General features: G+C 38.0%; 3 protein-coding genes and 1 pseudogene across 4 annotated transcripts; 1 reads left to right on the forward strand and 3 right to left on the reverse strand.

The window, feature by feature from the left end:
* The first annotated feature begins 2,673 nt into the window (after window positions 1-2,673).
* Window positions 2,674-18,359, forward strand: LOC141336607 (uncharacterized). 2 transcript variants are annotated; one of them, XM_073842306.1, is made up of 3 exons: window positions 2,674-2,822; window positions 3,891-4,551; window positions 16,668-18,359. In XM_073842306.1, the coding sequence occupies exons 1-3, from the start codon at window positions 2,738-2,740 to the stop codon at window positions 17,470-17,472; spliced, it is 1,551 nt and encodes a 516-aa protein (XP_073698407.1). In that variant the 5' UTR covers window positions 2,674-2,737; the 3' UTR covers window positions 17,473-18,359. The 2 variants fall into 2 exon arrangements, with proteins under 2 accessions (XP_073698407.1, XP_073698406.1); XM_073842305.1 differs by lacking the exons at window positions 2,674-2,822; window positions 3,891-4,551 and adding an exon at window positions 9,578-9,974 and having other exon boundaries at window positions 16,508-18,359.
* A 3,040-nt stretch (window positions 18,360-21,399) lies between these two features.
* LOC141336926 (uncharacterized) lies at window positions 21,400-29,818 on the reverse strand. The gene is made up of 2 exons (XM_073842648.1): window positions 29,803-29,818; window positions 21,400-22,535 (listed from the first exon to the last, which is right to left on the reverse strand). The coding sequence occupies exons 1-2, from the start codon at window positions 29,816-29,818 to the stop codon at window positions 21,400-21,402; spliced, it is 1,152 nt and encodes a 383-aa protein (XP_073698749.1).
* A 540-nt stretch (window positions 29,819-30,358) lies between these two features.
* LOC141336608 (uncharacterized) lies at window positions 30,359-45,209 on the reverse strand. Its single transcript, XM_073842307.1, has 2 exons — window positions 44,975-45,209; window positions 30,359-33,843 (listed from the first exon to the last, which is right to left on the reverse strand). The coding sequence occupies exons 1-2, from the start codon at window positions 45,144-45,146 to the stop codon at window positions 32,738-32,740; spliced, it is 1,278 nt and encodes a 425-aa protein (XP_073698408.1). The 5' UTR covers window positions 45,147-45,209; the 3' UTR covers window positions 30,359-32,737.
* Window positions 45,210-65,545: 20,336 nt separating this feature from the next.
* The window catches only part of LOC141336927 (uncharacterized), a 19,753-nt pseudogene continuing 13,209 nt past the window's right edge, over window positions 65,546-72,089 (reverse strand).

Below are 72,089 nucleotides of genomic sequence, written 5' to 3' on the forward strand. Positions count from 1 at the left end.
TTAAACCTGTCGCTCATATATGTTAAGTTGTTGCACTTGTTATAACGTCTTTGTTTACATGATAATGTCAACATGGCGGAAGACGTGCAGATCACATTCATACTCAACGAGATTTGGCTGTAGAGTACGTACTCTTTTAGCGCTCGTTAAGTAAGAACTTATTGAAATTAAGTACCTACTCATTGAGTATGCGGTTTCGAACGCACCCAGAGTGATGAAGCCAATCAGAAAATGGGGATGATTTGGAGCCCATGATGGTCAGAGGCCAATGGGCAAATTTGGCCAGGATGCCGAGGTCACACCTCTACTCTTTTCGAAAGACATCCTGGGATTTTTGATGACCAATATATATATATATATATATATATATATATATGGCTAATTGGCAACTCATGTCAATGAATGTGCTCAGAACTCTGTGTTCTGTTTGTGATTTACAGGACCAACAAAACAACATTAAGTGTGATGTGTTTATCAACTTCCTACCATTAACACAAATGTTTAGTGCTGCTATGATCTTAATGCTCCCAAATATGTTACACATAGATAGTATCATTAATCAATTCCAATTTAAACATTGAATTACTAGTCATTAACAGAGTAATATTTTCTCTTTCCTCCCTATCTCTCTTACCCTTTTTATAAACATAAATATTTAATTGTAATATCTTATTTAAACAAATACATTATAATTGTGTATAAGTGTGTTAATACAGTAATTCATTAGATAACAATAGAATACATTAACAGTTATTGTAAATTTACAAAATACCTATATAGAGAATGTGTTTACATAATACACACACACACACACACACACACACACACACACACACACACACACACACACACACACACACACACACAAACACACACACACACACACACACACACACACACACACACACACACACACACACACACACACACACACACACACACACACACACACACACGTTGGGTTTACATGTTTTATGGGGACATTCCATAGGCGTAATGGTTTTTATACTGTACAAACCGTACTTTCTATCACCCTACACCTACCCTACACCTAAACCTAGCCCTCACAGGAGATTGTGCACACTTTTACTTCCTCAAAAAAACTCATTGTGCATGATTTATAAGCCTGTTTCCTCATGGGGACCTGAGAAATGTCCCCACAAGGTCAAAATCTACTGGTATTCCTATCCTTGTGGGGACATTTGGTCCCCATAACGTGATGAATACCAGGTGCACACACACACACACACACACACACACACACACACACACACACACACACACACACACACACACACACACACACACACACGTTTTTTATTTTGTACTTGTCAACTTAAAATTATTTCGATATAAAGGAAGGCAATGGTGACACATGCTGGTCAAAACCAGGAATATACCATTTAACTAGTGTGTGATAATGACGGGCAATTTCCTGGGAAAATTTTCCAGCTTTAAATGCATTTTACATTTACAAACCCTAAAACTTTACAAAAAATATACAAATTAATAAATTAAAAACTATTAAATGATTAAATTAACTACAGAGTAGCTGGCTTTAATATTACAAAAAGAAAAAAAAGATCATTGTTGTCGATTACTGGTCAAAGTATTGTAATAATGAAAAAAAAAGCATTAATCATGTTAAGTTCATTGTATGCATGCGCAGTTATAAACACACATGAATTAGTCACATTTCCAAGGGTCTCAGAAGTAAAAGTCATCATAGTTATGTAAAGTAAACTGCAGCAAATATATTTTTGTGTTCTCAATCAACACAATAGCAAAAGAAAGAATTCCATGATAGTGTTTCAGTGACTTTACAAATAATGGGATAAAGTAAATAAATAACAAGAGGTTGATTAGTCAAAGGAGTTTATGTCAGATTTACAGTCACTCCCTCAGCCTTTGTACAGAAACACTTGCAGTAGTATTAGTTTTATGTATGAATGGCAAGATAAGAAAACACAAAGTATAGGTTTGTAAATGTACATTAATTTAAAATATAATTGTTTCTAGATTTACCACATCAGTGTGTAAATGGGACTTTTATTTTGGTTCTGGTGATTTGACGTCATAAAGCGGCGCCCCTAGCCCTGCAGTTGTTGTGAATCGACTGAAGAAAGGTTTGTGGTTTTTACGTTGTTTTAATCAGTGCAACTGTTGTCAATTTAAACGTTTTTACAAGCTTCACAAAATAAACGAGTCAATCTTAAATATAACATTGTAATGCTTTGTTATTTTTGCAAGTAAAGTGCACCCTCATATTAATAACAGAAAATGCGCGACTCATTTTGCTCCTTGTTTGTGAATCAGTACATCGTTCAAGTAGAAAGAGAGAGAAAATGCGAATCATCTGATTCAGTGATTCGAATCGTTTGAATCGACTCATTTAGTTACAACAAACTACCAAACACAAACATGTATAATGATAACTTTCACAAACTGCAAATGTTTTCATGAAAGTGTAATCTATTAAATGTTATGTACAAATAATTGACTAACAAAACTAAATAATAAATGCCTAATATTAACTTTATGTGTGTTATATCTATTTTAGTCAGGACAACTCCCATTAACTATTAGTGGTGAACACATAGAGATTTAGTTTGCATTTATTTTTTAGAATAATTTACTTTCTGTTAATTATTCTCATCTTAAACAGGACAAAAGTGTCCAAACACACAGAAAACCCCTCCTGAATCAACTGAGATCCACGTGACACACTATTATAAAGATGCCGTTTATTAAAGAGGAGAGTGAAGACATGAAGATTGAAGAAACCTTCAGAGTCAAACATGAAGATACTGAGGAACAAACAGGTTGGTTTTCATTCTCAAAGCTAAACTGAATGAATGATATTTGTGAAGAATGTTTATCAGTGTCGTAATTAAAGCAGTTTGTGGACAGACATGTTGAGATCACATGACCAGACAAATAATAAAATCCTGCTTTCACATTGGACATTTGTTATTGTGGCATCATGTTTTTTAGGTTGTAACAATAATACAGATTGAGCCTGAACATTTCTGTTCTGTAACATTAAACCCAATATCTGCTTCTAAAATTAAAACCATTCATTTTTATCACTTAATTATTTAGCAGTATGTGTTGTGCCAATTTCCTATCCAATAAGTCAAGAGGCAGAAAGCTTTTAGTTATTTACTTCTTGCAAGAAATTTGGGCAATTAATTGAAATACAATTTCAGCTCATACTGCATACCTAAATGCTCATATACACGCAAAACTGTGGCAAAATGCTGCACTTGATTATTGATAATGATTATTCACATAAACCATGGTCAGTTATGTCTGAAGTTAACACAAACAGCTGAGCATGAAAATATGTGTGTAACAGTATATTGGATCCATGCAGCTCTTAAAACAACAACGGCTCACACTATTCCCTCTGCCATCTGTAATGATAACCAAACTACCCAAGACAAAAGCTTTTTTAGCTGTAATAATAAACAAATCAAGTTCAATTCTTACAGTGAAGACTATTCTGTTTTATTTTACATTTAATTCTATTTAATTTCTCTTTAGCTGTTAGCTCATAATTAGATAAAATAATAAGATAATACGAAATTTTAAGTAGGGAGGGTTAGTTAACACACAAGTAACCTATAACTGAACATTGTATGATATGTTATGTAATTCTTAATATGATTTAAATCTAATAAAAAAAATTATTAGAAAGTAAAAACAAAAATCCATTTCTTTAATATGAAATGCTTCCACTGTAGGGGGAGATGAGAGTATATTTTGAGATTACATGTAACGCCTCCTTTAATAGTTCAGTGTGTTTAAGATCTAAATGTTGCTGGGTTTGATGTTTGCTTTGACAAATTAAAAATGGTGTTAATTTGGATTTGTCTTTTTTGCATTAGACCTGATGACACTGAAAGAGGAGAGTCAAGAACTCAATGAAAAGGAAGATGATCTCCAGCATGAGAAACAGAATTTCATGGCTGGAGAAAAATCATATAGTTGCTTACATACTGAAACAAAAGCACAAAAGACGACAATAAAAAGAAGTGTTTTTACCTGCCAACAGTGTGGAAAAACTTACAACAGAAAGGAATACCTTAAAGTCCACATGAGAATTCACACTGGAGAAAGACCTTACAGCTGTCAACAGTGTGGAAAGAGTTTCATTCGAAAAGGAAACCTTACTTTTCATATGAGAGTTCACACTGGAAAGAGACCCTTTGTCTGCCAACAGTGTGGAAAGAGATTTACTGAAAGAGGAAGCCTTAATGTTCACTTGAGAATCCACTCTGGAGAAAAACCTTTCACATGCCATCAGTGTGGAAGGAGTTTCACTCAAAAAGTCAAACTTCAAAACCACATGAGAATTCACACTGGAGAGAGGCCTTATGCATGCTCTCAATGTGAAAGGAGTTTTGCACAAAAACACAGCCTTGATGCCCACATCAGAGTTCACACTGGAGAAAAGCCTTACACCTGCAACCTATGTGGAAATAGCTTCAGTCGAAAATCAAGCCTTGATAAACACACAAACATTCACACTGGAGAAAAACCTTTCATGTGTTCTCAATGTCCAAGGAGTTTTATACAGAAATATTCCCTTGTTGTCCACATGAAAACTCATACTAGAGAGAAAGCTTTCACCTGTCATGAATGTGGAAAGAGATTCACTCAAAAAAAACGCCTTCAAACACACATGAAGATTCACACTGGAGAAAAGCCTGATCAGAGTTTTGACGGACATTGAGTAGCTCGCTTACATGTACAGTACAATCACACCAGAGTGATTAGACTACAATTCGTCATGTGAGTAACTGTAAATATATTTATTGTTTTACAATTTTTTTCTGCTCACATGTGACTCAGATCTGCTTTTGTCATGTCAGTGTGAACAGAACAAATCACATGGAATTTCTTCCATTTGTGGTACTAAATCTGATAAAGGTCAGATGTTTTGCAATGTGACCGCAGTGTGAGTCACCTAAAAGATTTAACATACTACTCAATGTTATCAGTTGTGAAAGAACTCGAAAGCATTACAGTTACAACTCATTTTTTTTCACGTTTTGATGCAGCATTATGTTAAACTGCTTTAAATTAGTTTTTCCCCACATGATTGATTTTCCACTGTTTCCTCGTGTTGTTTTCCAAATTTGTGGGTTGACCAAACCTCTCTAACAGGGTATTTTCCTCCTGAACACAGTTGGGCTAATTTTAGGGTATTTTGACAGGCAATTGGGCAGATTTTGTTGTAAAAACCTGGAAACCCTGTTTGTATCATTTGTTTGCACATGATGATCAGTTCAGAACCATGATCTGTAGTACAGATCATGGTTCTGAACTGACCATCATGTGCAAACAAATGTGCAAACAGATTCTGTACACACTAGAAATCTGATATTAGTAACATTTAAAGCAAAAATGTAAACATTTACACTACAAACTCTGTTTAGTCTGTTTTTGAGAAGGTTTCAACATATTGTTCAGAAATGCAAACAATTAAAGACTGAAATTCTAAATTTGGTTTGTTTTGAGCCACAGGAACACAGAGAACCCTTTGTCATGGATACATTTTGATCATTCGAATTGATAGGAAACATCCTGAAAATTAATTTAGGTACTTTCATTGTACTTCTGCTTTTTTTTTTGCAGTAAAAAATGGCTCATCTTACCCCACTCTTCCCCTACTGTTTCGTATTTTCTACTTGCATGTTCATCACCTTCTCAGGGTCTTGTTGGATATATTACTTTACAAATTTATTGGGTTTTGTTCTCTATTATCACGCTGTTTAGGAAATGTTGAAATTTGTTACCGTAATTTGTGACTAAATGTCAGTATTTGACGTCAAATGGATGTTGGATTTTGGTTATTTTACAACACAACCTTAAAACATCAAAACTGACATTAGATGCATAACTGACAATGGATTTTGTTTGCACAACCTTGTAACCAAAATTGAACCAAATGTCTAATGGCACTGTGTGCCTGCTGGAACATGGAAATTAGATTCATGTATGAATACTCGTTTTTTTTTTGTTTAGTAAGCTTTAAAATTAAATATCGAATATGCCTTTAGGTCAGGGATGCGCGAACTTAGAGGGGGGTCCTAGAGGGAAGGTGTCCAGCAGAGTTCCAACCCCAACTGAACACAGTTACTAGACCTTACCAGGTTTTAGACATAGTCTCACATATTATATGTGCTACAGACTTTCAGCACTCAATTAGACAGCAACTCTGAATACCTCTGACATATTTTTTTTTTTTTGGTTGATTTATTTATTTTTTATTATGCAACAAAAGAACAACAAATACAAATGCAAAGACAGAATAAGAACAAAAGAAAATGAAAGGTACATACATTATTCCAAAGCATACTATATTAGCTTATTAGACTCCATTAAAAGAGTTTACATACACATCAAAATCTTTCCTAAAAATAAAAAAGGTAGTTTTCTTTAAACATTTACATTTATGAATGTACAAGAAATAGCAATAAATTAATAATACATTTAGAGGGAGAAGGGTCTGAATTCAAAGAGTAACCAAAAAATACATTTTACAGAAGTTTGCATTTTTTTTTTTTAATTGGAAAAGTCAACCCAGAACACAGTCTCACTTTTTAGATTGTAGAAGCGGCAGTCTGTGAACAAGACTTTTATTTTGATCCGGTGATGTGACGTCAAAAGTCTGTGCCGCGCTCCTGCACCTGTGTTTCAGCTGAAGAAATGTTTGTTTTTAATTGTTTAAATCACATTTGCAATGCGTTCTGTATACTCTACAGTATGGAAACATATCTTTTCCAAACTCTGATTCAATGATTCATTGGTTTGAATCGTGTTTGTGCATTTCTTGTTCTTTTATAATTTTTTTTCTTTTTTGTTATTATTATAATTATTATTATTTATGGTTAATAAATGTGTACCATGTGTTTTTAGTGATTCAAGGCCTCTAAGATCACTCTGACTGACTCCCTTAGTGCACTGAGATGCACCCAGAGATTTAGTTTCTTTCTGTTAATTATTCTCATCTTAAACAGGACAGAGTGTCCAAACACACAGAAGAACTCCTGGTGATCCACGTATCACAGTTATAAAGAGATCATTTATTAAAGAGGAGAATGAAGTTATGAAGATTGATGAAACTTTCTAAACATGAAGATGCTGAGGAACAAACAGGTTGGTTTTCATTCTCAAAGCTAAATTATTTTGTCCTGTACATTTTCTCAATGTTTTTTTTTTCCTTCGTTTCTTTTTCTGCTTTTAAAATGCCATTTTCTACTCTCATTCTGCTGCTCTGATACTACATTTAAAGAGTCATGTCTCATTTCATCAATCAATGTAAATGGCCACTGTTAAAACTGAGTAAAATTTTTGCATATAAAATAAATAATGTGGAAGTCTTTTGAAAATGGTACTTTTTTACAGCTGCCACAACTAATTGTGAAAAGTTCAGATAAATGTGGTCCATCTTGCTTTGATGTAATGCTGACTTATACAAAATAAACTCGATAACAGTCACTTTCACCCGAATAGGTCTGCCCCATTAACAATCAACTGAATGTTAGTCACAAAGCAGTTTTATTAGTCGGTTAATTGCAGAATAAAATGGTCCATGTCCATGATGGACTGATCGGTCTCTGGGAATACTTACAGTTTATCAGGTAGAAAATCTAAATGTTCACAACTTCAATCTGGTTTATCTGTATCAAAGGTGCATTTCTCTCTGAGGACACGTCACTGTACTGTGGAGATGGTGAGTCAGCACTGGCTGACACTAAATTTTAAAAATACAGTTTATTAATACAGATTAATATGGCTCCTTTCTCTTTTTCTGACACATTCATAGTCATTATTTTTGCTGGGTTTTTTTTTAAAGCAACTTCATCCCCATGTCTAAAGAGCTAATTATTCAGAACACTAAGAGGCAATGCGGCCATTAATACCTGTAAAACTTGAACATAATGCTCTACATATTACACATACTTTTTCAAGTATTGCAATTTGAATATGTATGACACTCAAAACTAATATATATATATTTTTAAAACATATGTCCTTGTTTGCTGTTGGAATTAAACAGTACATTGAGGTTGTTGATGTACAGTATTTACAGGAATTTGCCCAGATTTTCAGCGACTCTAATCCAAATAGCAGAACTATAGACTCATTATCACAGAGATCAGGGAAAGTCTGACCTTCATCCACTGCATTCATATTTAACTCAGATATTGATCAGCAGAAACAAAGACACCAATTAAAGAAATGAGGCAGAAGATAAAAGGTGACACAATGATTTCACATTTGTATTCATACGCACATTTAGCAAAATATATTCAGCTTAAATGTTTTGTCTATCTGCTTTTTTCTTAGGCTATGATTAAATTTAGACCAAAATTATATTTGATATTTAACCAATAATTATATTCTGCAGTAATTATTACTTGGAAGTGTTTATTTTTAATAACTACTTGCTTATTTCTGTGTATTTTTTAATCTTCAAGCAAGGTACTAGAAAAAGTTGTGTTGGGCAAATTACAGTCTTTTCTAAATCACCATATTTCTGAACATTTTCAGTCAGGTTTCTGTTCATAGCATTGAGTCTGCTTTGCTGAGGGTGCTAAATAATATTTTAGTTGCAAGCGATGAGCTGTACACTTATTAATTTCCAAAGAAGACATCGAGGCAGACTTCAGTGAGAGAGCAGCGTATGAATCAGACTTTTATTTTGGGCTAATGGTATGACGTCATTAAGATGCGCCGTTCTCCTCATCTGTTGTGATTCGCATGAAGAAAGGTTCGTGGTTTTAAAGTTTTTAAATCAATGAATTACAGCGTTTTTACAAGCTATGTAAAATAAATGCATCATTCTTAAATATAACATTGTAATGCTTTATTTAGTGTTAGTTAAATAAATCGTTAGCCTTTGATAACAGAGAAGTGCGTCTCAGTTCACTTTCTATATCATGAATCAATCGTGTGATGATAAGAAGTGATGAGAGAAACTGAGAATCCGAATCATTTGAATCAAATAATTTGTGAAATGAATAAGCGGACTACAAACGACAACAACAAACACAAACGAATGAATGACAACCGCAGATGTTTTCATGAAAGTGTAATATAGGCTATTAGTGTAATATATATCATGCCCCTTATTCTTTTTGCATTTGCACTACTCTATCCGGTTTGCACTGTGCCATGTGCCCTTACTTGTGTATTGTTTTTGTTTTTAATATATATTAAATGTATATTTGTATTTATTTGTATTTTTAAATTCCTACCTTTTGTATTTAATGTTACATGTATGCACCTAGGGTCTGAGAGTAACGCAATTTCAACTCTCTGTATGTCCGGTACATATAGCAGAATTGACAATAAAGTTGACTTTGACTTTGATATGATGTACAAAAAGTTGAATACCAAATGTAAGTTAAAACTAGCCTACCTAACTATGAACGATCTGTGTAATTTGTGTATAGTTATTATCAAATCTATTAGCTCTCACTCTGACTACTGAACTATGAGACGCACACAGAGATTTACTTTGCATTTATTTTATCTTTATTCTCATCTTAAACAGGACAAAGGGTTCAAACACACAGAAAAACTCCTGGAGAATCATCTGAGATCCACGTGACACACTATTATAAAGATGGCGTTTATTAAAGAGGAGAGTGAAGACATGAAGATTGAAGAAACATTCAGAGTCAAACATGAAGATACTGAGGAACAAACAAAGATGGTGTTTATTAAAGAGGAGAGTGAAGACATGAAGATTGAAGAAATATTGAAACATGAAGATACTGAGGAAGACACAGAGATGGTGTTTATTAAAGAGGAGAGTGAAGACATGAAGATTGAAGAAATATTGAAACATGAAGATACTGAGGAACACACAAAGATGGAGTTTATTAAAGTGGAGAGTGGAGATATGAAGACGGAAAAAACATTCATCAAACATGAAGATGCTGAGGAACAAACAGGTTGGTTTTTATTCTCAAAGCTGAACTCATTACAGAAATGAATTATATTTATGCAGAATATGTCACACGAGTGTAGAAATATTAAGACATTGGACAGAAGTGTTGAGATCACATGACAAATACTAAGCCTGTCTTCAATATCCTGCTTTCACACTGAGCATTTGTTACTATGAAATCATGCATTTATGTTGTAACAATAATATGGAAATAAGCCTAAACAAATATTTTTCAGTAATAGTAAACCCAATATCTGCTTCTAATATTAAAACCATTGTTTTCTAGCACTTCGGCTAATTATGCAAAATTATCTAAAAAGTTATTTATGTTAAAATTATTTGCACAATCCTTGAAATGTAAGTAATCACATTTGTCTACTGCATGCTGACTACATTTGTTCATTTTTAAGTATTTGGTAAGCGAATAAAACAGCCAGTGGACACTAGAGCTACATCTACATTAATCCAGATACAAAGGAAAAGGCGTTTTTGTTTTAAAATTTTCTCCATCCACCCTAGCGTTTTCCACCTTCTCGTTTTCAAATGAAAATGCATTAGTCACAACAAGATGTCACAACGCGGTATCCCGCCTGCAGAAATTCAATTCGTTAGCGGGTTGGGGATTCGCCTAACTTTAGCATGTATTATGGACAGCCGCTTCTGAGATGCTTCAGCGAGCCGCAGGTCGTCTCAGCTTTAACTAAAGAGTCCGCGAACTGCTCCAGAATCCATGCTGGAGACGCGTCATTGACGTGCGGTATAGAGGTTTCAAACACATGCAAAGTCGCGGCTGATGTAAACACAAATATTGACTAATGATCATCCGCGCACGCGTTGAAGCCGCGCCGTAGACGTGCAGTGCGTGGTAAGACATTTATTCATCATTCAGCGTAGATAGCTTCACTAGCCTTATGGTTTCGGGCATGTAAATAATAAATACATTAGCACAATAATGATAATATCATGTATCTGTGATCTCGCAGGCTGACGATAGGACCAACAATACTGTAGCGTTTTATTAACTCACCTTTAGAACTAAACGGTATAGACGAGTGTTTATCTCCATCAGTCCAAAACAAGTCGATCCATAATAAAAAAGTGCCTCACTTGGCTCCGGGGCGGTCGGTAAAAGCATCCTTTAGCGATCCAATGTGTTTTTGTAAGAAAAATATCCAGATTTAAAACATAAGAATCACTTTAATCTAGTTTGCTGCTTTGGGAAGGGCCGCAGCAGGGCGGAACATGGTCTATGCTGTTCGCCAATCACAACGCAGTGGGACTTCTGACCAATCCCAACACATTTGGTTTTTTGGAAGGTGGAACCCTGAACTAATCGAGCCCTTTGTGCCAGCCTGGGGAGAAAGCTATTGTAATAATTTAAATTCTGTAAAAAATAATAGGGCTGGGCGATTAATCGAAAAATAATCGAAATCGACATTCAGAACCTATAATCGTTAACATTTTTCCAGGAAGATTATTTCAATTACTTTCCCTTTAAAAAACACAAGCGCTCCGTTCCGTTATTCCGCCGACATGTCGATGGAGAGCTTAAACAGTATTTATACAGTAAAAAGTATTTACAGGATATACAAGGGTAATTTTATTTAGAGGAGATACTGCTTATTTTCTACTTTTAATATGAAAAACATTGAAAATTATTTATTTTGTTTCCAATAGTGCAAGTTATTTATTTTCACTAATTTAAGAAAAATGTGACTTTTCGTTTTAAGCAATGCTTGCTTTAATTTCAGTTGTTCAACACTCATAGATCAATTTCAATTATTTCAATTATTTTAAAATCAAGTAATGCACCCTTCATCCAAAAATCTCTCGCTTGTAATATGTGAACATATTTACTGTACAAAACTTGTCAGTGAACTAAGAGGGCAAAAAAATAATTATTATATAAATATAATTAAATATAATTTTATTAATAAATAAAATAATCGTTCATTAATCGTAATCGGGTTAAAATGTTCAATTAATCGAGATTTTGATTCTAAGCCAAATTGCCCAGCCCTAAAAAATAATGCATTTTTCGAACAACTAAGCATGACAGCATGTTCAAGTACACCTCCAAAACAAAATAAAGACTTTGTAAATGAGCATGATAGGACACCTTTAAACATGCAATAGTGGAACCATTGATTAAAAAAGGCAAATTTAGACTTATATAAACCAGCCATTTCTTCCCAAAGTGTTAGAGAAGGTTGTATTAATACAACTGCTGTCTTTTCTATATTTACATGGGTTTCAGGAAGTGTTCCAGTCATGTTTTAAATCCCATCATAGCATAGGACTTGTAAAAGTTTTTAATGACCTGTTATTAGCTACTGACTTTGGTAATTATGCTTTCCTCTTGCTTTTAGATCTTACAGCGGCATTTTACACTGTAGACCATAATATCTTGGTTTCTCAATTAGAAAATTGCATTGGTATTAAGGGTACTGCGTAGAAATGGTGTCCTCTTCAGCGTCCTTCTCGTGTGGAGTTCCTCAAGGTTTCATTCTTGGGCCTATTTTGTTCTCTATATATTTGCTTCACCTAGGGTCCATCTGTAGGAAGTATGGCATTTTGTTTCATTTTTATGCAGATGATTCTCAGCTTTATCTGCCTTTGAAAAGGAAATATGCAAAGTCCATAGCACCATTGTTGGACTGTCTTGAAGACATTAAACCTGGTTGGCTCTATTTTTTTTTTAAGTTTAATGAAGAAAAGAAAAGTTGTGGTATTTGGATCCAGGGGTGCTCATGACTCTTCTCAGTTGGATCTTGGTGTTTTAAGATTATATGTGAAGCCCAATGTAAAAATGTGGGTGTTAATATGGAGTGAAAACTGGATAAACAGGTTAATTCAGAAATTAAAGCTAGTTGTTTTCAGTTTAGGAAATTATCCAAAGTGAAGACTTTTCTATCTTTTAGTGACTTTGAAAGAGTATGTTTAGGTATTAACCAGGCTTCTCTCACACGTTTGCAGTTGGTACAGAATAGGCTTGGGCGGTATTACGGTAATATGGTATACCGCGGGATCTAAAAATAGCAACGGTTTCAGTTTCAATACCGTTATACCGTCATAAAAGAATGCACTTATATATGAGACAAGGATTAAATATTAAATATAATTTATTTAATGCCTAAAAATGCGTAGTGATGCGCGGATGGTGGTTATATCCGCGGGTCGGGTAATAAAAAAATGCATTCTGATTATTTGCGAGTGGATGAGATAAATCAATAATGATGGTAATATTAACTACATTTTCTAAAACATGAACGTGTTTTATGTACTTTTTTCATCAGGCAGACGATTTAATTTGTGTAGATTTTGTAGAAACGGTGACATTCCCTATAAAGTTTGAAGGGAGTTATGCCTGTGCTAATGCTATTGAGCACGGCAATGCAGTGCTCGGCTTCGCGTTTACCCACTTCTCTGATGCGCATCATTCCAAAATCATGACAGTCCACCGCATGAATAGCTAATTCAATCGCATTAATAAATTGAAATATTCTCTAAAAACACCCAGTAAAGACAGCGATGTGGTCAGGACCGTGGCGCCGCGGCAGCTTCTTTTGAAATATATTTGACGATGTGCCTAATGCGCCCGCTGTGTCCACAGATGCTGCCTGTTCATTCATACGCGAGAGCATGTCAGGCTAGGCACGCAGTGGTATAATAATAATTATTATTGATTATTTGAATCAGTAGATTATAACGAAAACAATACCTTAAAAATGAAAAGCAGCAGATTTTTACCATCAGACATTTCTTAAACTGGTGAACCCCTGTAAACTTCAGTCCAAGCATGCGTTTGAATAGTAGCTAAGTTCAGAACGGCTCTAATACAGAGAAAACCCGACCGATTTTGTCAGAGATTGCGGAGAGTCGCATCCAGATGTCAGTTATTCTTTTCTGCTTGGATTTGTCTTAAAATCATGAGTGATAAATATAAATGTGCAGCGATGTGCAGATCAGCTGAATCAATCTGCTGTTAAAAATGAACCATCCGTTTCATCAGGATTACAATAGGCTAAGTGTAATATGACGATCAGGTGCAGTTATCTAAATCAGAGAAAAATATAGGAGCGGGTGGATAATTTATTTGAAGTCATCAAGTGACAGCGTGGAGGACAAAGAGAGAGATGGCGAGTCACGCACCAAGTGACCTGGCGCGCGTTTCCCAAAAGCATCGTTAGCCAACTATGGTGGCAAGTTCCGTCGTTACCAACATAGTTCAAATATTCGGTGTTTCACGACACCAGTTCAAACCAACATTCGCAAACAGCGTCACAATCTATTTCTTCCATTTAAACTAAATATAAATGCTATTGTGCGTCCTCTATAAGCACCGTTTAGGAGTAGTGCGTGTGCATTTTGCCTGAGGGAACCCCGGTGTATGACGTAAGAGGGAACCCGTGATGAATCAAACATCAAATAAAGCGTAATGACAGGGGGGAAAGAAATGAGTCATTAGGTGCCATATTCAATATAGCTGCATTTTTGAGATCCCTAATCAGTTAAATAGTTTGGTATTCAGTTTCTTAACGGTATAGGCACAAGCCAACAGTTTGGTGACGCTGTCTGAGCCTTACGTCATTTTTTTATTTTTTATTCACGGTAATACCGTATACCGGGGTAAAATAGGGAGGAGGTTTGACGGTATCAAAATTTGGATACCGCCCAAGCCTAGTACAGAATGCTGCTGCTCGTATGTTGACAGGAACACAAAACACAAGAACATACTACACCAATTCTGGCACCTCTCCATTGGCTTCCTGTTCATTTTAGAATCAGTTTTAATATATTTTTGTTATAGTGTTTAAATCACTAATTGGACTAGAATATTCTGACTTAATACAGCTATACACTCCAACAAGAGCACTTAGATCCACTGAGCATTTACTTTTGGTTGTTCCTCATATAAGGTTAAAAACCAGGGGAACCTAGTCTTAAAACTCATCTTTACTCGTTGGCTTTTAACACAGTATGAGAGTTAAGTTTTTATGATTGTGTTGGACTCTTGTTTTACAGTGGTGTGAAAAAGTATTGGCCCCCTTCCTGATTTTTTACATTTTTTAAAGTTTGTCACACTTTAATGTTTCAGAGCATCAAACAAATGTAAATATTAAAGATAACACAAGATGCAGTTTTTAAATGGTTTCTTTAAATGAAGGGAAAACAAAATCCAATCCCACATGTCCCTGTGTAAAAAAGTGTTAAAACATAACTGTGTTTTATCACACCTGAGTTCAGTTTCTCTAGCCACACCCAGGCCTGATTACTGCCACACCTGTTCGCAATCAAGAAATCATAACGACCTGCCCGAATGAAGTAGACCAAAAGGTCCTCAAAAGCTACAAATTTTGAGATCCAAAGAAATCCAGGAACAAATTAAAAGGAAAGTAATTTAGACCTATTAGTCTGGAAAAGATTATAAAGCCATTTCTATAGCTTTGGGACTCCAGCGAGACATTATCTACAAATGGTGAAAACATGGAACAGTGGTGAACCTTCCCAGGAGTGGCCGGCCGACCAAAATTACCCCAAGAGTGCAGCGACGACTCTTCCAAGAGGTCACAAAAGACCCCACAACTACATCTAAAGAGCCTCCACAACTGCATGAAAGGAGTCTAAAGAGGTCCAAGACAAAAACCGCTGCTGAGCAAAAATAACATAAAGGCTTGTCTCAGTTTTGCCAGAACATGTCTTGATGATCCCTAAAACTTCTGGGAAAATACTCTGACGAGGGACTGATTGATTGCAGTTGTTGCTGCTAAGGGTGGCCCAAACAGTTCTTAAGTTTAGGGGGCAAACACTTTTTCACACAGGGCCATGTGGGTTTGGATTTCCCTTCATAATAAAAAACTTCATCCAAAACTGTATGTTGTGTTTACTTGGGTTATCTTTGATTAATATTTAAATTTGTTTGATGATCTGAAACATTAAAGTGTGACACATGCAAAAAATAAATAAATTAATTAAATAAAATCTGGAAGGGGGCCAACACTTTTCCACACCACTGTATGTGTTTATTGTTTAAAATTTAGTATGCTTGTACAGCACTTTAGTAAACACTTGTTGTTTTAAAGGTGATTTAAATTAGATAAATAAACTTTGACCTAACAGGTCAGTGTAACAGCCCGTTTTTTTGATTAGCTAACATAATTGCCCCCTTAAAACCTCAGAAAGAATTGTGTGATAAATTTTTCATCTTTTTTTCCTCATCGCTCTGTAAATTTGTTGCTTTTTATTCGGAGACAAAGATGGTACAGAAACATTGAGATCAGTCGGTATATAGATTATAGATATATATATATATATAGATCCTAAACTCTGTCATTAGATCTTCTAGATTTTTTTTATTTTTTATTAATTGTATAACAGCCAGCCTAAACTCTGTAGGGTACTGGGTGAGCAATATCAGGTTTGAACACCCTGGTATAGGATCTAGCATACATGCATTACATATCTACATGTTTTGATGTTAATTGTTTTGTGCCACTAAACTGGGGTTAACTTTTATACCTTTTTTTTTCACCTTAGACCGAACAGCGTTGAAAGAGGAGAGAGAAGAACTGAATGAATCTGAAGAAAAAGATCAGTTTGAGAATCTTAATTTCATATCTGGAGAAAAATCTTTTTGTTCCTTAGAGTCTGAAAAGACTTCTAAACAAAAAAGAGCTCAAACTACAGGAACTAGGAGTTATTTTTCTTGCGTTCAGTGTGGAAACAATTTCACTCAAAAAGGAAGCCTTAAAACACATATGAGAATTCACAGTGGAGAGAAGCCTTACACCTGCCAACAGTGTGGAAAGAGTTTCACTCTAAAAAAAAGCCTTAACACACATATGAGAATTCACACTGGAGAAAAGCCATACACCTGCCAACACTGTGGAAAGAGTTTCACTCTAAAAGGAGACCTTAACAGACATATGAGGGTTCACACTGGAGAGAAGCCTTATACATGCAAACAGTGTGGAAAGAGTTTCGCTCGAAGTGGAAACCTTAAAACCCACCAGAAGTTTCACACTATGGAGAACCCTTTTACCTGCCAACAGTGTGGAAAGATTTTCACTCAAAATGTACACCTTAATAGACATATGAGAGTTCACACTGGAGAGAAGCCTTACACATGCAAACAATGTGGAAAGAGTTTCGCTCAAAGTGGAAACCTTAAAATCCACCAGAAAATTCACACCATGGAGAGACCTTTTACCTGCCAATGGTGTGGAAAGGGTTTTAATCAAAAAGGAAGCCTTAACATTCACATGAGAGTCCACACTGGAGAGAAGCCTTACTCATGCAATCTGTGTGGAAAGAGTTTCAATGAAAAAGGAACCCTTAACAAGCACATGAGAGTTCATACTGGAGAGAAGCCTCACATATGCAAACAGTGTGGAAACTGTTTCAGTCAAAAAGGAAGCCTTGAAAAGCACATGAAGATTCATAATAGAGAAAAGCCCAACAGATCCCCTTACTGTAGAAAGAGTTTCAAACAAAATGTCTAGAACTGAACATTCAAATTCACATTTTAAAGCATTATGTTTTGTCCATAGTACACTATAAGCTCAGTCCAACACAATATAGCTAGTTGACCCAGTAATGCATAAAAGCACAAGGAATAATATGGATAATGGACAATGCGTTTGCTCCGTCTACAATGTAAGAACTTCACATTTGTCTATCATGAATTGAAAAGAGATCTCACAGGAAGTGCAGTTTTTTGGTTGAAACATAACATTTTTAACATCACCGTTTCGGGTTACAACTACAGCCCTTGTTTCCTGAAGAGTGAAGGAGACACAAGGACATACAGAGACAGGCTCCTCCCTCCGTTGTCTCCACCTTGGACTCTGTTCGTCATTTTCCTCTCGGATGTCCATTCTCCTCCTCCTGTTGTTCCATCAATGCAAGGGTGCATCTTCCAGAAGGGGGACGATATGCTAGGAATATGGACCTGTTTTTGTTTCTGTGTGCCCTTTTTTGGTCGAGTTCCTTTCCTTTAGTTCAGTTAGTCATTCTGTGCACCCCTGTTCCCCAGTTACCCCATATATTAAAATCAAAGTGCATTCTGTCTCTGTTGGGTCTCTATTTTCTGGTTTCTCTGTCTCCAGTTACCCACATGTATGTTAATAGTGTGGATTATGTATTATTATCTGTATCTGTGTCTCACTCTAAATTATTTTGTCGCTGTTAATTTTGATCAGTCTCAGATTTTATATGATTAGATGGCTTTGGGATAACCAACCATTTTTTATCTTGATCTTTATGTAGTTTATATGCTTGGCTTAACACTAATTCCTGTTTACTCTTAACTTATGATCTGTCTCTGCCTTCTATGTACCATTCTTACTGTCTATTGTAACAATGTGCAAAAAACAACAACAAAAAAATAGCTGATTGTTAGTGTCTTTAGTATTGACTTTTGACTTTGCTGCACAAAAACTCAGAGAAAATAGTACATGTCTCTGTTAAACAGGATCTCAGCCTAACTGAAAATCACCAGACTCCCTATCCCTATCAAAGAGGCTTAATTCTTGATTTTAGAAGCTGCTGATCTTCAGCATCACAGAGAGCAGCCAATCCAGAGCTCAGAGCAGCAGTGGATGTGACAACTACCAAAGCAACAACAGACATCCATGCATTCCAGTTAAACTTAGCTACTAATAGTTTTTAATTAATGTATTCAATTATATAAAAAGCATCAGAAATTTCTGTGTTAAATAACAAGGTTTCTAGGCAGTTCTGACATTTCTTCAGTGTTGAGAATATATATATATATATGACATTTCTGAAAAAGTAAATACATTAATAAACATTGTCCAGTTGTCAGGTGTAGAAGTGAAACGTTGTTTTATGGGGGAGATCAATACACACATAACTCATAATTATTTACAGGTAGAACACAGCAACAAGGCAGAGGTCAGACTAGTGAAGCATGTCAACATGGTCCTGCTGCTGACCAGACAGCTGAAGGTCCTGAACCTCTTCATGAGTAGCATGAAATAAACTGGCAGCAAACGTTTTCTGCACTTCAATGATAATACAACAAGGCCAGCCAAAGTCACTGACAGGCTGTACAGAAGTCTGCCCTGTCTTAAATCACCTCTTGTCCAAATTCTGTGAACCATATCAGCCTAACATTGTTGCAAAACTTGATGAGAGGATGCTTCTGTGGCCTGGCCACCTCACTTCCAGGGTGTTCAATGCTCAAAAACCCAGTTTTTTTTTTTTTTAAATGCTACCAGGCAAAGAGTTAAAATACTTTTGGAATGTCTTTTGTTTCATCAATCTTATCAGTACCTTAGAAATGTTTGCACTAATGTTGTGCACCAATGTAGGTTTAGCAACTGAACAAAGTACATCAAGGTGAGTTTAAGTAAACTTCAAAAACTATTGGTTAGTAATAGATACAATGAAAAAGTAGTCTTCTTCAATTTTTTTAAAAGAGTCAAGATAAAATTGAAAACCATTAAAATCATGTTGAAATGATCCTACAGGATATTTATGTTTTCTCCTATAAGACAATTTCTAATGGAACCCAAGGAACGCTTCCAAAGATGATAGAAATTCTTATTAGAATCCTTTGTTTTATGCTTTATGTAAGGGAATATTTTGCAGATTCTGAAAAGGAGATGTAAACTGTGGACTTTAACTGTAGTTCCTCACAAATTGTTGGGAATTAGCTCAAAAGGGAAATGTATATAAATAATTAATTTATGACTAATTATGATTACAATTATCAGCTGGCAGAATTAACTGTAGCAGAATTGAATATCGCCATCGACTAATCTGTTAGTCCAGCGGACATTCAGGTTAATTTCACAGCAACTCTAAGCAATGATATTTTCTTGGCTGCAAAAAAATTACATTCTTACAGTATTAATGCATTAGAGCACGTAGCTTGATCAGAATCGTAAAGGGACAATAATTTACAAGACAGAATCAGAAACCCATGTAATTTGTGCACAAGAGTTTATTAAGTAAGGACTAACACATAACTAATCTAAACGAACAAACATACAATCACTCATACATGGAGGAAGGGCAAGTCAGATTGGATGAATGGAGCCATTAGAGAAACAAGAAAAATGAGGCTATATGAAAAGAGTCAGTTAACCACCTGAATGAAGCCATTTGTGCCATTTTACAACGGGGTTTACAAATAAACTTTCTAAACAAATTAAACAAATATGTTTGCTTAGTTAAATGTATGATACTTGTATTTCCTTTGTCATTGACGAGTGTCTGGATGCAGTTTTGGGGGTAAGTCATGATGGTTTCAAGGTTTTAGAATTGGGATCTTCCAGGTTTGAAGAGCGATGAGTTCCAAAGGTGTCCTGACTCTGTGGTGATTGGGAGTTTTAGGTGGAAAGTGAAGAAGAATGATGAGCTGATAGAGAGAGAGAACCAGCTGAAATCCTGTGAACTTTGGGGAATAAAAAGACAAGGCTGGCACAGGCTTAGGGTTCTGGAGAGTTCTAGCTCATTTTCCTCAACTTCCTAGGAGTGCAAGGCCTGCCAGGCGCAGAAGCATCAGCTCTGGGACTTATCAACCAGAAGATAGCAAGGTGATGAGCCACGGGACTAAAAGAACTGAGAAAAGCCTGGAGAACTGAGGCGAGTCACTGTGTGAAGCCTTTATCTCTTATGGGGTTACAGTCAGGAGAAGATAATTGGCAGGCCAGGTTAATTGATAATTGGAAGGCTAGAGAGCCAATGGTGACTTTTGCTTTTGGAGGGAAAGTTTACTACTCTTTGTATGTAAGCATGGTATTTGCATAAGTAATGGGATTGGTTGTTCATGAAAAAACTACTAAAGATTCTTAAAACACTTATATTTTGCATAGGTATCAAAAGATAAGACAACATCTTTTAGATCATCAACAAATTCAACGAGACCAAACATGTTATATGTGATGTTATACTACATAGTGATCATAACACAAGCATAAAAACATTTTACAATACAAAAGACAAAATAAATGAACAGTAATATTATACACAATGATCTGAGGATATGTGTGTTCATTCACAGAAAGGTTTTTATAAGAATTAATGAAAGAAGTCAGTTCCTATGGTAGTATGTGTCCTTTTTTAGAGTATTAGTTGGGGAAAATTCTCTCTACATACTTTTGAGTCGTAAAGATTATCTGGTATGGCAAAGGAGTCCTGGATGACATAGTAAGACCATTTGTAGACATCATGGCAGCCAGTGTTGTGGATTGGGTGAAGGAGGTCTGTGATCATTTGTTAATCTAATGAAAAAATGATTATTTGGTGAATCTTCTGAGCTGTGTGTCCGATTGGTCCAGACCCTACATTGTTTTTTCTGAGCAACACATAGGCAACAAAGAATGTCGGTTTGTAGAGTAATTTACAACAGCTTCAGATGTGGCTCAACCAATCAGAATCAAGGCCCGGAACAGTCCGTTTTATACATTTTGGTTGAAACTCTTTCCACACTGAGGGGATCTGTCAGCCTTCTCTCTATTGTGGATCTTCATGTGCTTGTAAAGGTGTCCTATTTGACTGAAACTCTTTCCACACTGTTTGCATGTGTAAGGCTTCTCTCCAGTGTGAATTCTCATGTGCCTGTTTAGATTTCCTTTATGAGTAAAACTCTTTCCACACTGTTGGCAGGTCAAAAGGCTATCTTTAATGTAAATTTTCTGGTGGACATCAAGGTTTCCACTATGATCAAAACTCTTTCCAGACTGAGTGGTTCTGTAAGGCTTTTCTCTATTGTGGATCTTCATGTGCCTGCCAAGGTCTCCTTGTTGACTGAAACTCTTTCCACACTGTTTGCAGGTGTAAGGCTTTTCTCCAGTGTGAACTCTCATGTGAATGTTAAGCCATCTTTTACTAGTGAAACTTTTCCCACACAGATGGCAGGTGAAGGGTTTCTTTCCAGTGTGAACTTTCATGTGGTTTGTAAGTTTTAATTTTATGCGGAAACTCTTTCCACACTGATTGCAGGCGTAAGGCCTCTCTCCAGGGTGAACTCTCAGGTGGACTCTAAAGTTTCCAGGATTACTAAAACTTCTTCCACACCTTTTGCAGATGAAACACTTCTCTTCTGTGTGAATTCTCATGTGCCTTTTAAGGTTTTTATTTTCACTGAAACTCCTTCCACACTGTTGGCAGATGAAAGGCTTCTCTCCAGTGTGAATTCTCATGTGTCCTTTAAGGGTTCCTTTTAGAGTGAAACTCTTTCCACACTGACGGCACGTGAAAGACTTATCTCCAGTGTGAATTCTCATGTGACTTTCAAGGTTTCCTTTGTGCCTGAAACTCTTTCCACACTGTTGGCAGGTGAAACTCCTCTCTCCAGTGTGCATTTTCTTGTGGACTTTATATTCTCCTTGTTCATTGAAACTCTTTCCACACTGTAAGCAAGTGAAAAAACTCCTAGTTCTTGTCGTTTGAGCTCTTTTTTGTGTAGAAGTATTTTCTGACTGTAAGGAACAAAATGATTTTTCTCCAGTTATGAAATCATGAAGATTCTCAAACTGATCTTTCTCTTCAGTTTCATTCAGTACTTCTCTCTCCTCTTTCAGTGCTGTTGGGCCTAAGGTGGGAAAACAAAGAAATAAACGTTAACCCCAGTTTAATGCCACAAAGCAGGTGACATCAAAACATGTAGATACTGTATATAAGGCATGTATGCTAGATCTCATATCATGGTGTCCAAACCTGATCATAGTCGGCTGGTGTTCTATAGAGTTTAAGCTGGCTGCTATACAATTTATTCAATCTAATAATAGTTTAGGAAACCTAGATATAGACTGATCTCAATTATGATATACCAATTTTTATGTCTCCTAGGGGATCAAATGCAACTATTTTAATAGAGGCAAGGAAAAAAAGGAAAAGGGACAAACTCCCCACTCAAAGCCTATTTTGAGATATAGTTTAAAGAAAATCTGGTCTCTAACCTGACTTTAATCCCAGATTTTCTTAGAGTCTTTTGGAAACAGCCCCCAGAGCTTGACATAACATGACATAAACTGAGTTGAGGTTAGGAGACAATGCCAACTAAACCATAAGGGCAGTCACATGATTGGAGCTCCAGGGAGAAGCTTGCATACAGAAGCATAATACACCTGGTATGGTTGCCTCACGAAGCTCCATAGATTCTCAGAGAGGGGGACCCATATATATATATATATATATATATATATATATATATATATATTTTTTTTTTTTGGAAGCGCCGTGCTCATTGGAGATCCTCTAGAGCAGGGGTGACGAACGGCAGTCCAGAAGAGGTCCACAGACCTGCAGAGTTTTGCTTCAACCCTTAATCAAACACACCTGAACAACATAATCAAGATCTGAAGGGTTACTAGAAAGCTACAGGCAGGTGAGTTTTAATTAGGGTTGGAGCTGAAATCTGCAGGATGGTGGCTCTCCAGGATCGGAGTTTGTCCTCCCTGCTCTAGAGTGAACGGAGCACTGCCAAGCTCAAAGACAGAAGCAGCCTAACAGGAAGGGGGAAAAAGCCTAAGAACCTGATATGACTGCGCACAGAAATCACAGAGAAGACCTTAGCTCTCAAATCAAGAGAGCAATGCTCCATCCGAGACTGGTAGCTTTATCAGACATTACATGCAGACTAAATTAAAATAACATTGAAAAATTTAAAGCTGCAGATTCATTCACTGATGAAACACAGCTGTTTCTTGGAGACTCACACCAGTTCTGTTGTGGATTTTGTTGGATATTATTTTGTAGTAGGCTACATTTAAAATGTAAACTGTTCACTTAATGTTACCTTTTTGTTTAACTTAAAAATGTGGATGTTCAGAGAAAATAGGATTCTTGCTCATATTTTAAACATGAAAAACAATAACGCTCACAGCATGTTTCTGTATTAAAGAGTTTCTGAAATCAATCTCTATGTACAGTCTGTCAACATTTGATCTTCATGCTATTAAGTGCTACAAATCTACTTCAAAGACACAATGAACAGCAGCATGATTTGCTAAAGCAGCACTCTGTGGGCATTCAATCATACGTACGCTGCTGGTGTGAATGCAGTCAGGTTTCACTGTAAAATTGAGGTAACTTAATGTAATTTGACCATTTACTCACATTTAACTGTTTTTATACTAAAAGTGGCATTTTGCTCGTCAGAAATACTTACTTTAATGTTACTTTAAGTTGGGGTAGAAATGAATAAATGCCAAAGCTCAGCATTTTGTTCATGTACCCCTCCATCAGTTTGAGAACTACTGGTTTATATTGTAAAATACAGTACTTTCTTTATAAGTATGATCTACTGCTCCACTCTGATGCTCCTGAACAGCGGTCATTTATTTATTTATTTTCTTAATTATACTGCTATTATTTGAATTATTTTCTTAATTTCTTCTCTTTATCTATTTGTTTATTTTATACATTTTGTTCCTTCTTCTTTCCATTTTTCCTATTTCCCCCCTTATTCCCTCCTTTTTTATATTTTATATAGAAGTGATAGATATAGAAGTGAACAACTAATCTAAACTAATTGAACCAGTCAAGTGCTACTCCTCTAACGCCATAATGATGTAATTTCTCCAGAAGGATATTAAAATCAATAGTATCAAATGCCTTGGATAGATCAAGGAAAACACCAACACAGTCACCCTGGTCTAAAGAATCGTTAATTTTTTCTATAAGGTCTAGAACAGCCATAAAAGTAGAGTTCTGTTTCCTGAAACCATACTGTGAACTTGTGAGAATATGAAGCTTATCCAAATATTGACTTAACCTAATGTGTACCACTCTCTCTAATACCTTAGACGGAGATGGTAGAACAGAAATTGGACGATGATTGCCCATATTGTTTTTATCGCCTGATTTATAAATTGGAGCAATTCTGGCTATGTTTGTCGTACTTGGCACCACACCATGCAGAAGTGATAAGTTAATGCAATATGTTAGTGGCTGTGCTATCATGTCTGCAACAGCTATCAGTATTTTTACTGCATATTCCATCATCCCCTGCTGTTGTTCTTCAAATGTATAACAAGGGTTACAGTTGTAACCCAAAATGTTTTGCATGTTTGCAGGCCAATATTTGAATGAAATGGGTAAAAATTACAGCTATTTTCATTATTTACATTTTTTTTACACACCTTCTGTTCACTCAAAATTGAATATTCAAACAGACCATTGTTTAAATGTAATAATAATAAACAAAAACAAAATAGTTTTAGGCTCAGCCTTAAGGTTAAGCTTAAGCATCCAGCTATCCCAAAAATGCACTCCTCCATCCAAGGCTGTGAATAGAGCAAGCTCAGGTCGCAGCACCCCTAACCCATGGTCATCAGGATGCATCACAAGAGCATCGGCAGCAAGTGGTGGACGAAGTACACAAATCAAGTACTTGAGTAACAGTACAGATACATATAATACAATATTACTCCAGTAATTTTTCAATTTTACTTGAGTGAAAGTACAAATGTACTACATTTTTTGAGTACTTAAAGTACTGAACTATTTTGCAATTTATTTAAATAGGCTACTTAATTTTATTTATATTAGCATATTTTTTTTTCTAATCCTACTGTTCAAAAAGATTTGAATTTTCCCAAAATAACCACTAACCTATATGGAGTCAAGATATATTTTTGTTGTTGATATGGACTACTTTGACGAGAGTGATGTAGTAATGTTCACTGTGAAGCTTACATTGCGATGTACCTGAGAGAAAACTGATTTGACCATCTCATTTTCACCAGTAAGAAAAAGTGTTTTAAAGCTTGTTTTGCAGAACGTCAGTTATAAATGAAATGAGAATAAGGCTTGAAGTTAGGAAGAACATTTTAAGGAAAATGTAATCATTTTTTTAATCATATTTTTATTTTTTCTCAAACATTGTCTGTGGTGTAAAAACACCCTCATAGGGCATCACTTCCCACTTTGATAATTACTGTAGTTACCAATCTGAACATCACATCTTTTCTTTTTCCCTCAGATGCAATCTGTCTCAGTGGTTGATTATAAATATTTGGACTTCATATCTGAAAATTACCTCAACTTAGCACCAGCAAGCTTGTTAGCTAGACAGTTCGCATCAGCTAACAATATTTACTTATTTTCAGTATGGTTATAAATAAACATTCATATCTATCTACTAGGCTAGTTGATCCAAACAATATATAAAAAATTATACTGTTAATAAACAATATAAAAACAGACGTCACATAGGGCTAAATGTGTAGCATTTTTATAATATGTTAAGGTTACAGCAGTGAGGAATATGAACATGCGTGAGTTATTTTATTTAATCTGTGTTATTTTAATGTTTAGTTTTTTGACCTAAAACATTGAGACTAGTGATGTGCGGGTCGTCTCATAACCCGGGGGTCGGGTTAGGGCGGGTAAAGAAATTGTCACTTTATTTGCGGGCGGGTCATTAAAAAAAAAAAATCTATGTATGTTGCATGCAATTCCCTATAGCCTATATTACATAGCATTATATATTACATATTTTTCTTTAATAAGTTCTTTAATAAGGTTATCAACATGTCACGTCTCGAAAGCGCCAAGCAGCTCCCGCTGCCAGCCACAAGCAAACGCACATTTAGCTCTGCAGGCCTGGTGCTATTCGTATTTAAATCTCCTCTGGTGCGCATTTTCCTGCATTAGCCAAAATCATGACAGTCAACCACATACAGTCATATGTGAATTAATTTAAATATTCGCTAAAAACACACAATAAAGACATCAATGGCGCAGTCAGGACTGTGGCTCCGGCTTGCTTTGAAATGTATTTGGTTAATGCGCCTGATGCGTGTGCGCCCGCTGCGTCTCCCGCACCCTAGTCATTTTAAACAGTACATGCCTACAATACCTTACAAATAAAAATGAGCAGATTTTTATTATCAGAACTACCTTAAACCAGTGAACCTGTAAACCTTTCAGTCCAAGGATCCAGTAAACGAATGCGTTCAAAGAGAAAGTTCAAAATGAATAAATGAAGCATATATACCCACTTTTCTTCCAGCACCACCAACGTTACACCACTGATTATCTTGTTATTAATATGATTTGATTTATGTTTCACATTCATAATCGTACAGTATGTTGTTGCCAGTTTAAAGGGCGATGTTTCCAAGCACTTTCCGGCAAAAAAATAAATAAAGCTGTTTTCATTTGCATTACAATGCATAGTATGTCTGTTTAATGGTCGCGGCGGCGAGGCAGGGCGGGTTATAAAAATAAACACAGTGGTGCGGGGCAGGCTGGGTCGGGCCAAATAATTTCATAATTGCGGGACCCGTGGGTTGAAAAAAACCCTGACCCGCGCATCACTAATTGAGACAATGATGTTGATGTGTCTGCATTCAATCATTTCAGTGTAGAGGTCTGCATTCCCGCGGGAACCGCGGTACCCGACTAGATTTCTTGTGACGCGGGAATAAATTTCCAAATAAAAGCGGTTGCGGTCAGAAACTCTGGTGTAATTTGAACGGGAGCGGGCGGTAACAATATCCCGTTCCCGACGTCTTTTCTAAACAGCAAATCTGCGCTTTACTCATTCCTATCGAGCACCTGAGGCTACAGCCTGCGCTCAATACTGTTATGTCCAGTGCTTTCTGCGTCATGCATTCTATTGGCAAGGTCTCATAGGCGTGGAAAGTTGGGGTAACCTACTGATGGTGTTTTTTCTGTGGGCAACTGTTTATCAGTTTTATCAGCGTTACTCAAGAGCGCAAAGCCACCTTTGGAGTGCCAAACTCTTCATAAGGTTATGCTGATTTTTCGCAAACAGTGGTTAACCACTGATAGATTCAGTGCTGTTAACTCCAGACCTGAGCCCGTCTTTTTACCCCTTTGCCAAAACAACTTATATTACTGTTTTGGCAATTAAAATAGTTCAGTTTAGCAAGTAATGGCAAAGTGGTTATAATTTCATTTCTTTTTTATTAAGTTAATTTAGAAGAAAAAAAACTGTTTGGAGCATTTTTTTTTTTGTTCATTAAACGTAAGCTGTTTCTTAAAGTAAGGACCATGCAACCGGCGGCAGACAGTGAGTTGACCTACTTTATGTTTGATTTTGCCTTCACAAATCATGAATTGGCTAAAATAAAAAATATATATATTTTTTGAAATGGTTAAATGTGAGATTCTGGAAACGAGAACTAAATTTAGCGGGAATGGTCGGGTCGGGAAGAAAATTATTCTAAGCGGGCAGCGGGTGAACAAAGCGTGAATATATAGCGGGAGCGGGTGTATGCGGAATAAAACCTCGCGGGAGTGGGACTAGAAAAGCAGTTATTCCTCTATTTCAGTGGGCTTAAATATATCACCCTTTACAGCAAATTTAAACAGTAACAAACAGCAAACAACTGACAGTTACAATAATTAATCCTAGAATTCGACATTATAACTTACTGTTCGCAGCATCAGTCGCGCACGCACTCACAAGATCTCACGGTTCTTATTTGTGAATCGCACTCGCTCTAAATAGCTCATTTGAATCAGTGAGTTGTCAACTCGAGAACAGCTGCAATTGGATCAGTCTAATATGTGAATGAATCGTTTGGTGCAATTTGCGAAATGATTTAACAGGTTCATTGAAAAGAATCAGTTTGTTCATGAATCAGACACTGCTTCTACGTCTCGGAGCATGTGATATATTATAAGGAGTAATGACATGTTTTATGAAATGTAAAAAGTACGATCTTATGCTTTGGAATGTAGTGAAGTGAAAGTTACTTACAATAAAACTACTAAAAAAATTAACTTAAGTACAGTAACGAAGTACAACTACTTTGTTACTGTCCATCACTGCCGCCAGCTCCCGCTCTCCTCCCCTTCCAACTGAATGTCAGCACGCTGATGACTGCAGCCCACAGCTGACTGCAAAAAACAATTTGCATCCCATGCCTCACCACACTCCTAACTCAGAAGTCACTCATAGTGTGAGTATGCCACTGCCTTTGGCACAAGCTACAGTACCAGCTATTCCCTCTCTCCTTCCCTCTGTTTTCCTCCACCCCAGGAATCACCCATAACACGAGCATGGCTCCACTAATGGCGCCATCTACATCACCATCGATTCCTCTCCTTCCCTCTGTTTTCCTCCACCCCAGGAATCACCCATAACACGAGCATGGCTCCACTAATGGCGCCATCTACATCACCATCGATTCCTCTCCTTCCCTCTGTTTTCCTCCACCCCAGGAATCCCCAATAGCACGAGCATGCCTCCACTAATGGCGCCATCCACATCACCATCTATTCCTCTCCTTACCTCATTTTATTTTCCCCCAGCATTTTTCTCATTAGGCCCATCGGCGTTGCAACCAAAAAAATTTTAGGTAAAAAACACCTCATAATCCATCTTTCATCCTCACATAATTCCCAGTTTCCGAGCATTAAGATTCTCATCCCGCTCAAATAATTTTCTCTCCACTATCATGACATTTACCTAGCCATCACCCTGATCAAAGAAGCAGGTTGCAGTGCTTGGCTGGCCAAAGTTCACATTACATTACGCAAGGCCGCCCCTTCATCTCCCAGCTCTTCTCCCTCGCATCCTCCGCAGACACTTTGGAAGACCAAATATTCCTAACTAACTCATGCCCAATTGATATACAGCTATTTACCAATGCTGCCCCTTTCATCTGGTTTGGAGGTTTTCTCCAAAGCCCATCTCCGCCCTCCATAAAGGCTACCAGTCCATCCACACCACCCGCACCCTAGATGCAATGTTTATCTTGGCTTTCTGCGGTTTCAGGATTTTCGGAAGGAGCTCACACGGATAATTAACACAGCCAATTCTTCATCAGTAATCACACTCCCTATCCAATCAGCACGAGAAATAACCGAAGCAGCCCTACCTTCTTCATCTCCCATTTTTCAGCACCCTTCCACCACCCCGTCTCCTCACCTTCAGCCCGAGGGCAAGAGAAGTGCCCTGGGCTCGGGAATTTCTGCCGAGCTTGGAACCCTCTCCCGGACAGCACACCAGATATGCCTAACCTTTCCCTCAATTTATGATCCGTAAGAGTGAACTTGAGAAAGACTAAATTAAAAATTAAAACAGAACATTTGTTGATTTGTCTTTTGTTTCGTCAATCTAATTAGTTTCTTTGAAATTTTTGCACTAAACTCACTCAAGGTGAGTTTAAGTAAACTGCAAAAACTATTGGTTAGTAATAGATGCACTGAATAAGTAGAATTCTTCGAAATTCTAGATGAAATTGGATCTCATTAAAATCCTTTAGAAATTATCATAGGGCATATTTATGCCTTGTCCCATAAATCAATTCCTAATACAATCCTTTAGGAATGGCTGCAAAAAATAATTATAACAGCCTTCGACAAAGCCGCAATGTTGGTGGTAGAAGAGAGAAAGTAACTGATGTGTACAAATTAAATCAATGCACACTGATGTTGAAATGCTAACAGTTTCCTTTATTGTGCTTCAATCAAAAAACAAATACAAAATGTGAAGTTCTTAAATCGTAGACAGAGCAAACACATTGTCTATCGTCCATATTATTCTTTGCACATTTATGCATTAAAGGTGCAATGTGTAATATTTAAGATGATCTCTAGACAGAAATGCAATATAGTATACATAACTATGTTTTCAGGGGTGTATAAAGACCTTACTTAATGAACCATTATGTTTTTATTACCTTATAATTATCAGTTTATATCTACATACACCGCGGGTCCCCTCACATGGAAGTTGCCGTATTGTTTCTACAGCAGCCCTAAACCAGGGGTCCCCAAACTAAGGCCCGGGGGCCGGATGCGGCCCGCCCCCACATTTGGACTGCCCCTCTGAACAATGCCAGAGACATATTTTGAAAATGTAATTTTAAATATGTTTTACTAATATCATGTCGGTATTTGATAATAAAGGTTGGCTTTCAAACTAAAATTTCCCTTAGTTATTAACATAGCCTAATTATTTGTTAAATTCACCAACAGAATGGTACATTCAACATAATGTGTCATTGTGATTGAACAGGTGATGCAAGAGGCAGCTAGAAAATACAGAGTGATGACAAAATGACTCAATTGCATTTGAGGAATTTGACGTGTGATTCAAAAAACACAGTGGACCAACACCAGCAGATGACATTGCACCCCAAATTATCACAGACTGTGGAAACGTAACACTGGACTTCAGTGTTTTTGATTTCCAAATGAAATACAAAACTTGCTCTCATCTGAAAAGAAGACTTTGGACCACTGGGCAACAGTCCATTTATTCTTTTCCTTATCCCAGGTAAGATGCCTCTGATGTCTGTGGTTCAGTAGTGGCTTAACAAAAGGAATACGACAACTGTAGCCAAATTCCTTGATATGTCTGTCTGTGGTGGCTCTTGATGCCTTGACCCCAGCCTCAGTCCATTCCTTGTGAAGTTCACCCGAATTCTTGAATTGATTTTGCTTGACAAGCCTCTCAAGGCTGCGTTTCTCTCGGTTGGTGTTTTTCTTCTACACTTTTTCCTTCCACTCAACTTTCTGTTAAAATGCTTGGATACAGCACTCTGTGAACAGCCAGCTTCTTTGGCAATGAATGTTTGTGGCTTACCCTTCTTGTGAAGGGTGTCAATGATTGTCTTCTGGACAACTGTCAGATCAGCAGTCTTCCCCATGATTGTGTAGCCTATTAGTGAACCAAACTGAGAAACCATTTTGACAGCTTGACGGAAACCTTTGCAGGTGTTTTGAGTTGACTAGCTGATTGGAATGTCACCATATTCGAATTGGTGGGTTTTTGTTAAATGTGAGCCAAATCATCAAAATTAAAAAAGACTTAAACTACTTTGGTCTGTGTGCATTAAATTTATTTAATACACAAGTTTCACAATTTGAGTTGAATTACTGAAATAAATTAACTTTTCCATGACATTCTACTTTGAGATGCACCTGTATATCTTTTGAAAAAAAAAATTGGTCTGTGTGGTGCATAACAAAACAAACTATTCTAGCATTAAAAGGTATAGAAAAATACAGGTAAAATCATAAAAAAATAATAATACTAATAGTAGTCAGTCCGGCCCATGAAATTTTCTTTTATAAACCGACCTGGCCCCCCATTAAAGAAATGAAAATTATGTGGCCCTCTCAGAAAAAAGTTTGGGGAACCCTGCCCTAAACGGACAAACTGCTCTACAGATCGCGTTTCATCACTGTTGTTCTAGCGGAAAAACACTGACACAATGATGAACATGTAACTGTAATATTCACAATAACACCATTTTATTGAATTATTAAGTAAATATAATTCCTTAATTTACATTTTAAAAGAAACCTAATTACTCTTTGCTGTCTAAAACAACGACATCTTAATCCCGTGTGGGCCACCATAGCTTCTGTAAAGGGAGGGGTGAGCGGTGGACGGGAGCCGCTGGTTGCAATTCACAATCTCACCACTAGATGCCGCAAAAATCTACACACTGCACCTTTAACCTCAGTCCAATACAATATTGCTAGTTGACATGGTAAAGTGTACCATGGACAAAACACATTGGTTTAAAATTTAAATTAGAATTTCTATAATTGTAAGAGCCCTATATAGGATTCTTATTGAAATCCTTTAGGATTGTTTTGACGAGAATATTTTGCAGATTCTGAAAGGGGGATGTAAACTTTTGACCTCAGCTGTAGCTGTGCTTTCAACAATGTGGTTGCAGAGAAACAAAGAGGTGTGTATGTTTTTAAAGTAATTTACAACAGCTTTGATTGTGGCCAATCAAAATCAAGGACCGGAACTGTCCTTTCTAGACATTTTAGTTTGAAACTCTGTCCATGTTAAGGGGATCTGCTAGGCTTCTCTTTATTGTGAATTTTAATGTGCCTGTCAAGGCTTCCTTTTTGACTGAAACTCTTTCCACACTGTTTGCATGTGTAAGGCTTCTCTCCAGTGTGAACTCTCATGTGTCTGTTAAGGCATCTTTTTAGAGTGAAACTCTTTCCACACTGTTGGCATGTGTAAGGCTTCTCTCCAATGTGAAATCTCATGTGTCTGTTAAGGTTTTCTTTTTCAGTGAAACTCTTTCCACACTGTTTGCATGAGTAAGGTTTCTCTCCAGTGTGAAATCTCATATGTCTGTTAAGGTTTCCTTTATCATTGAAACTCTTTCCACACTCTTTGCATGAGTAAGGCTTCTCTCCAGTGTGAAATCTCATGTGCCTGTTAAGGTTTCCTTTATCAGTGAAACTCTTTGCACACCGGAGGCATGAGTAAGGCTTCTCTCCAGTGTGAAATCTCATGTGTCTGTTAAGGTTTTCTTTTTCAGTGAAACTCTTTGCACACTGTTTGCATGTGTAAGGCTTCTCTCCAGTGTGAAATCTCATGTGTCTGTTAAGGTTTCCCTTATCAGTGAAACTCTTTCCACACTCTTTGCATGAGTAAGGCTTCTCTCCAGTGTGAAATATCGTGTGTCTGTTAAGGCTTACTTTTTCAGTGAAACTCTTTCCACACTGTTTGCATGTGTAAGGCTTCTCTCCAGTGTGAAATCTCATGTGTCTGTTAAGGTTTCCTTTATCACTGAAACTCTTTCCACACTGTTTGCATGTGTAAGGCTTCTCTCCAGTATGAAATCTCATGTGTCTGTTAAGGCTTCCTTTTTCAGTGAAACTCTTTCCACACTGTTTGCATGAGTGAGGCTTCTCTCCAGTGTGAATTCTCATGTGACTTTTAAGGTGTCCTTGTTTTTTGAAACTCTTTCCACACTGACAGCAAGTGAAAATACTCATAGTTTCTGTATTTTGAGCACTTTTTTGTTTAGAATTCTTTTCAAACTCTAAAGAACAAAAAGATTTTTCTCCAGATTCGAAATTATGAAGATTCTCAAACTGATCTTTCTCTTCAGTTTCATTCAGTTCTTCTCTCTCCTCTTTCAGTGCTGTTAGGTCTAAGGTGGAAAAACAAAGAGATAAAAGTTAACCCCAATTTAATGGCACAAAGCAGTTAACATCACAACATGTAGATAAGTAATGCATGTGCGCTAGATCCTACACCAGGGTCTCCAAACCTGATCCTGGTCGGCCGGTACACTACAGAGATTAAGTTGGCTGTTGTACAATTAATTACATCTAGAAAATCTATATAGACTGATCTCAATTATTATATAACATTTTTTTTAGTCTCCTTTTAGTTAAAATTTTTATGTCTCCTAGGCGACGATCAACGAGATGGAGACAACAATATTTGATTTCTCACTCATAGTGGCAAAATGTACGACTTGTAGGTTTACTGGAGGATATTGAAGAAAAGAACCCAAGGGAGAATGTGTCTAACCTGCTTTCCGAGATTCTTGGCGATTGCCTAGCAGAACCACCCGAGCTGGATCATGTCCAGCACAGTCTCCAGCCTAAACCTTGTGCAGATGAAACCCCACGGCCGTTGATAATCAGATTTCACTGATACATCATTAAGGAAACTGTCATGAGATAATCTAAATCCCAAAAGGACATTTCCTACAAACGCCACAAGATCAAGATGTTCGAAGACTTCAGCATAGACTTGGTGAGGACACGAGCAGTGTTTAACAAGATCAAGAGCCTACTTTACAAGCAAGGAGTACGATTTGGAATGCTGTACACGGCTCACCTCAGAGTGAGCTATAATGTCGCGGAACGGTGTAGAAAATACTTTTTCTAAATGCTTATACTTTTTCTTTTATACTTTTAAATTTGTCTTTTGGATGTTCTGTGCTTATGAGAAGACGAAATGTTCTGTGCTTATGAAAATACAAAGTGTACACTATGTAACAGAATCTGTTTAGTAAAATGTGTGCGTGTAGTTGCGAACTCTCTACATTTATGTCATTTCTGAGAAACCTTTGTTTACAGGCACGTAGGAGAAAAGAAGCCCTGCAAAAGTAGTAGCAATTTGAAGGTCACTTTAGACTAGACTTTTGGTCACTCTAAGAAGAAGAATGGGATGGGGCTGTATTGTCTTTTCTGTGCAGGAGCGGTTGGCGATAACAGGCCCTGATTGGAGGAGAATGGTTGAACGATATCAGGAGGAGAGACCTGCAGATCAAGAATATAAATACTTGCATTTAGTTTTGTGAGACATTCTGGATTGCCCAGATGTCAGATTTGATATTGGCTGTTCTGTAATCCTGAGCTCAGCACTCTTTGACTTTACCATTAAATTGATTTTAACTTTGATTTTAACGCGGACTCGAACTGTTTTATTTAAAGGGCGAATAAACGGACTGGGGGGAAGTAGGTATTCTTAGAATACCGGAAACTTCCAACAACGGATCTTTGATTCTTCTGAGGCAGTGGAGTCGTTTTCTCAGAAGAACTTTCCTAACTAACTTTGGCAATAATGGACTAATGTGCATTTCCATTAGAGTTGAGCCGGATACTCGGCTGAAACGAGTATCCGGCACGGATAAAGCACTTTTGCCGAGTACGAGTATCATACGAGTAATACGAGTCAATATCTGTGCTCGAATTGAATAAAAAATTCTCATTGGGAAGTTTACTGTGTCTGCGTTCTGTGATAGACTAATCACAGCGCCCCTCCACTACACACATACAGATTTAAGGGCCGTTCACATGTAGCGTCTTTTGCGTGCTCAAATTCGTTATTTTAATGGAATAATAATGGAAGCGTCGTGGTGCGACGCGCTCGTTTTTTCCAGGCGCGTCCGCGCCGCATCGAGATAAAAACAAATCAACTTTTCAGAATGCAGCAAGCGCACCGAAGCTTGGAGCTAGAGCGCAGCTGATGGTTGCTTAGAAACGGCAGATGCTTCCGGAGCGCAAGCGCCCGAGCGCTTTGTTGATAAGTAAGAAAGCGGCGCGCCTAGCGTTTTCCACGCGTTTTTAGGCGCGACATGTGAACGGTCCCACTCTGCTCACACACACGCACAGAACTCTGAGAAGAGAAGAGAACAGCGCGCTCTCTCTCGTTCTGTCCCTCAGTCACTCAGGTTTGCGGGGTTTTTTTCCGTTAACGTTTAGGGTTTCTTCAGCTTCAGGTTTGTATTTTACTTTGGTTTGTTTGTAGTACTACCAGTAGAATTTTGGTAAACGTGGGGTTTGTTGTTCAGACGTGGTGCTTGGTAAAAGAGACTCGCATCTCTGCCTGTCTGAGAATTTTTTTCCTTTTTTAAACCGTCAATTGGCTCTGACCAGTTTTTTTTTTACTTCACGCACTGAGTGTCTGACACTTTCTTTTTTGTATTTCATAAATAAAAAAATAAATAAAAAAAGGAAGTAGTGGTATTACAAACTAATTAGTTACACACACACTCTCTCTCTCTCTCTCTCTCCCTCTCTCTGCCGTTCATCTGAGTTTTTTTTTTTTTTAAACCTTCTGCTGGTTCGAAGTAGTGGTATAAAAAAAACTATATTACAAATGAATTAGCTACAAACACACACACACACACACACACACACACATAAATACCTGGTGTGAAAAAAAAGAACCAAATAAATAAAAAAATCACACTGCTCAAGGTTAAAAAAAGAAAGTTATGTTGAAATGAAAACTCGTTCATTACATTTTACTTCATAATTGCAACCGCATGTTTTGTATTCATTGTTGCAAAACTTGTTCTGTATATAGTTCGTTTGTTATCATGATCAAAACCACTGATCTGAAGCTCAATGCTGATGCTGTCATGTAAATAGTTTTCTAATCAGCAATAAATATAACAATTTCTGATCAACCCATATAAATTGCATGCTTAAAATAACATACCGGTTAAAGCCCCGCCCATTTCAAGACAACATGACCAACTTCCAGGTTAAATCCCACCCACTTCCGGGTTAGGCCCCGCCCACTCCGAGTACAGATAGAGATACAGATAATTCATATGGTTAACAGATACAGATACAGATAATGCTGTACTCGCTCATCCCTAATTTCCATGATGAGCAGGTGAATTCTGCAGGTTTAAACTGGCGGTAAATAAGATGGCTTTATACTGGGCCGTCAGTTAACGTCCAATATACGTAGACTTTTGAATGTAATCTTTACTCTAGGGCTGGGCGATATGGCTGAAAACTATATCACGATATCAGTGTTTCATATCGGTCGATATCGATAATTATTGATATTTTTATGACCCATTTAAAATAAGGACCAGGAGAAAAATATATTACACTCAAGCATTTTTATTTTAAACTTAACCTGCCTCTGATCATAATCCCCTCAGTTATTAAGACAGAAATGTCAACAACCATGGAAAACTCAAATAATTAAAATGTAAACATAAGTCTAAAGTCACAATATACACTTAATTATCTCTTAATCCTCAATTCAAACCCCATTCATTGTCGATAAAGTGAATGGTTTAGGTAATGTGTGGCCCAGAAGTACGGCTTGACCACAGGTCAGAGGTTGTTGCAAAGTACTTGGCTGATAATATTTATTTCTGCACAGATTGCTGGTTGCCAGTAGCCAACATTACTTCTTTCCCGGTACTTTAGCCTATACTTTGTGTAATAACAAAAATATTTATTTAAGTGAAAAAATAAGTCCAAAACTTTCAACATTTTGAACAATAGGGCCTAACAATCTTTTTTTTTTTTTTTTCAGAAATTCTTGTTTTAATTTTTCTGATAATCAAATGAAAGCAAAATCACAGATTTATTTTTAAAAATAAAAATAAACAGAGCTTTACTGTTAAAATTAATACATAGAAGAAAAATTATATTCAGTTAAAAAAAGGTTTAATAATAATAGTATTTTTTCAACAATTAAGTGGTGACTCTTTATTTTATTTTTTATCATATATATTGTTTTATGTAAATTATTTAAATGTGAACATATAAACACCTACATTATACTGTACAAAGTAATACAAGACTAATATGGTTCTGTCACATTTTAAACCGTACTTTTATTTTGACAGGTTGCCTTGAAGTTTCAGTGTGTAATACAGTATGAATGATGCTAGTTTCACTAATGAAACGGTAAAATTTATAAAAAGTGACACTCACAGCAGCTTTGGAGATTTTTGTCTGTTCATGTGAGATGCAAAGGCCAAAAATTAGCGGGAGCGTCACGTGTGCAGTATGCGTGTAGTGAAAATAAAACGCGTCTCCTCCATTCATACATATAGAGCATAGAGATATAGAGGCAAACGGGAACATGCAGGATTCATATTGAAACGGTCTTTTTGCATTTCAGTTTTCACAGACACTAGTCCATATCGCGATCTGAATTAATTAACAGACCAACTTTTGATTTATTGGTCCAAAAATCGACGAATTCCGCGGCATTCCGCCCTATAGTAAAGTCCGTTTTTATGAATGGAGTCCGCGATCCCGTCTGTGAGGAGACATTGTAAACGCGCGATCATGTAGAGACAGAAATCACATGCCGTCGTGTAAATAAGATAAATAACATAAGGCTATTTAGTTTGTTTAATACAACAACATGGACCCATTCTGTAGGAAAGATAACCTTAACTTCTATTGTGGTCTGGCGCTATGAACTGAACGTTAAAGGGGGGCTGGGCGGGCCGACGAAGAATACAAAATATCGAACGTTTTATCGAACACATTTTATATTGATATCGATCTCTTGTCTATCGCGATATATATCGTTATCGTTTTATCGCCCAGCCCTACTTTACTCCATCCCGGTTTTCAAGACCAGAAATGGTTATCTCTCTCGATGCAGAGAAGGTCTTTGACCTGGTGGAGTGAGATTACTTATTCATGGTTTTACAAAAATCTGGATTCGGATCTAAATTCATCTCATTGATTCGTTAACTATATTCCACTCACTCAGCTTGCGTGAAAACAAACTCTGAAAATTACCCTTATTTCTCGCTTTCTCGTGGCACCCGTCAAGGGGCGCTGCGCATGCGGCGACTAGCAGCAGAGTTTGAAAGCACGTGGGAACGTTTGTGCTTTTTGTGTTTGATTTAATGTTTATTATAAGTTGGTCAGTTTGGAAAAGTTGTAGTTAAAACGTAAATTGATAAGCCATACTCCTACGGAAACGGAACGCGAAGATGGAGTTGTTGGTTATAATTACAACGTGGATTGCACTGCTTATCCTATGCCTTCACATAACACCTGTGAGATCTACCGCAAAGCTCCAGTATAGCCGCAAATTCTTGCTTCAGTGGCATCGGCCTTATTATGTTCAATATCCAGTGGATTATATAAGATCGCAACATTTTTGGAGCGATAACGGCTTTATGGAGAGCATTACTAGGAACAATGATGAATCAAAAACTTGGAAGCCGCGAAAGAGAGGAAAGAAGGGTGGTGCGCGCCAGAGACTGAGGAAACAGCGTCTCAGAAGGATTCCCTTGCCCACTGTAGTAATGGCAAATGTGCAGTACCTAAGGAACAAAATTGACGAACTGCAAGCCACTGTACATGTTCACCATGCATTCAGAGAGGCCTGTATTTTGGCCCTTACAGAGACTTGGCTAAAATCTCAAGATAGCGATTCGGTTTTAACTGTAAATCGCTTTGGGACTCCTCTGCGAACGGATCGTGATCCAGTGATTACAGGTAAAATCCAAGGTGAAATGAAAGGTGGTGCCAGTAATATTAAAAATAAAATATTCAGTAAAAGTAAGAGAGACATTGTGCACCCAAGACATTGAACTGCTTTCTGTGTCTTTACGGCCTTTTTACTTGCCTCGAGAATTTCCTCAAATATTTGTTACAGTGGTGTATATTCACCCGAAGGCAAACGAGGCTAAAGTGAAGGAGATTATTGAACGTACTGTTTCAAAGTTGCAAAATGTTTCCCCTGATGCTCCCAACTTTATTATGGGGGACTTTAATCATTGCTCGTTGAAACACTCTCTGCGAAATTTTCAACAGTATGTTACTTGTGCAACACGATTTAACAAGACTTTGGACTTGTGTTATGGTTCTGTTAGAGGGGCATACAAGTCTATTAGTAATCCACCTTTGGGACTGCCTGATCATAATGTTGTACTTTTAATTCCTGTGTATAAAACAGTTTTAAAAAGGTATAGGGCTGAAAACAAGTCTATTAAGGAATGGTCTGCAGATTCTTCTTTAGCTCTGCAAGGATGTTTTGAATGTACGAATTGGGAGGTTTTTGAGAATTCATGTTCTGATATTGATGAATTAACAGATGTGGTAAGCAGTTATATAAATTTTTGTGAGGATATGCTTGTCCCTCAAAAAATTGTACAAACATTCGCTAATACAAAGCCATGGATAACTAAATCTATAAAGTCCCTTATAATTGAAAGAGATAAGGCATTTCATGCAGGTGACTTAGAAAAAAAGTATGATTTGCAAAAACAAATAAAGTATGAAATCAGGAGAGCCAAAGCTAGATATAAGGAGAACGTTGAGGGAGATTTAAGAAGTAATAGACTTGGCTCTGCCTGGGAGAGTATGCATACTGTAACTGGATCTAAGAGTAAAAGAAATGCCCCTATAAAATTAGTGGGCTATCAATCCGACATACAGTTGGCACAAGAATTGAATATGTTTTATACTAGATTTGATAAGGAGGATTTTATTACTGAAATGAATGTGCTTAGAAACAAGATTGTGGGTAATATGGATTATACATTTTTTAATCAGCAGGATGTCATAGATGCTTTTAAAAAGAGTAGATAACATTGGAGGACGTTTACTTAAAACATGTGCGGAGCAGTTGTGTCCGTTTTTTTATAATATATTCCAAAAGTCGCTTTACTTTCAAAAAATCCCTAAGTTGTGGAAGGAAGCTATAGTGGTGCCTGTAGGGAAGAGAAGTTATCCTAAGACTCTAAATGATTTTCGACCTGTTTCTTTGACATCATTGGTAATGAAATGTTTTGAGAAATTTGTCAGGGATGAACTTTTATTGAAAACTCAAAACCTTTTAGATCCGTTGCAGTTTGCTTACCAGGCCAGAAGGGGAGTTGAGGATGCCTCATGCTTTATATTTTATATACCAACAATTGTGTAAGTAAAGACACTGATAGGTTCATTTAAAAATTTGCAGATGATACTTTTATTGTTAGCCTGCTGACTAAGGAAGAAAAATGTCATGGGTCAGTGGTGAATGATTTTATGACAAGGTGTGACAGTGCTTTTTTTACAAGTAATCGTGGAAAGGACAAGAGATATGGTAATTGATTTTAGATCTAGTTCCTCAACCTACTAGCTTGAAGGGTAAAATTGTGGAATGGGCTAGTAGTTATAAGTATCTTGGTCTTATTATTGATAATAGATTGCATTTTGATACTCATGTTGAGGCACTATGCAAGAAAGGCCAGCAACTGTTACACTGTCTTCGGAGGCTTTCTACATTTAATATTTGTAGGACTCTTATGACCATGTATTATAAATCTTATATTGAATCTGTACTTTGCTTCTCTATATGCTGTTGGTTCGGAAATGTAAATGTTAAACACCGGAATTCATTGAATGCCATTGTTAAGCAAGGTAGTAAGATTATTGGTATTAAGCAGACTGGGTTATTAGACAGCTTTGAACGGGCTGTTTTAAGAAAGCTAAAGCTATTCTTGCAGATTGTACTCATCCACTGTTCCATGAGTTTAAAATGCTTCCTTCGGGCATACGTTATAGTATGCCTAAACATAAAAACAATCGGTATGGACACTCTTTTATTCCTACGGCTGTAAGGCTTTTAAATTTGTAAGATGTTAGAGAATTGTGTTGTTATTTGTACTTTGTGTTTTTGTATGATTTTTTTCAACTTTTATGCTGCACCAATAATTGCCCTCTGGGCTTATAATGAACTTGAACCTCTCACCTCTCCTTTTTGCTTTGGCTATAGAGCCTCTCTCTATAACCTTAAAATCGTCTTCTGTGTTTTCATATATTTGTAGAGGGGGAACTTACAGATGGTGTGTTCATCCCTGCCAACGCTTCATTGTTGGTAGGGATACACACAGTCTTTTTGTGGTCTGCTTGAGAGCGGAGCATGCACAGTCAGCCCTCGAGGGATGAACGTCTTCTGCTGCGTCTGCATTTGATTAGTTGTGGACTACGGTCAGAGCGTACTTCGCCAATGGCATTCCCTATAGCGTTCGACGCAGCGTATCATTCCCTCAGGGAACCAGGGTTACATACGTAACCTGAGACGTTCCCTGAGATAGAGAACGATCATCCTCTAGGGGGCGCTATGGGGAACAACGTTATCTCTATCCTAGGTAGCAGATGGTCAAAAGGTATCTGAGATGATACCTGAGTGTAGTTGGGCCAAAGGAGACCAGGGTTTTAAATCAACTCAAAAACGGAAACAACGTCTAGCACATAACTTATAACATACAGGACTTTTAGAAAAGTGCACAAACACTTGCTATGCACTTATCATCCTTGCAGATTTTAGAAAGTGCCCAGAGACTAGTGTGCACACTTACCATAACATGGATTTGAAAAAGGTGTGCCAGAGAGGTCACACTCGACAGGGTTCCAGATGCTTGTCACATGACGGTAAATACTAGGGTCAACCCTCACTGTGAGGGGAGCAATGCTGCACTCAATCAGCATAGGCAGTTTGCAATTTGCTAATCGACTGACGGTATTGCCATGGAGCTAGACGTGACCATCTTTCTAATAGTGGACATAGAGGAGGACAGGCCCTTAACCCAGAGAGACAGGGAGGAACTCCTGACCCGTCAAGAGGTGGCACTCTGTAAGTGACCTTTCTGCAGAATGAGGAGCATGACATCATCCAGGCCCATCATCCAGGCTTGAGAAGTGGGAATCAACCTGGACATCAGAAAGGACAGGCTCCTAACCCTGAGGGACAGGGAGGAAAACCTAGGGCAGCCGTGGCCTAATGGTTAGAGAGTCGGACTTGTAACCCAAAGGTTGCAGGTTCGAGTCTCAGGTCCGGCAGGGATTGTAGGTGGGGGGAGTGAATGTACAGCACTCTCTCCACCCTCAATACCACGACTGAGGTGAGTCCCTTGAGCAAGGCACCGATCCCCCATCTGCTCCCCGTGCGCCGCAGCAATGGCTGCCCACTGCTCCGGGTGTGTGTTCACGGTGTGTGTGTGTTCACTACTGTGTGTGTGCACACTACTGTGTGTGTGCACTTGGATGGGTTAAATGCAGAGCACAAATTCCTTGTATGGGTCACCATACTTGGCCTCACTTCACCCCCTTTCCTTTCCTTTCCTTTCCTAAGAGATGGCTCTGTATGAGGGACCTTTCCCGATAGAGCACGCCCTATCCATCAACCCTTCGCTCATATAGATGCATAGAAACGGCAATCTCCCCTGCCCTCAGAATGAAGGGGGTACTTCCAAGGGAATTAGCCTTACCAGAGTGCCCCCTAGAGGATGCGATTCGAACTCGAGAGGGAACTATGTAGTAAATATGCCAGATAAGTATGTAGCGCTGTAATTCTGCCACAGAGATACACTTAAAAACAGAAAGGACAATTTTGACTATACGCATAAACCTTGCATGCGGTATACTTATTTAAAAAATATATATATATATATTAATGTGTTTACGTTACTTAATAAAAAGACAATCATTGAGTACTTGTTCATGTTTTTGTTACGCCATGTAGCATTGTCTGACTAGAGGCGTTGACTGATGACATTATTAAAAAAAAACAATAACTCACACAACATGTTTCTGTATTGAAGAGAGTTTCTTAAATTAGTCTCTATGTACAGTCTGTTTTTAAAATTTTAAAACAAAAAGGTTATTTCAATTGTATGCGGATTAATTTAGATGTAGCTTTAGTGTCCACTGGCTGTTTTATTTGCTTATCAAATGTGACCCTGGGCCACAAAACCAGTCTTAAGTCACTGGGGTATATTTGTAACAATAGCCAAAAATACATTGTATGGGTCAAAATTATTGATTTTTCTTTTATGCCAAAAATCATTAGGAAATTAAGTAAAGATCATGTTCCATGAAGATTTCTTTGTACAATTCCTACTATAGTTATATCAAAATGTACTTTTTGATTAGTAATATGCATTGTTAAGAACTTAATTTGGAGAACTTTAAAGGTGATTTTCTCAGTATTAACATTTTTTTGCACTCTCAGATTCCAGATTTGAAATAGATGTATCTGGGCCAAATATTGTCCTATCCTAACAAACCATATGTAAATAGAAAGCTTATTAATGAGCTTGTACATGATGTATACATCTCAGTTTTGTAAAATTTAACCTTATGACTGATTTTGTGGTCCAGGGTCACAAATAGCTTTAAATGTACAAATGTAGACACCATGCAGTAGCCAAATGTAATCACTCCCATTTCAAGATTTGCTTTGTGCATTAGGGATGGTTTGATACGGTTCTCGGACGAATTCCAAATGGAAGTGATCATCCCTATCACCTTTGTGGGGAGACTAAGCAAATCTGCTTAGTGCTGACAGACACGGGTGTGTTTGACTTGAAGCAGCGCTGCACACACGACACACCGATCGGTGTATGACATCAGAGCAACACAAGAGTTATTATAACGAGAATATGGAACCATCAGCTGTCAAGCGCTTTCGCAGTAATTTGATGTCATAAACGGATCGGTGGCTGCAGCGCCGCTTCAAGTCGAACACACCCGCGTCTGTCAGCACTAAGCAGATTCGCTTAGTTATGCTAACAATAAAAAGACATAATATAATGAAGAAATAACATCGCTCCCTTGGCCAAGTGCATTGCAAACGACTATATTATGACCTGCACGTGCCTTAAGTCCCTCCACATATGAGATAGGGATGATCACTTCCATTTGGAATTTGTCAGAGAACCGAACGGTACTGATACATTTATCGAACCATCCCTATTGTGCATAATAAGTAATTTTCTTAGATACTTTTGCATAATTAGCCTAAGTGCTAGAAATCAATGGTTTAATACTAGAATCAGATATTAGGTTTTAATGTTACTAATTCCATTTTATCGTTACAAATTAAATGCATGATCTCATAATAACAAATGGCCAATGTGAAATCAGGATATTCTCAGCTGCACTTGAAGACAGTGTTAGTATGATCTCAACACTTCTGTTAAATGTCTCAATATTTTAACACCTGTGTGACATTATTCATAAATATTCATTTCAGGTTTGAGAATGAAAACCAACCTGTTTGTTCCTCAGTATCTTCATGCTTGACTCTGAATGTTTCTTCAATCTTCATGTCTTCACTCTCCTCTTCAATAAACTCCATCTTTGTTTGTTCCTCAGTATCTTCATGTTTGACTCTGAATGTTTCTTCAATCTTCATGTCTTCACTCTCCTCTTTAATAAATGCCATCTTTATGATAGTGTGTAATGTGAATCTCAGTTGCTCCTCCAGTTTTTCTGTGTTTGAACACTTTGTCCTGTTTAAGATGTGAACAATTAACAGAAAGAAAATCAATGCAAACTAAATCTCTGTGTACATCTCAATCAGATTTTGCTATTTCACTGAAAGGGTGTGGGTGCGAGTGAAAGTTAATGGCCTGATTATTGCTCAACACTGAAATTTTACCAATTAATAATAACTGAACACAGAAAATAAAAGAAAATAAAAGAAATTACACAGTTACCATTTAGTTTTTAATTAAGATTAAGTATAGTGATTAAATTGCGTTTAATATATTACATTTAGACATAGAAAACTGCTATTGTTTGTGAAAGATCATTAGACATGTTTGTTGTTCTTTCTTGTTGTATTTCCAGTGTTTTGAGCACCAGATGTCGACAGTGTGCGGTGATTCGAGCGATTTAAAAGTGAATCATTTGTGAAGCGATTGATTCAGTTGAACTGGAGTTTTGAAAAGATTCGTTTCTCCATCACTGAATAAATCCGTGTTTATCATCTGATTCACTAAATACGGACCGAAATGAGACGCACCTCTTCTGTTACTCGTGTAACATAATGATCAATTACCCTTACAACGTTTGTAAAAACTATAAAGCAGACTGACCGCGTTGTATTTGTTTAAACACTTGAAATGAGTAAAACCACAAACCTTTCTTCAGCTCAAACAGACGCAGGAGCGCAGCGCAGATCTATGACGTCACAGCACCAGCTAAAAAATAAAAGTCCTGTTCACACTCTGATGTGTCTAAAAAAGTGCACAGGTATGTGCATAAAGAACATTCAAATAATAAAACATCCCAGAGAATTGTTCTTAGAGAAATACATACTGAAATGGTGTTTAATGGTGTGCTGAAAATCACCTCCAACTAAAGTATATAGGGTATCCAGACGTCCTGATTATAGATGTCAGGTTGCTTTATGCTACACTGAGGCTAAAATATAAACTTTTAATCAAAAAATGTGTCAAAAGCCAAACATAACTGTATACATACACTTTTTATTCAGTATAACTTTTCTTTAAATACAATTGAAAATGTAAAAAAATTACAGTTGTAATGTAACTAAATTTATTCACAACAGTCTGTCCAGGTCGATGGTCCCCGATCACAAGTTAACTATACATAAATGGAGGACTCCTATTAAAGTAATGTTGTTTACTGTTTACTAATGTTGTTTAAGAAGAAAATTAAACAACATTAGTAAACAGTGTTATTAAGCAGAAGATCACAAATATTGTCTCTGTTCTAGAGCGATACTCTCCGAGCCCTTTCTGTCTGAGAGTGCCACCTTTCAACTACCTTCTGGCCATTGAAACAGTCCAACTCAGGCCCTTCAATGCTAATGAATAAGAGTTTATGGAGTGAATCTACTGAGAGGTTGCTTCTCCAGTAATTTTTAATTCGCTTCATTGAACTGAAGCCCCTCTCACAAGCAGCTGTAGAAAGAGGTAGTGCTAGTAAAAGTTCAACGATCAGCGAGAGGTTGCTGTATTCGTTTTTACGGTGGTTGTCCATGAAAAAATCTCCCCAGGCATCTTGCAGTCCTGAAAGTAAAGCAGTCCTTGAAGTAAAGATTTTATGAGCACCTTAGCACTTGGTCACTCCATGTGTCGAGCAGTGTCGCGGTCACAGCCCATATGATCCAAGACTTGAGCAAAATGGTTTTTTAGCAACAGGAGCTCTTCGCTTCCATAGCTAGCTAATGCTTCTGCATCCTTAGGCCACTCTCTTGGATCCAGGATACAGCATGCTGCCCGGAGGACTTTCTCTGATTCAACACATTTAAACCTCCTCTGTAGGCTGGCCACCACTGAACTCAGGAGCTCTGTTTTCACTCTAAACAAAAAAACAAAAAAATAGTAATAATAATAATTTTGCAATAGATTTCTGAAACTGAATCAAACACCCTCACGTTCCCTAATCTTTTTAACTAATCTACCTATTGAATCTCTCTTTGCCATCTTCATTGAAATTGGAAAGCTGCACTGCCTGGTAGGGGTCGACCGATCCCAGCCGGCACATGACCGACCTTCAACGTTGAAATTTGGTTGAAATAAGGTCAGTTGTTGTTTCAACAGTGAAACAACGTTGATGTGACGTTGAATGCTAAATGGTTGAAGATCAGTCAACACATGACCGAAATTCAACGTTGAAATTTGTTTGAAATTAGGTCGGTTGTTGTTTCAACGGTAAAATAACTTTATTAAAACTTTGAATGCTAAACGGTTATATGTGCCTTCAAAAGCAAGTGTTTAAATTATAATATTATTAATAATAATAATAATAATAATAATAATTAACAAGGTTAACTTATAAATCAACATAAGATATGTCTTCAGCATACAAAGAAATGTTTGCCTTTTAAATGATTATGGACAATATTATTAAAATATAAATATGTTAAATATAATCACCAACAATAAAACTAAATACATTTCGCAGCAACATGCTGAAACAATTCCTATTGGTTGTTTTACCATACTGCTTTGATCATGATTGGTTCATCTGGCTGTCATTCAGGAACCTGACAGGTGGAACTGCGCGGGCCTTTGTAATTTAAATTTCGACCGTTACCGCATTCTCTGGTGAGGTTGTGAGCTGCATAGACTGTATGAGAGCTGCTGCTCACCGAAATTATTCAGTTGGTCACGAATTATTTTATATTTTCCTGTTATATTTTTATTTTGAGCGTATTTGAATTGTGAGATCTCAACGGAGAACAAAAACCTGAACACAAAGGAAATAGACGTGAGCTGCGAGTCTCTGAAAACATACAGCACTGGCTAAATCAGGTGAGACAATAAGTATTTATTATTAAGTTAGCTTTTTAAAAAATAGTACAAGAGTTTACAAATTGGTAAAGGACATGTAAACTGCAGAAGTTAAATACTTGAGTGTGTGTTTGTGCTGCTTTATTATCACAGACAGCAAAAGTTAGATGCTAATCGCATTTAGCGCGCTAGCAATATTAGCTCATTTGGTCGTAGATATATCTGGTGTTGTTGTGTGTTGCTAGTATTTGTTAATGTCTGTCTTTTAGAGATTCACATTTTTCTATATAAATGCCATGCATTACTGCAGGTGTGTTTACATTTTAATCACATAATAACAGTCCTAAAGATGACATACTTTATCTTTCTTTTCTGAATATCATATAACGGAATGTCTTTATAATTTAAATGAATTAAGATTGTTTAAAGGAATGGTTTGAAACGAAAAACAGCTTTTTAAGAAAATTCCAATAAATCATTTATTCTTTCTCCTTGTAGAATCATTAAGGATCCAGCTTATTGGCAGTTTGGTAAGGAATTGTTCATCTTTGCACTGTCAGTTCTGGTAGAGATTCATTGATCTTTTGTTATAAGTTTATTTAATGTTATACAAATGTACTCAATATGATTTGAATTGTTTCACTAAGTACACTGTTTAGTTTGAATTGTGATTAAAACCATGTTGTTTTAAACTTTAATCTGAATATGTCAATTTTATAAAATGTTATTTTTGGTGTTTTTGTTTATGCAGGACAGTACAGAAGGCTAGTGGGAGAGAGAGAGGAGGGGACAGCATGAGAGAGGACACAGAGCTGGGACTCTTTCAGGGATCACCCGAAGCACAACCATGCTGTATGCACAAGGATGTTGTTATTATCAGAATTTGAAGAAACATTTTGGCTTAAAATAATAAATACATTCCATTTAAGGTATTTCCTGCCTAAAGAATTTTAAGGCAATTGCTTTTTGATCCCTTCACCACGACATGGTTTCTTGTTGCAGGTTCCATTCTCAAAGTCTTTTACCCATTTGCACTGCACAAATGTACACATCTCTTATAATGAGACACAATTGTAAACCTGTTTTCACAGAACTATAGTTAACCACCAAATAAGAGATCAAGTGGTTTTAGTCAAAAAAGGTTTCTCTTGTGCAGCGCAAAATATGCATGTTATTGTACAAAAACTTTGAGTCTTTAACCTTCTGGGGTCTAGGGATTTGGAGAAGTTTAAACCCTGACATCTGTGTTTTTTTCAGTATCAGAAAAAAAATACACTACGAGTCAAGTTTTTGAACAGTAAGGTTTTTTTTATTTATTTTTTAATTAAATTTCCTTCTGCTTTATAATATTTGTATTATTTAAAATGATATTTAATATTTTAAAATGTAATTTATTCCTGTTGCTCCAGTCATCAGTGTCACATGATCTTTTAGAAATCATTCTAATATACTGTTCAAGAAACATTTATTATAATCAATATTTAAGCAGTAGATTTTTTTTTTCAGGATTCTTTGATGAATAGTAAGATCCAAAGATTAGCATTTACTTGAAATAAAGCATTTGTAAAATTATATACCATACTTCAAAACTTTTATTTAGCAAGGATGCTTTACATTGATCAAAAGTGATAATAAAGACATTTATAATATTACAATAGATTTCTATATCAGATAAATTGTTTCATTTTCAGTTCATCAAAGCAAACTGAAAGAATTCCACTGAGCTGTTTCCAACATAATTTTTTTGAGCAGCAAATCAGAATATTAGAATGATTTCTGAAGTTTAATGTGACTGGATCTTGAGTAATGATACAAATTCTGCTTTCACATCACAGGATTAAATTACATTTTCAAATATCTTCAAATAAAAAACATTTTAAATAGTACAAATATATTTTATTCAAATTTTCTGTACTTGGATTGGTGAGCAGAAGAGACTTAAAACATTTAAAATTTTACTGTGAGAAACTTCTGACTGGTAATGTGTAATAAAGTCTGATTACTTTGTATTCATCACAGACTGGGCTACAATAACATGTGAGCAGAATTAATGTATTTGTATTGTTTTTGGAAAATGTTTTTGACAGTTTTTATTTTTTATTTACAGTGTATGTTTCCAAAATAAAACTTGTTTTATAATATTGATCATGTGTTAGTTTATTGAAGTTGATACCATTGCTGCTAGTCATTTGATTTTTAACTAACATGTACGTACAGTGTTGATCTAAATGCAAACTGGTTGTAATTGAATGTACAGTGGTGTATTCACCGTTGTTGAAAGGTAAGTAAGACGGTGAAACTAAGTCGCGATTTCAACGGTGAATCAACGTCATAATATCAACGTTGAAGATTTTTTCAAATCCGAAAGGTTATTCACCGTTGATCCAACGTCGACAGATGACCATAACCCGAAAGGTAAGAGGGTGAAACAAAGTCGCGATTTCAACGGTGAATCAACGTTGTTACTTCCACGTTGAAAAGACGTCACAATATCAACGTTGAAGATTTTTTCAAATCCGAAAGGTTATTCACCGTTGATCCAACGTCGACAGATGACCATAACCCGAAAGGTAAGAGGGTGAAACAAAGTCGCGATTTCAACGGTGAATCAACGTTGTTACTTCCACGTTGAAAAGACGTCACAATATCAACGTTGAAATTTTTTGCAAATCCGAAAGGTTTTTCACCGTTGATCCAACCATGGTACCTGACGTTGTTTCAACGGTGAATCAACGTTGAAATGCCGGCTGGGATATGTGTTTTTCAGGGCCGATGCCGATACCGATTATTACAGATCAAATGCACCGATAAACGATATTTTGAACCGATATGTGTCTAGTGTAAAAATGTAAATTTGTCATAATTAATAATAACAAGAACTTTCTTTGAATGCTTTCAAACATATCTTTAATTCTGAGAACTGTTAATAATAACAATATTAAATAAACATCAATATTAATAAAAACAATAATGACGTAAAAAAAGTGCAGGGAGCAGGGAGCTAAACAGCTTGGGGAAATATAACTATTTGGCTTCAAATTATTTACATGTTAGAAATGTTCATGTAATAGCATAAGCTATAATAATTTCTCATTAATTATTTTCTGATGGCTAAATCCAATGAGGTGACTATCCAATTCATCATCTAATGCACATCAATTGATTAGCTTAAAAATGCACAATGTGTAATATAAGTTATAATAGTTTCGAGTTTAAAATATTCTAACCCCAAAGAGTGACCCACTGTTTCCATGGTGACGCGTCATGTGACATCGCAGCAACAATAGCACTGTAAAGACACATGGATCGCTTTTATTTCGTTTTCCCTTTTTTATTATTAATATTCACAAGCATGCTCACTATATTATGAAATATCTGATATTCCGATTTCGAAATATGTGCAAGTAAATGTATTTAAAAGTTCAAACACTTTTATAATGACCGCATTAGTTAATCTGTGCCGGGTGATGGGCGCCGCCATGTTTGTTCGCGCTGAATCCGAGCTGTGGGATTAACAACAGGCAAATTCATCCTCTCCTCCCGAAAGACATTAAAGTAAGTCTCTGGTGAGCTGGGAGAAGAGGAGTGTGCACTTTATAGTTAACTACACAATCTGTATATGATATCAATAAAATATGTTGTCAGATTATATTTGTAGGATCATTATTGCTGCTTCCATAGACATCAGAGTGTATTTTACAAACTATAAATGTATGGTTTTACTAGTACTTATGTGTATTTAAATGTCTGAAGCCTAAAATAAACATTATATGTACGTGATGTGGCAAACGTTCCAAACACACTGGTGTGATCGTACGCATCAGGGACTAGCCAAGACAAATCACACGGGTGTGATCGAACGTGCTAAAGGGTTAAAATAGACCATTCATTGAAGATGCGTTTTATAATCCGGTGCGCTTTATAGTGCGGAAAATACGGTATATGACTGGATTCCGCGATTCCGTCCGTGTTTTCAGCATCTGGGAAATCAAGATAACATTGAGGTGTTTTTGCAACTTCACCGTAAAGGATTGTGAATTACTGAAACACAATCAACGTCTGCTGCTGAACTACCTTTGAGAGACAACTGATTACTGCCGCACGCTGCTCGCAGCTCCAGCAAGCGTTCTGTCTGTGTCTTCAATGCCTTTAGCCTTCGAGTTGATTGGTCGGACTCGCGACTCCCAACAAATCAGATGCGCGGTGGGCGGAGACTGCTCTAGGGCACAGAGTTGTGAGCTCTGACAGGCTGAGTCAGAGCCAAAGAGCGCATTTCAAAATTAAATTATTTTTATCTGCAAATCGGTTTTGAAAATAACCGATTCCGATAATCATAAAAATGCTTAATATCGGCGCCAATAATCGGTCGAGCCGATAATCGGTCGACCCCTACTGCCTGGAACTTGCCCTCATCTTTCGTGTGGTCAAGGAAGAGCTCAAGCTTCTCCCCAGGGGACGTTTGCATGCTGACAAGTCTAAGTACTCCTACTTCAAAAGCTTGCAAAGCTTGTGGGAGGGTCAGGCCATCCTCCTGGAGTTTGAGACTTAAACTGCAGAAAGTGACATTCAAGTGACAAGCTAAACTACAGTACTATTTTACAAACTAATAATAATAATAATAATAATAAATACCAGCTTAGGATGCTCAGAATGTCTTGCACCCATGGGCGTCGGAACCATTGTGGGTGGGACAAGACCCACCCACTTTTGAAGACCAATGATATTGGACCCACCCACTTTTACCGTCTCTAATTCAGGGAATATGTCTGTGCACTTTTCAGAGCGCCATCAGACTCAGTCAAATCCATTGTATGAGGAATGCTTTAATAAATTAAATTTCATTTAGCTACAGCCTTAAATTACATGCTGCTGTTTCCTCAAATTCATTCCACTTGGCTTATTCAGAGTACATTAAACTCATTCCGGGTTTTCAATAGTCGTTCAAGCCTGCTACATCCCCGACACAGCTAAGTAAACAAAGCAGCTTAACTTCTGCTCAGATACACCTAACCCTACCTAATACTTTATTTCAACTTTTCGATTATTTCATTCATTTTTATTGAAAACAAATGCCTTTCCGATGTGATATGATAAATGAAAAGGGAGACGATTTCGAAAACGATTTCACCAAAAGGCGGACGCGAACTCGGGTCTCCCGCGTCAAAAGCAATTTGATACTCGTCGTAACACCTACGCCACTGAAACTGTTCTTAAATAATTGTCTTTTGTAATATTTGTAAATATGGCCTATTTGCATTGTGTAAAAAGACATTAAAGGAGGACCCACCCACATGTATTTTGCTTCCGACGCCCATGCTTGCACCAGCACCATAAATGAAAGCTGCTCATAATCCTTGAGTACTAAAAGGCATTGTTTGGCCCGACCAATCATGTCATCACTTGCAGATCTACAGAGGATGGGTCAGAGGAAATAAATAAATAAATTTGATAATTTGAAAATCATCTGACATGCCAACAAGCTCACATAATTTAAAATTATATAACCAATAGGAAAAGGCTAGAATGTTTAATTTTTGGTTAACTGTCCATTTATAATTACTTTATTTTTATGTTATATGTTAATAAGACTTGTTGCTACTGTGTTCTCCATGTGTGTCAACATTACTCTGTAGTTTTTCATCACTGTGTTAAGAGCTCTCTCCATGTGGGGTAGCCACCTTGTTCCTCCTAAATTAGTGGGCTTCCATACCTTTTGTTCTAGCACATTTCCCACCTCCTTTAACTCTCTCCAAGCTTTTGGAGAAAAATGATACTGCTTATATAGCCCTTTCAGCATATCTGTCACCTGCAATAGGTAATGTTTGTTAGGCTGTGTCAATTGATATAAGAGAAAGATTAAACAAAATTAGATTAAGTATCATTACTTACTCTCCTCATTTTTGCATGGGCATTGATTGTATCAAGAGCAGCCAGCTTTAATCCATGTCCTAAACAGTGGGTATTAATAAGGTGTGGAACATCCTTCCTCAGCAATGTTGCAACACCTTGATGCTTTCCCACCATTACAGCAGCTCCGTCTGAGCCAAATCCAACCAGCCGTTCTTTCCAGTCGAGAAGATCTGCTTTCTGAAGAGCTGAAGACAAGAGGTCACTAACAGTGCATCATTACAACACATTTCTTGCAATATATGTGTTTACATATCACCATTTTTTATGGCTGTGTAGTGTCCAGATGCAGTGGTATTTGGCAGTTCTTCCACTCCAATGAAGATGTTTTTGGGAATACCTTTGTGGAGGATTCGAACATACACACCCTCCAACTCTCTAACACTTGAATCTGTAGACGAATCTGCCAGCACACTAATGAAGTGGGCTGCCTTAATGTCATCCAGGACATCTTCCCAAAGATCCTCAAAAATAACGTTTGTGAATCTAGAATTTAAATATTTAAAAAAATGTTAATAAATGTATAATAAGCAAAATTCAAAGTGTTATGCAAACAAAAAGAGCAGTATGAAAAATGTTCAGGTATTTTATTGCAGTTCTAAATTATTTAACAAAAGGTGGCTCACTTAGCTGACTTATTCAATTGTAATTATTGGTAATTTTGTTAAATGTCAATTAACAAAATAATTGTCCAAACTAAACTTGCCGCCGGTTGGACGCTAGGTGGTGCTATGGGCTCTTTTTTTCAATAATCTAAAAAAAATAATGGAACGCAGTTTAATTTCAAACTTTGAATTTTACTTGATTTTTTTTAAATGACTACACATTATGTACGGCTAGTATTGTATTGTTTCTTATACTGTGGCAAGTCTGTATGTAAATAGTCTAGGCTCTCTTATTACATTTAAACAGCTGACAAAGTTCTGACATATGAATGAAGCTGTAGTAAATGACACTGACAGATGCAGTGTTGGGCACATTCCTTTAAAAAAGTAATTAGTTATAGTTACTAGTTACTTCTCACAAATAGTAACTGAGTTAGTAACTGAGTTACATCATTATAAAAGTAACTAATTACCAGTCAAAGTAATTATTGCGTTACTTAAAAAATCTAATTAGTATAACTGTAAAATAAATATAAAACATTGTACACTAATCTACACTAGTTTAATGTTGTTGTGGGACAACGTGAAAGACAACTATCAGATTCAACATATTATTATAAATATTATCATTACTATAGTGGAACAATAAAGCACAAATAAAGATGGTTTAGAACTTTAAATATCGTTATCACCTGCGTTCTAAGCCACTAATTTTGTGGAGGCATGTGACGATGTGAGGTGCTTCATTTTAGAATTACTTGTCACAGACGCAGAGAGACTCTTTTTTTCCTGCATAAGTTGCACGTTACATAAATATTTTTGCCTTTCACCTCAGCGAGGGAAAAGTATGCTTATACTTCCAGTTTTCAAAAGCTACCTTTGAACTTGTTGGACTTGCCATCGTTGTGACTCATGGATGTCGGTGTGTGCGACTAAACGTGCGCGTGCTTGTGTGTGAACACCCGCACTACTCTGCCTCTGATTGGCAAACAATGGAAATTTACTCAATGTAAGCCAATCATCGCGTTCTCAGTTACACCACGTTTACAGCCACACCAATCATCATCACTGGTTATGTGTCCCGCCTCAGCCCCGAACATACACAAACACCTCAGAGAAAGAGAGGTCCTATGGCTGAGAAAGACGCTGCTCGCATGAAAACCGCTTCAGTGTTCGCATTTTATTGTCAGTAACGGTAACGGCGTTGTAACGGGAGAAAGAGTAATTCGTTTGATTACTCGTTACTGAAAAAAGTATCGCCGTTAGTAACGCCGTTTATTTATAGCGCCGTTATTCCCATCACTGGACAGATGTAATAAATATTGCTTACCTCCGACATGCAACATCAGTGTGGTACTGAGATCCCATATCAACAATTTTTTTAACAAATCAATACACCGTTCGAATGACTGGAAGGGCTGTTCGTTCTTAATGATGTGATATGCTGTGTTGATGAGTTTCTCGATGCGCTTATAATTCTCTTCGTTCATACGTCTCGCAATCAAGATCAGTGGAGCAGATGAAGGGTTCTCGTCAACCCTTTTAGCCACCATGCACGCTATGTGCTGTCGGCTTTTATCATGAGCTTCGAGGTTTTGCTTTCGGTAATTGCTTGTTCCAACGAAAAAGGCTCCCGACTTGTCTGCTTTTCCTGGAAACTGACGGCAAACTGTGCAAAACATCACTTCATTTTTTCCGTCGTGTTGTACCCACGTAAATGTCTGCTTCCAAGACGTTAGAAGCAGACGTTTTCTTTTTGCCTCATTTTTTGATGTTGCCGCCATGTTGTCCCTTCGCTGTACTGGCTGTTACCAGGTTACGGAAAAAAATCAACGTGCTCACAACATCCAATCAGATAAGAGGAACCGAAATATGGTGTTTACGACATCACTGAAAAGGTAGCATTTAAAGGCTTAAAAGCACAAACTGATTGTATTTGCACGCAATTGACAAACAGTCGCAGGCAAATTAAACTTTAGTGACAAGGCAGCACTGGCCCCGGGCCATCGGGCAGTCCTTATTGTCGAGCCCTGTTTGCTCAACATCAACAGAAACAAACTTTTTAAGTTGAATGAACTGTACCAGCACATAAGTGAGCAGCAGACAGCCAACCCAGATGCTTTTCTCATCGTGGCTGGGGATTTCAATAAGGCAGACTTAAAAAGCGTGTTTCCCAAAATTCAGCAAAACATAGACTTTCCAACATGGGGAAATTACACAACCCAGAGAGGGGATTTCAAAGCTTTCCCCCTCCCCCACCTCAGTGCCTCTGATCATCTGACATCACTGTTATGCTAATACTGTCATGATCGGGGCTGTGGGTTTTCCCTCAGCCACCTGAGGTCGCTGTTTGCACTGCACTCTGATTCTTCACGTCTGTTTTGTCATTTGCACTGATTACACTCACATCTGTTCACTATTATCCGGTCTTTAAATACTCTCACATTTCTCTCCTGCTTCATGTCTGCATTGTCTTTTGTCCTGGATGTTATTTTGTGTGTTGCTGATCCTGACCTAGACCTTGTTTCTTGTTTTGTTCAGTTTATGTTTTAGTTTATGTTGGATTGTGCCGTGTTGGCCTTTTGGTTTTGTTTTGTTTTGTTTGTTATTATATCATTAAAAATACTTACCTGCATCTGGACCCAGACCTCCATTATTCACGTGACAGAATGCAGACATCCGTGATGGGTCCAGCGGGGAGAATTTTTTTTGAGGGGGCAGCAACCACCCGCTCGGTTCCGGACACGGAGGGGATGTCCTTTGAGGCGGCGTCGGCAGCTCGGTTCGAGTTCATCTACGCCTGCCTGGCGGCGATGGACACCCGCAGTGCCGAGACGGCGCGGAAGCGCCCCTGCTTTGCGGAGGAGGTGGCGACAACCGCCATCTCTGTTCTTGACGCGGCGGTCACCGCTCTCTCTTTTCCGGACGCGGCGGTGACCGCTCTCTCTGTTCCGGACGCGGCGGTGACCGCTCTCTCTGTTCCGGACGCGGCGGTGACCGCGCTCTCTGTTCCGGACGCGGCGGTGACCGCGCTCTCTGTTCCTGACGCGGCGGTGACCGCGCTCTCTGTTCCTGACGCGGCGGTGACCGCGCTCTCTGTTCCGGACGCGGCGGTGACCGCGCTCTCTGTTCCTGACGCGGCGGTGACCGCTCTCTCTGTTCCGGACGCGGCGGTGACCGCTCTCTCTTTTCCGGACGCGGCGGTGACCGCTCTCTCTGTTCCGGACGCGGCGGTGACCGCTCTCTCTGTTCCGGACGCGGCGGTGACCGCTCTCTCTGTTCCGGACGCGGCGGTGACCGCTCTCTCTGTTCCGGACGCGGCGGTGACCGCGCTCTCTGTTCCGGACGCGGCGGTGACCGCGCTCTCTGTTCCGGACGCGGCGGTGACCGCGCTCTCTGTTCCTGACGCGGCGGTGACCGCGCTCTCTGTTCCGGACGCGGCGGTGACCGCGCTCTCTGTTCCGGACGCGGCGGTGACCGCTCTCTCTTTTCCGGACGCGGCGGTGACCGCTCTCTCTTTTCCGGACGCGGCGGTGACCGCGCTCTCTGTTCCTGACGCGGCGGTGACCGCTGACGTTCCTCTGGCGGCGAGGCCAGTTCGCGTTCCTCTGGCGGCGGTGCCCGCGGACATTCCTCTGGCGGCGAGACCAGCTCATGTTCCACTGGCTGCGGTGCCCACGGACGTTCCACTGGCGGCGAGGCCAGCTCACGTTCCACTCGCGGCGAGGCCAGCTCACGTTCCTCTGGCGGCGGTGTCCGCTCACGTTCCTCCGCTGCACGGGCCTGGCCCGCCATCCCTCCCCCTGATGCACCTTCCACCGTTCCTCCTCCCTCCAGAATTTTTGTTTTGGGAACGTCTGGTAGCCGTTCCCTAGAGAGGGGGTACTGTCATGATCGGGGCTGTGGGTTTTCCCTCAGCCACCTGAGGTCGCTGTTTGCACTGCACTCTGATTCTTCACGTCTGTTTTGTCATTTGCACTGATTACACTCACATCTGTTCACTATTATCCGGTCTTTAAATACTCTCACATTTCTCTCCTGCTTCATGTCTGCATTGTCTTTTGTCCTGGATGTTATTTTGTGTGTTGCTGATCCTGACCTAGACCTTGTTTCTTGTTTTGTTCAGTTTATGTTTTAGTTTATGTTGGATTGTGCCGTGTTGGCCTTTTGGTTTTGTTTTGTTTTGTTTGTTATTATATCATTAAAAATACTTACCTGCATCTGGACCCAGACCTCCATTATTCACGTGACAAATACCCTCTTACAGACCACTCGTTAAAATCACCAAACCGGTTTGTGGCCAGAGGGGTCAGAGGGGGTAACTCTGTCCCCGGACAGTGTGAGGAGATCCCTCAGCAGGATCAACGCACGCAAAGCTCCGGGTCCTGACAACATTCCTGGTCATGTACTGAGAGACTGTGCAATGGAACTCACTGATGTCTTCACAGACATCTTCAATATCTCACTCTCCCAGGCTGTCGTCCCCACATGTTTCAAAGCCACCACCATCATTCTGGTACCAAAAAATCTCCTTCCTGCTTTAATGACTACCGTCCAGTTGCACTTACCCCCATCCTCATGAAGTGTTTTGAACGGCTAGTCATGCATCACATTAAGTCTGTCCTGCCCCCCTCACTGGACCCCTTCCAGTTTGCGTATCGGCCCAACCGCTCGACCGATGATGCCATCTCCACTGCACTCCACTCTCCACTCACACATCTGGACAAAAAAAAAAACAATCATATGTCCGAATGCTGTTCATAGACTTCAGTTCAGCATTTAACACTATAATCCCACAACAACTCACCCAAAAACTGGTCCAGCTGGGGCTCAACACCTCACTGTTTAACTGGCTGTTGGATTTCCTCACCGGAAGACCACAAGCAGTACGGGTCGGAAGTAACACATCCAGCACCATCATTCTTAACACAGGGGCCCCTCAGGGATGTGTGCTGAGCCCCCTCCTCTTCACTCTGCTGACCCACGACTGCACACCTTTACACAGCTCCAACCTCTTCATCAAGTTTGCGGACGACACGACTGTGGTGGGTCTCATTAGCAACAGGGATGAGACAAACTACAGAAGCGAGGTGAGCCGCCTGGGGCCCGTTTCAGAAAGGAGGTTAAGTGAAAACTCTGAGTATGTCAACCCTGAAATGAGGGAAACTCTGGGTTTTCCGTTTCAGAATGGGAGGTTTATCAAACCTGAGAAAGCAGGGTAAGTCAAGCCTGTTTCTGAAAGAGAGGTAACTTTTACTCAGAGTCAGTTACCGTGGTAACTTACTCTGTGAACCTAACCTGGTCAGGAGCAGGTTTTATTCTCTAAACTCTGAGTTTCTGCCGGTCTCCTTAGCCTTAGTCATTCATTGCCTACATTTCAGTCACACAAAGAACAAAGTTATGAGAATGGCTTGTCCTTTTTTGGAGGATCCCATAGATGAGGAGGCTGTATTAATTCGAAGAGAATTACGTTTACGTCGGGCAAGGATTTTGAGACCCAGAGTGGATTTTTTGTCTTTTCACCATACATTTTTGTTTGAGCGTTACCGTTTTTCGTTGCAATCAATTACATATATCCATAATCTAATCCGTCCTTACATCACTAACATCACCCATCGTGGCCGCGCTCTTACATCCGAGCAGATACTATGTGCAGCTTTACGTTTCTTTGCTAATGGAAGCTTTCTGTACAATATCTGGGATGCGGAGCATATTAGTAAGGCCACTGTATGCAGAGCTGTACGGAAAGTGTGCCCCGCTCTGAAACGCTTTCTGCACATTTTTGTAGTGTTTCCTGGCCACAAACCCCTGGGAGTCATCAAAGAGGAATTTTACAGAATTGCTGGTTTGTAGTGTTCAAATCAGTTCAAATGTATTTAATATGATATATATATATATATATATATATATATATATATATATATATATATATGCTCAGTTAGTAACATTTTGCAGCAACCTCTGAAAGTAGCCTAATATTTAAATTACCTTCAGGATTTCCCAATGTGGTTGGATGCATGGATGGGTCACATATACCTATCATTGCACCAACTGAAAATGAGGCAGACTATGTTAATAGAAAGTCAATCCACAGCATTAATGTGCAGGTACAGAGTTACATGCAGTTTACAATGGTGAAACACCACATAGCAATACTATATCTCATATATCTTATTCTTTCCGTGAAGATCATATGTGATGCTACACATATAATCACTAATGTTGAAGCCAAGTGGCCCGGCTCTGTTCATGACTCACGAATATATCGTGAGTCTACTCTAAGCAACAGACTGCAAAGTGGTAAGTAAATGTATTCACTACACACTTGGGCACTTCAATGCAACACTAAACCAATGTGAACTTTTTTTTCTTTTTTTTTTTTTTTACAGGAGAGATTGACGGCTTTCTGCTTGGGGATAGGGGTTACCCATGCCAGCCTACACTGCTAACCCCTTACCCAGAACCTGAACAAGGTCCACAGCAGCGATATAATGTGGCACACAGTACAACTAGAGGCAGGGTGGAAATGACTATAGGTCTGTTGAAAGCACGTTTCCAGTGCCTACATCACCTCAGGGTCACCCCTGAGAGGGCCTGCGACATCATTGTGGCATGTGTAGTTCTCCATGATATTGCCATTTTTAGAGGGGAACAACATCCTGCCCTACACATACAAGTCCCAGAGGAAGACCCCATCCACCCTGCAGATTTCCAGGATGGAAGGGTGGTCCAAGACCTTACATGTCACAATTCATTCTCTGATTAAATCAGCCACCACCACAAAAAAAGAAAGAAATAAACAAGTCACAACAATTTATTTAGTCTTCTTTATTTCCTACAAATTAAAAAGCAACTGTTAAATTCCTATATTCTTTCAAAACTTTTATATAATCCACTAATCACAATACACACCTTACCTGTAGCTTGTGTTTCAGGATCTCAATTTCCAGATCTGACTTTAGGATCTGTCGATCCAAGTAAATCATTTCTTTATTGTTTTTTTTTTTTTTCAATTTGTTTAAGCAGATGAAGTTTATATAACTCCTTTACGGGTAACTGATAATACAGTAGTTTAGGGTTACATTATGTTGTACATGACTTTCATTGAATTAAACTGGCATTTACTGTATATCACTGAACTGTGTTCATCTGTACAGAAGAAGTTAATGGACCCTCCTCCTCCTCCTCTTCCTGTTCTTCCACACTCTGGAGGGTGGTGATGGGGGAAGACAAGAATATATGTTTATACTTGGATATACTTACATTCTATAGGTTACTGGACACAAAAATGTAACGATGCGATTGTAAAGATTGATGTCTACAGATATAACATTACCTCTATAGGCCTCTCTGTATCAGCAGAAATGGTGTCATCATCCCCTACATCCTGAGAAAATGAGCATTTGGTTGAGCACACTTTATAATATTACTTAGCCTACTCAACACACCAGAAATTAGGACACTTACAACTGCCTGGGGTTCTGTTAATACAGGAGGCTCCAAAAGGCAGATATTGCCATCAGAATCTATTAAGACCAATGCAAAAAAGAAAGTAAATAAGTTAATTTTATGTGTGTGTGTGTGTGTAGCCCTCTTACATTTTATGTAGGCACTTGTGTCCTGGGGAGTGACTGGCTCTGATAAACACACTGCAGGAATTCCCTCTGCCACTGGCCTTCCAGTGTTCAGACTCAGGGCCATCTCCTCAGCATTTGTGAGTGGTGTTGGTGCAGGGCCCCCTGTCTTGCGAGCCTCTGCCTTCTTTCTGTTGACTGAAGAGAAGTCAAATGAAAAAGAGCACTGTATGAAAACAGCATTAGACATGTATTGCCATTTACATAAGTGTCATTTTCAGCTGCTGCCATGTTCTTTTAATACCTGCAGGATTGCACCTACATGAACATTACAATTAGATTTAATGCCATAGTTTTAAGTTTTACCTTTGATGTTAGTGGAAAAAAATAAATAATTAGCTTAAATTCACTGACCTTCAACAGGGACTGTAACTAGATTAATTGGATTATTACTCGTTCTAAAAACTATTTTTTAGTAGCCTACTGCTTACATTCTAAATGTCTTATCAATCTCTACCACTTGATCAATAAAAAAGGCAGACACACAAGTACATTTTTAAATCTTTTAAAAACTCACTTTACCATATTTTATCTTAAACTCATCAGCGTGTGTAAAAATGGGAACCTTAATTTAAACATTTCCACTGAACATCAAGTTAAGGTTATATGCATTCTTGTTTTGTCAAATTTGTTTTAGAAACTATGTAGTAGCCTATTTTATGTATTTGAATGCAATTACATCTGAAATAACTTTTTTTTAATTACAGCCAATTCCCCATGTCACACTTTACATTACTAATTTTTTTTAGTAAAATTAAATATTTAAATACTTTAAATATTTTAAATGTAAACATACGCATTAACTTGAGCAGCTATGTTTTCCCACGCTGACTGTCTCTGTTTCACCGATGCAGTGGTGTTGCTTTTTTTTTTTTTTAAATATATGCTCATATTTGCTATAAGTCTGCATAAGGACATCAAGTTCAGCTGGAGAAAAATATGCTGATCTTTTTTTTTCAGATGTTGCCATGGTGACTCGTAATATCTGCGCTCCATTGATAAGGGTTTTTTATAGTCGCGGTGTGCGCGCTTAACTCTGAATTAGTCTACTCAGAGTTGATTGACCTAACTCAGATCAGCTGTTCTGAAATCGAAAACTCAAGAGTTTTTAATCTCTCGGTAAATCAACTCAGAGTTCAAGTTTAAACTCAGAGTTGGTTGAACCTCCTTATTGAAACAGGCCCCTGGCCACGTGGTGCAGAGACAACAATCTCTCTCTGAATGTGGAGAAGACGAAGGAGATTGTTGTTGACTTCAGGAGAGCGCACACTCAGCATGCTCCTCTGACCATCAACGGTGCGTCTGTGGAGAGAGTGAGCAGCACCAAGTTCCTGGGTGTGCACATCACTGAGGATCTCTCCTGGATGAACAAATCCACTGCACTGGCCAAGAAAGCACAGCAGGGTCTCTACTTCCTCCGCAAACTAAGAAGAGCAAGGACACCAGCCCCCATCATGTACACATTCTACCGAGGAACCATCGAGAACATCCTGTCGAGCTGCATCACTGTGTGGTTTGGAGCCTGCAATGCGTCCTGCCAAAAAACTCTCCAACGCATAGTCAGAGCAGCTGAGAGGATCACTGGTGTCCCTCTCCCCACCCTCCAGGACATCTACAGCACACGTCTCACCAAAACACCCAAAAACCCAACCCAATGTCTCACCCACCCACCCACCCACCCAATGCAAAGCTTCTTCAGCCTGCTGCCATCAGGGAGGAGACTGCGGAGTCTCCAGGCCAGGACCAGCAGACTGAAGGACAGCTTCATCCTTCAGGCTGTCAGGAAGCACAACTCTCTCCCTACTCTGCCCCCACTCCCCTCTTCTGCCCCATGGACTTTCTGAACTCTGACACACACACACACACACACACACACACACACACACACACACACACACACACACACACACACACACACACACACACACACACACACACACACACACACACACGTTGGGTTTACATGTTTTATGGGGACATTCCATAGGCGTAATGGTTTTTATACTGTACAAACCGTACTTTCTATCGCCCTACACCTACCCTACACCTAAACCTAGCCCTCACAGGAGATTGTGCACACTTTTACTTCCTCAAAAAAACTCATTGTGTATGATTTATAAGCCTGTTTCCTCATGGGGACCTAAGAAATGTCCCCACAAGGTCAAAATCTACTGGTATTACTATCCTTGTGGGGACATTTGGTCCCCATAACGTGATGAATACCAGGTACACACACACACACACACACACACACTGACCTGCAGCAGTCTCTTTGTGCAGCATTGGTCTGCCAACTACCTCACACTACTCATAAGACAGTTAAGGCAAGGCAAGTTTATTTATATAGCACATTTCATACACAATGGTAATTCAAAGTGCTGTACATAAAAGTAATTAAAATCATAATAGCATAAAAATCATACAAATTTATAATAATCACAACAATAAAAACAAAATTTAAGATGATTTAAAAAATGATTTAAAATTAATACAGTAAAATGATTATACATAAAATAATGCAATCTGTTCGGACGCAGCACAGTGCTCATTCAATAAATGCACAACTGAACAGATGAGTTGAGTCTGCATTTAAATGTGTCTATTGTATTAGCACATCTGATCTCTTCTGGAAGCTGATTCCAACTGCGGGCGGCATAATAGCTAAAAGCGGATTCCCCTTGTTTTGTGTGAACCCTTGATATTACTAACTGACTCGATCCTAGTGATCTGAGTTGTCTGTTAGGTTTATATTCAGTGAGCATATCTGCAATGTATGTAGATCCTAGGCCATTGAGTGCTTTAGAAACAAGTAAAAGTACTTTAAAATCTATCCTAAACATAACTGGAAGCCAGTGTAAGGACCTGAGGACTGGTGTAATATGCTCTCATTTTTTGGTTCTAGTCAGAATCCTGGCAGCAGCGTTCTGTATGAGCTGCAGCTGTCTAATGGTCTTCTTGGGAAGGCCAGTGAGGAGACCATTACAATAGTCCACCCTGCTGGTGATAAAGGCATGAACAAGTTTCTCCAAATCTTGACGAAACAAAACATCAAAACATCTAATTCTTGCAATGTTTTTGAGATGATAGTATGCTGATTTAGTTACCCCTTTGACATGGCTACTGAAACTGAGGTCTGACTCCAGAATCACACCCAGATTCTTGACTTGATTTTTTGTTTTTTGACCCCTAGTGTCAAGGTTCTTTTTTACCTTATGAACTTCATCTTTGTTTCCAAATGCAAAGACTTCCGTTCCAAGACTGCTCTGACACTTTTACACACTTACAAGCTCTGTTGCACTATATTGTTTATATGGTTTGCACTCTCCACCATGTACCCTTACTTGTATTTTTCATTTTTATATATATTGTTTATTTGTTTTTATTCGTATTTTTAATTCTACCTTTGTATTTAATGTTACTGTTTGTATTTAATGTTACTTGTATGCACAATGGGTCTGAGAGTAATGCAATTTCAATTCTCTGTATGTCCTGTACATGTGGCAGAATTGACAATAAAGTTGACTTTGACTTTGTAACAGGGAACTTGGGAAGCATACAGTGGCATATTGGGTAATTTGTGCTGCCGTGGACAGATGTGGTAAATGTGTATTGTTGTTTCGATGTTGTCTGCTGTAAGGTTTTGGGAGGTGCTGTGATCTATAGGAGACGTGGGTCCTGTCTCCAATGGCACTTCATGTGGACTTACAACTGTATGCATATTGTTATTGCTAATGTAAATTACATATATGTATTGTCAAATGACCAGGTTGCAAAAACATCATAAAAATACAGAACTAAAAACAGCATAGTGGTTATTAAAAAAAAGCCTGTTCTTTATGATAGAGTATGATGTTTTTTTATTTTCTTTTATTCAATGGACAGATGACATGACATTTTGGTTTATTTGGCTCCATATGAAGAGGGATAAGGTCTTCACAAGAAAGTGTTTGAAGAAGTGTTGAGTGTGTTATGTGCTTCTGGTATTGAACACGGTTTCTGTGTATTTTTTGTCTGTTTGGGAAATTATTAAGGATATGGGCCTGAAAGACCAACTCAATCCCCAAGAAGCAAAACAATTCAGATGTGAAAGAGGAAGAGCAGCTAAAGCCATTCTTTTATATATGTAAAAGTATAAGCACACATATTAAAGTGTATCAATATTACATTTTAACACAGTTATGCTATAGATGGTTCATTTCATCATTGCTATGGTTTCACTGTCAATGCTGTAGTAAAACCATAGTTTTTTGTAGTTACTATTGTTTTACTACAAAAAACATGGCTTAACTACAATTACTATAGTAAAACCATGGTTTATTTTGAAGTTACTATAGTTTTACTATGGTTACTGTGGCATAAACATGGTTTGTTTTGGAGTTAATATTGTTTTACTACTAAGACCATTGTTAAACCATGGTTACTACAAAAAAAACATTGTTAATTTTCGTCATTTGATCACACATAGCTGACTTTTCTCCAGAGTGAACTCTCATGTGGCTGTTAAGGTTTCCTTTTTGGTTGAAACTTCTTCCACATTGCTGGCAGGTGAAAGGCTTCTCTCCTGTGTGAATTCTTATGTGGTCTTGAAGGTTTTGTTTATAATTGAACCTCTTTCCGCACTGAGGACATGTGTAGGGTAGCTCTCCAGAGTGAATTCTCATGTGGTCTTCAAAGCGCCGTTTTTGACTAAAACTCTTTCCACACTCAGAGCATGAGTAAGGATTCTCTTTATGAGCTCTCTTATGGACTTCAAGTTTTTCATGTTGATCAAAACTCTTTCCACACTGATCACACATATAAGGCAGTTCGTGAATTTTCATGTGTCTGGTAAGGCTTCCTTTTAGAGTGAAACTCTTTCCACACTGTTGGCAGATGTAAGGCTTTTCTCCAGTGTGAATTGAAACATGTCTTTCAAGATTTTGTCTGTGATTGAAATGCTTTCCACAATGTTCGCAGGAATACGGTTTCTCTCCAGTGTGAACTCTCATGTGGACTCCAAGCTTTCCAGATTCAGTAAAACTCTTTCCACACTGTTCGCAGACATAAGGCTTCTCTCCAGTGTGAATTCTCATGTGGACTCCGAGGTGTCCAGGTTGAGTGAAACTCTTTCCACACTGTTGGCAGATGTAAGGTTTCTCTCCCGTGTGAACTCTCATGTGTCTTTTAATACTTTCTCTTTGATTGAAAGATTTTCCACACTCTTGACAAGTGAAACAACTTCTTCCTGTCTTTCGAGTCTTTTTTCTTGAGGAAGTCATTTCAGTCTGTGACCAACTAAAAGATTTTTCTCCATTTATGAAATCATGATCTTTCTCTTCCATTTCATTCAGTACTTGACTCTCCTCTTTCAGTGCCATCAGGTCTAAGGTGAAAAAAGACAAGTAAAAGTTAACTCTAGTTTAAAGACACAAAACAGCAGACATCTAAACATTCAAACATTTAGGCCAGGTTTCAGAGACAAGGCTTAGACTAAGTCAGGATTAGGCCATAGTTCAATTAGGACATTTAAGTAATTTTTATAAACATGCTTAGAAAAAGGGGGGGGGGAGGGGTAAAGTGACAAAACTAACATACAACTAAATCATATGTTCTGTAAGCCAGTGGTTCTCAATTCCAGTCCTCATGCCCCACCCGCTATGCATATTTTACATGTCTCTCTAAAGCCGAGTTCAAAGCAATCGCGTCACAGATGTTTTCACACTGCATGACTATCTGGGGTAGCATTCTGTCGCTGCTGTGTTCACACTGCACAATGGATCGGCGACAGGGGATTTCACACTGCATGACTTTACAAAAGGAAGAATCGCCGACAACTTTGTCCCGGTCCGCGAACTACATCTCACAACCAAACACACGCGAAAAGTGACATGGAAACAACAGGAGGTCAGGCGTGCAAGTCCTCACATGAGACTGGGATTATTATAAAAAAAATGGTAGCCCGCTTGTCATACAAATAGCATATGCACTCATTTGCAGCCAAAAGAAAAGAAGCCAAAGCTATTCTTGTTGATACTGTGGTCTAGGGGTGGGCGGTACACCGGTATCATAGTTATCACCGGTGTGACATTGCGCCACAACATGGATTTTCTAATACCGTCAATACCGTAATAAATCAATTATGTGCCTTGAACGGCTGCATTTACATCAATAATAGCTCATTCTAAATAATAAGGCACTAAAGTTTAATTTGCCTGCGACTGTTTGTCAATTGCATGCGCACATACAGTCAGTGTGTTCACACCAAACACCAAGCGAGCATGCGCATCGCGTCACTCACTCCAGTTTATCCGCGGGAGGTTTCCCCATCACTCGCGCGAATAACAACACGGCATGATCGACCATGGCGGAGATAAATACGATCGCTGTTGCTGTTGCTGTTCCTGTTGTGTAAGTTCTAAATGCACCGGAAAGCCAAACGCCGACCTGTCAAGGTTCACAGCACAATAATGTATCACAGATATATCTCACGATTCCTTCTATAAACAAAGTGTAGAGAGAGTGTAAATAAGAGATTGATCGCAGTACAGAGAGCATCGTTGATTATAATAGAGTTTTGTGATATCGCAAACTAAGATGAGGGACAGCTTTTAATACTTTTATGGGAGTTTGTAAATGAGATATTAATTTAATACAGCTGTTAAATAAACATGACGTTATTATTAAGTGACTTACATTGTCTGAGAATAACACTATGCCCGATTTTGCTCTGTTTCGTCGTCAAAATTTATTCTGAAACAAGACACACCGCTGTGTTTAAATGAAGATGCGCAGTTCACCAATCAAACACAGCGGTGTTTTGTTTAAGTGAACGTGCGTTTTTAAACTAATCCAGTGAAATGATTCAATTTCCCATTCATAAAGAGAGTCACTTGATGAACCATGTGTTCTAACGAATCAAATGAACAATACGATTCAGTAATTAATTTCTGTGTCTTGCTGTCACCTGCTGGCAGATCCTTTCAGTTATTGAAATCTAAAATACTTGTGTATTCCAAATTTTATTTTAAAAACACTAATCTCAACATGAATTTCACCTCTGAGCCTCATTTTCATGAACGACACTATAAAAATGAAGAGACAAATCTTGCTGATAATTATTACTTGGTGAACTATTACTAGCACTACCTCATAGGGGGTTTCAGTTCAATGAAGCAAATTGACTTGACTGGAGAAGCCACATCTCAGTGGATTCACTACACCAACTCTTATTCATCAGCATTGAAGGGCCTGAGTAGGACCATTTCAATGGCCAGAAGGTAGTTGAAAGGTGGCACTCTCAGACAGAAAGGGCTCTGAGAGTATCGCTCTAGAACAGAGACAATATTTGTGATCTTCTGATCAAGACCAGGAACATAATACCTTGATATTATACCGGCACTGTTCAAAAGATGAAAAATACCGTGATATTAATTTTAGGTCATATCGCCCACCCCTACTGTGGTCTATACCTTCGTAACTCCTCCCCCAACTTCCCGCTGGCCTGGATGTTGCTGTCTCATTGGCTGTAGGTAATCGCCGATGTCATTTTCAGTCAGATCACCTTTCACACTGCATGATTTAACTTCCAACAAGGAACCGCTCCGTTCCTGCAGTTGGTCACGTTGTGCTGCATGATATTACTGCGCCTGCTGTGTCCATATATTAGAGCAGCAACCTTCCTTGACTATTACACTGGAATGGGAGTGTAGTTCCTAATCTTATCCTAGAAAATCACATCTCAACATTTACAGTCTATGCTAACTGCTATCGCCAGAACAGGAGAACGGCTGAATGGATTTCCAAACGGTAAAACTCAACTTATTAACTCAAGGGGGAGTTGGAGAATGAGCCTATTTCCAAAAAATGTGGAGTGTTCCTTTAACACTCATGTTGACAATAGCCAGTTTGGGCCAGTGTGTACCAGGGCTAATAATGAGCTGGACGGAGTTAACGGCTTTGCACCTCAAACTGCGAGCCCAAAATAAAGCAGTACTTCCTCTGTCAGACCAGCGCTACTGTAAAACCCACCCCTAACATGCCTCTCTGAAACAAACATCACACAACCCCAGCATTTGACCAGCCAGGGGAAGATTGATATAACTATTTTAACAATGTTAGAAAAAGCACCTTAAATACTAAGCCGGCTAATAAATTGGTGTGTGTCTCAGTCCAGCATGAGTCACCAGATGAAGCAGTCAGCTGCTTTTTACATGCTTCACTTTCAAATGATAAGCCATATGTAAGTTTGATGAATGATAAGATAATGTTTTTATTTCTTGCCTGATATACTGGAATTAGACCTAGATGTTAACAATCTGTTTTTGAAATGGACAATTTTTTTTTCTGTGACTAACCAAATAATAAAATATTAGTTGACTCTTCTCATAAACTAACATTCAGTAAACTATTAGGGCAGCAGCCCTAGTCGATCGAGTGAAAGCAACGACCAGACTTTATTTCACATACGTCATCATTACATCAGAGCAAGTTAGACCACATGCACACAGCCCTTATTTACCTATTTCATATGAAAATATTACTCAATCCTAGCAGTGAATAATAACATTTAATTATTTAAATATTTGATGAGACACAAGTCTGTTTTTAAATCACTTTAAGAGAACTCTAGGGAAAAAAAATGAAGCTGAAATCCTTTAAAAAAAAGAAATCTGCAGGAGGGCAGACAGTGTGAAAAATACCTGCCAAAGGCAAATGAATTGAGAAAATGTTCATAGTTCAGCTTTAAGAATGAAAACCAACCTGTTTGTTCCTCAGTATCTTCATGTTTGACTCTAAATGTTTCTTCAATCTTCATGTCTTCACTCTCCTCTTTAATAAACGCCATCTTTATGTTGCATGGATCTCAGTTGCCTCACCAGAAGTTTTTTTTTTTTTTTTTCTGTGGTTGGAAACTTTGTCCTGTTTAAGATGACAATAATTAACAAGAAAAAAAAAAATAAATCTCTGTGTGCATCTGAATCAGCTCTAGTTCAGTAGTAGTGCACTAGTAAGGGAGTCAGAGTGATAGTTAATGGACTTAAATGATCTGATTAGACAAAGACTCAAAACTTTAACTTACTATTCAGTTTTGATTAACATTTAATGATTAGTATTACATTTAATCAAGCCATTTAAAAAATGGCTATTGTATTTTAAGATTGTCATTACAACAACAACAAAAACATTTGCTATTGTTTGTAAAGTATTGTCATTACGCATGTTTGTGTTTGTTCTCGTTGCATTGACAGTTTTGAGCAACAGGTCTCTCAGCGAGCGGTGATTCGAAACAGTAAATCATTTTGTGAATCAACTGGCTCATTTGACTCGGAGTTGTGTTTCTGATCTGAATCACTAACAGAGAAATCAGACGCTGTGTGCATGCGCTTTACTCACAAAATAACGTTCATTATTACATTAAATATTACAATGCTACACGCAATAATTATGCAATTTAAATCGCCTGTAAAACATATAAAACAGACTGAACGCGTATGAATTTAAACACTTTAAATGATTAAAACTACAGACCTTCCTTTAGCTGAAAGCATTCAACGATGCAGGAGCGCGCCGCAGCCCTATGACGTCACATTTTCACATCAAAATTAAAAGTCCTGTTCACGCACTTCTGTGTATACAATCCAAAAAGTGCATAGATATTTACAGGAAAACACATATGAACAATAAAAATAATGTCAGTGATATTAAGAGTTTTTTTCTTTGTGAAATACATATTAAAGTATATTTAAGGAATGAAATGAGAAAAATATTATTTTCAAATATTTACAAATTGTAATATTGAAAAAAAGAAGTACGTTCAAAACCTCAGTATTCATAAAAGAGTAGGCGAGAAATCCCCAGATGTCCTACTGATTCAGCCCAGATTTTTAAAGTGTTTATCAGAAGGACACTTTTCTATCCCAGAAGCCCACGGGAGATCAATACGTCATAAGAAGAAGAGAAAGAGGATTTGTCATAATCAAACCTTTTAAATTAAAAA

This window comes from Garra rufa, chromosome 6, assembly GCF_049309525.1.
Source record: "Garra rufa chromosome 6, GarRuf1.0, whole genome shotgun sequence".
Taxonomy (NCBI): Eukaryota; Metazoa; Chordata; class Actinopteri; order Cypriniformes; family Cyprinidae; genus Garra; species Garra rufa.

Coding starts and splice junctions, on each gene's coding strand:
- LOC141336608 (XM_073842307.1), bottom strand. CDS start 45,146: ATGGCATTTATTAAAGAGGAGAGTGAAGACATGAAGATTGAAGAAACA. Junction 33,844..44,974: donor AGATACTGAGGAACAAACAG/GTTGGTTTTCAT, acceptor TTTCCACCTTAG/ACCTAACAGCACTGAAAGAG.
- LOC141336607 (XM_073842306.1), top strand. CDS start 2,738: ATGCCGTTTATTAAAGAGGAGAGTGAAGACATGAAGATTGAAGAAACC. Junction 2,823..3,890: donor AGATACTGAGGAACAAACAG/GTTGGTTTTCAT, acceptor TTTTTGCATTAG/ACCTGATGACACTGAAAGAG. Junction 4,552..16,667: donor ACTGGAGAAAAACCTTTCAT/GTGTTCTCAATG, acceptor AGGAACTAGGAG/TTATTTTTCTTGCGTTCAGT.